Genomic DNA, 71259 nt, shown 5'->3' with positions numbered 1-71259 from the left:
AGTTGAAGAGGGTCGTAACGTGTTATAGGCGGACAACCTATCCAGACCGTCCACAGGAATTCCAAACTGCATCAGCATCCACTGCAGGAACTATGACAGTTAGGCGGGAGGTCAGAAAACTTTGATATCATTGTCGAGCGGCTGCTCATAAGACACACACCACGCAGGTAAATGTCAAACGACGCCTCACTTGGTGTAAGGAGCGTAAATATTAGACGAGTGAACAGTGAAAAAACGTTGTGTGGAGTGACGAATCACGGTACACAATGTGGCGATCGGATGGCAGGTTGTGGGTGTGGTTAATGCCCGGTGAACGTCATCTGCCAGCGTGTGTAGTGCCAACAGTAAAATTCTGAGGCGGTTGTGTTAAGGTGTGATCGCGTTTTACATGGAGAGGGCTTGCACCCGTTGTTTTGCGTGGCACTATCACATCGAAGGCCTACAATGATGTTTTAAGCACCTTCTTGCTTCACACTGTTGAAGAGCAATTCGGGGATGGCGATCACATCTTTCAATACGATCGAGCACCTGTTCATAATGCACGGTCTGTGGCGGAGTGGTTACACGACAGTAACATTCCTGTAATGGACTGGCCTGCACAGAGTCTTGACCTGAATCCTATACAACATGTTTGGGATGTTTTGGAACTCCCAGTTCGTTCCAGGCCTCACCGACCAACATCGATACCTCTCCTCAGTGCAGCACTCCGTGAAGAACGGGCTGCCATTCCCCAAGGAACTTTCCAGCACCTCATTGAAGGTATGCCTGCGAGAGTGGAAGCTGTCACCAAGGCTAATGGAGGGCCATCACCATTCCAGCGTTACCGATGGAGGGCTCCACGAACTTGTAAGTCATTTTCAGCCAGGTGTCCGGATAATTTTGATCACGTAGTGTATTTGGCTCAAATAACACCTTTGTGAAATAAATAATTCATATTTACAACATTCTCGTCGTAGCTTTGACGCCTGATATCTCGTGCTCAAAGATGCCCTAACAGCCACGATTTTTATGGTGTACTGGAGAGTGGTCATGTCATTTTGATTTTCTATGTTATCGATGTGCACGAGAGAGAGAGAGAGAGAGAGAGAGAGAGAGAGAGAGAGAGAGAGAGAGAGAGAGAGAGAGAGAAGAGCCAGTTACGTTACCATTAAGCAATCTTTAGTCTTGTCGTGACACATTCTTCACTTCTACGCAGTCTGATGCAATCATAGTTGAAGTGTGGTAGGTGATGGACGTATTTGGTAGTGCTGTGTTGATTTGTGTCTGTTAGATGAAGAAAGACTGATTGTAAAGGACAGCAAGCATTAATAAAATGTGTATATCAGAAAGCAAAGAGAACATAAATTTTGAATAATGTTATTTTTTGAAGAGAAATAGTTTGAGGTGAGACTGCGGTACTGCGTACCTAATTTGTTGGAAAGGTAACTGTTAGCTGGTTAACCTTGTTCACTTGCTCAGAGCTGAGAGAAAGACCGCCCCCCTTCCCTGAGTCATGCATTAATATATCAACTGATTAAGCTGTTTGGTTAATACAGAAATTCTGTGTTAACATTGTTCCCTTATTAAATCATTGTCCACTTTGTTAAACATAGTACTGTCCAGACCAATCTTACATTTGAAGTTCAGCGAAATTTCACTCCGTCTTTTTGAATACATACTTAATTCTAATATCCGCATCTTGGAATATTAGATCATAGAAATAGTTATTCTTCCCATCCCAGAGTTTATCTTTACGCATTACTACATTTCAACATGTGGTATGGAACAGTGTAAATGTAATTTCGAAATTTTATTTAGAATTAGTTATTTAGTTTAGTCGATGCCTGCTTGCTGTTGTGGTTTCGAGAAATCTGCAACAATATTGTCAAGACGCGAGGTAAATGGAGATGTCGATTAGGGCCAGATGATTGCTTTACTAAATGGCTCAAATGGCTCTGAGCATTATGGGACTTAACTTCTGAGGTCATCAGTCGCCTAGAACTTAGAACTAATTAAACTTAACTAACCTAAGGACATCACACACATCCATGCCCGAAGCAGGATTCGAACCTGCGACCGTAGCGGTCACGCGGTTCCAGACTGAAGCGCCTAGCACTACAGTCTGGAACCGCGCGACCGCTGCGGTCGCAGGTTCGAATCCTGCCTCGGGCATGGATGTGTGTGATGTTCTTAGGTTTAAGTAGTTCTAAGTTCTAGGGGACTGATGATCCCTGTAGTTGAGTCCCATAGTGCTCAGAGCCATTTGAGCCATATTTTTGAAGCGCCTAGAACCGCACGGCCACACCGATTGCTTTACTCCAGTTGTGCATTTAATATAAAGGCGAGTTGTATTCAGATCAGTTCAAATTAGGTTCAAAGGTTAGCATACGAGTTTCAGGTGGATAACTGTTTGTGGGTACATAACTTTCGTAATACGTAGAATTTTATAGAGTGGGAGGTAAAATTCGGCTAAATTTCAGACAGAAACGAAAGTAGTGGGGAGTTTACAGTGTATATATTGTTCTATTAACTACACTATGTATGAATATGATTTGTGCGACAACATATCGTGACGTTCCCTTGTAAGTGTGAAGGCTAAACTACAAAAACAGCGTAAAAGGATTTAGAATGTTCTGCGGCGCTCCGAGAGGAACAGTTTTCCACTAGTATTGCTTATGATCGCACTTCTGTTGATAAAAATTGGTGTGGTACTGACATCAGATGTTTTCCATAGCGAAGGAACCACCTGGACACTTTGGTGTGTCGCCTCGGGTGACTCAACCTACATTCTCCCCAGCTCCTCCCTAGGGCGCCTAACGCCGGTTGCTGCTTTCGTGCTTTCCGCTAGCACGTCAGTAACCGAGACAACGTAAACACTTCGCCTTCCGCTCACCGGAACAGGGTCAAAAATAAGAACAGGACGCTGCTGGTATTAGCTAGGTAAGCGTTTCCCCAAACCCCCTTCCCCAGAACAGCTAGCGGAATGGGCTGCAACAGGAAACAAAGAGGAAAATGGGATTTTCCGTATTCACTTCGTTCCTTACTCGGAAAGCCAGCCGGCGCTTCTGAAGAAAAGTTGGAAAGAATGTAGCACTTGGAAGGACAGGCTAGAGCCGCGGTAAACAAGGTATGGAAACTCGTGTTTACGAGCGAGCGAGGTGCTGCAGTGGAAAGCACACTAGACTCGCATTAGGGAGGACTAGGGTTCAAACCTGCGTTCGGTCATCCTGATTAAGGTTTTCCGTGATTTCTCTATATCGCTTTAGACAAATTCTGGGTTGGTTCCTTTGAAAGGGCAAGGCAGATTTCCTTCTCCATGCTTCCCTAATCCGAGCTTGTGCTCAATCTCTAATGACATCGTTGTCGACGCGACTTTAAACATCAATCACCAATCTCCTCCTCCTCCTCCTCCTCCTCCTCCTCCCCCTCCCCCTCCCCCCTCCCCCCTCCCCCTCCTCCTCCCCCCCCCTCCTCGTGTTTACGAAACTGAGGTTGTAGAACCACTTCAGCGTACGTCGGTATCCCAGACTTCACATTATCGACCGCCAGTTGTCTCCGTTCCCATAACCACAAAATATCGTAAGGTAGTTCTGTCAGTTAAAATCCACTGAAGATTCAGCAGCTTTTGTATTTTTAATTTGGACGTTCAGGAAAGTATTTTCTACAGTACTAGAAAGTAAATTTATTTCTCTCTTAGAGGAGAAAATGGGAATTGAGAACTTCGTAATTTTGAGCATCTTTTGGATTTGCAGTTCTTGTACTTCTCCCGCGTTTGCAGTTAAAATTATTGAATATGGGTCCCGTGTTTTATGCAAACTATTGTTTTTTTTTCCTTTTTGCCCAAACACGTTTCAGCACCTCTGTGCCATCATCAGTGAGTATTGTTTATTGGACAACTGTAAAACTGAACAAATTTTAGGTTGTAACTAATCTAACACAATGAGGCCTACAGGCAGTTTTTGCTTTTTCCTTGATTTAATATTATTTGGTTTTTCAGGACTATCTGTAAAGTGTCCTGCAATGAAATAGCTTGTCATCTGCAAGCCAGACGATGTAAATGTGAATTTTATCAGTGAGCTGACCTCTCACTTGATTTTTCGGAAGACATGATTTCGGTGTGGCAACATGTTTAATGTATTTGTTCGTTATTACGTTTTGTTGTGACTGACCCTTCTTCTTTCTTGTTTCTAGGGCACTGCACACACATTAAATGTACTTTGCGTATTTTCGGTTTTGCAATTGCTTTTCCATAAACATGGTGTAAACGATGCTCTGGTGTGTCCAAATACCGTCAGTGTTGATTTGTTTCCGAGTGAATTTGGAACAGAATTTGAATTTTGCTTACTTTTTTCCTCTCTTTTTCTGTGTGGCAAACAAGTTTTTAATGTATACACTGCACTCTGGAAAGACATTATTTAAAACATTAAAGGAACTCCACAGAAAAAGCAGCACAAACCACCTAAAGGAGCTTACACACACACACACACACACACACACACACACACACACACACACACACACACACACACAGAGAGAGAGAGAGAGAGAGAGAGAGAGAGAGAGAGAGAGAGAGAGAAGTGAACAAATTCCGCGGTGTACACTGCGTTTTGCGAAGTGAAAAAGCGATTGCGAAACAGAAAATAAGCAAAGTACGGTTAGTGTGTGTGCGTGTGCGTGTGTGTGTGTGTGTGTGTGTGTGTGTGTGTGTGTGTGTGTGTGTGTGTAGTACCCTCGGAACGACAAAGAAGAAGGATCAGTCACAACAAAACTTGAGTATTAACAACTAAGTACACTAAACATGTTGCCACATACGAAATGGCGCTTTTCAAAAAAAAAGTCTAGGGATAGCTTAACTCGCTGATAAAATTCACGTTAACCATCGTTTGGTTTGCGGATGACAAACTACCAGTGCAGGACACCATACAGATAGTCCTGCAAAATCATGTACATTCAAGACAAGAGCAAATACGAAGAAAACCTGCCTTTAGGCCTTATTTTGTTACATCAGTTACAACCTAAAATACGTTCACTTTTACCGTTGTCCACTGATGATGAGACAAAGGTGCTAGAACATGTCTGAGTAATAAGAAAACACAGTGTTTTGCATAAAAGGCGGAACCTGTATCCAATCATTCGTAATTTTTACAGGTTTAAATAAGCTATCTGGCAAAGTTGAAGCATCAGAAGACGTGGTCAAATGTCAATGTAACTTAGCAGACGTACACACCACCGGTGGATATGTAGATGATTAGAAATTTTGGAAATTTGTGGTAAGTTCCTACGGCACCAAACTGCTGACGTCGGCTTACACACTACTTAAACCACCTTACGCTAAGGACAACATATACACCCACGACCCAGGGAGGACTCGAACCTCCGACGGGGCGAGCAGCGCGAACCGTAGCAAGGCGAGCAAAACCGCGTGGCTACCACGCGAGGCTAGATGATTGGAGCTGTAATCCCCCTTATCAGATGGAACGGTCACCAGGTTCCATTAGTGTTGTTACCAGGCACGTTGGGGCATATAAGGGGGCGCGAACAGTGTCAGGTGTTGAGAGATCATTCTGAAGGACATTGAAATGCCGCGTAAATGTATGGGAGAGCGTTATCAGCACCCGACGCAGTTTGAAAGGCGCCTCATTGGGGGGTCTCAATTTGACCAGCTGGTCAAATTGGGCAGTATTCAAGTTTGTGGGGCATTCCGATGTGCCAGTGGCCCGATGTTTAAGTACACAGGAAAGTGATTCGAGACATACTCCTCTGCCTGGAGACTGTTTGTGCCATCCTCAGCATTTCATCATCATTCGGGAAAAGTGGCGAGACTATATAAAATAAATAAATAAAAAATAAAATATTAATTATTAATTATGTATGATAGTGATTGGATGTAATTAACATTTGCTTATCTGGAACGTGGATGTTTAATTATTCGGTATCAGACGCTCGACAATGGCTTTTTCGTAAATGTAATGTTATTCTTAGTTGACCGTGAAATAAGACTCAAATAATCGGACTTCGTATTTAAATCGTTTCCAAAGACTGCTGCGGTAGGTGCGGACTCAAAATCTAAATCTCAATATTAGAATAATTTGCCAGCCATGTCAATACGTCGTACAGAGGTGACTGTCTACTAAACATAAAAAGTTTACACAGTTAGTTAAATCAGATATATTCAACGAATAAGCCTACAGTTAAATAATTCTACTTACTTTCATAAATATAAATTCTTTACAGAATCGAGTGCCTAGTAAGATTGCAACTCGCAGTGTTCTTATATAACATCAAATATGGCGGTGTGCCAGTCAATGAAATATACGTGCTTCCCGCACCACTTGTACAAGACCTCTCCTTCTTAAAGAAACATAAGAGTATCGTAATTGTGTTTTTGTTTTATCAGCGACACAGCGCTGCAGTTCTGTGCCATAGGCTTTATTTATTTGTCACAGATTAATTATTTAATTAAGATTTCGCGTTTCCGAGGAAACTCACGCACGGCATGCAAATGTGCCTTTACAACTAGACAGGGAAAAGATTGGAAATTTGTATGGTCATATATCATATCATAATGAAATACTTGTTTAGATTCCGGTCGACAGTGTCTGACAATCAAATTTAAAAGAGCGCAATATCCACAAGATCGGGAAATTGTACATAAATGCGAAATTTAGCACGGACTTCAAATGCGACATGCTTTTAATAGTTTCCACAACGAAACGCTGTCTCGAAATCTGGCAGAAAACCCAGAGAGATTCTGGTCGTATGTAAAGTACACCAGCGGCAAGACGGAATCAATACCTTCACTGCGAGATAACAATGGTTATGTTACTGTTGAGCGTGTGACTAAAGCACAGTTACTAAATACGGTTTTCCGAAATTCGTTCACCAAAGAGGACGAAGAAAATATTCCACAATTCGAATCTACGAGAATAACTCCCAATATGAGCAACTTAGAAGTAGATATCCTCGGCTTAGTGAAGCGGCTTAAATCACTTAATAAACGCAAGGCTTGTGGTCCAGATTGTAAACCAATCAGGTTCTTTTCAGATTATTAGTAATCATATAGTACAACTGCTAGCTCATGGAAAGATCTGTACTTAAAGACTGCAAACTTGAACAGGCCACACCAATACCCAAGAAAGGAAATATGAGTTATCAGCGGAATAAAATATCCATATCAATAACGTCGATTTGCAGTAGGGTTCTGAAACATATTCTGTGTTCGAACATAATCAATTATCTCTACGAAAACGACTTATTGACAAGAAGTCAGCACGAATTCCGGAATAATCGTTCTTGTGAAACACAACTAGACTCTAATCTCACGAAGTAATGACAAAGGTTCTCAGGTTGATTCCGTACTTTTAGATTTCCAGAAGGCTATCGGCACCGTTCGTCCCAAGCGTCTTCTAATCAAATTGCGTGTCTATGAAATATCGTCTCAGTTGAGTGACTAGATTCGTGATTTATTTAATCACACGTCACGTTCCGTAGGACCAAATTGCGGAGCAAATCTCCAATGTCATGGAACGTGTCAGTACACGAAATTACAACATAAAAGTAATTACAGATAAAAATAAATGTTTATGAACCCGAAAGAGGTCAGTCCATAAGTTTAAGTAAACGCAATCAACAATACAACCAGAATCAGCTTAATTTTTCAAGGAACTCCTCGACTGAATAGAAGGAGTGACCCACGAGGAAACTTTTCAGTTTCGATTTGAAAGCGCGTGGATTAATGCTAAGAGTTTTGAATTATTGTGGTAGCTCATTGGAAATGGATGCAGCAGTATACTCCACACCTTTGTACACATAACTTAAGGAAGTCCGATCCAAATGCAGGTTTGATTTCTGCCCGAGTATAAGAAAGGACAGTAAGGAATATATATATATATTTTGAGAGGCCAATGTCAAAAAACTCAGACTCTCGTGAAAAGAGGTCGTCAAGAGGTTCGTGAACTTACACCACTTATTGCCCGAACCGCCCGTTTCTGAGCCAAAAATATCCTTTTAGAATGGGAAGAGTTACCCCAAAATACACTCCTGGAAATTGAAATAAGAACACCGTGAATTCATTGTCCCAGGAAGGGGAAACTTTATTGACACATTCCTGGGGTCAGGTACATCACATGATCACACTGACAGAACCACAGGCACATAGACACAGGCAACAGAGCATGCACAATGTCGGCACTAGTACAGTGTATATCCACCTTTCGCAGCAATGCAGGCTGCTATTCTCCCATGGAGACGATCGTAGAGATGCTGGATGTAGTCCTGTGGAACGGCTTGCCATGCCATTTCCATCTGGCGCCTCAGTTGGACCAGCGTTCGTGCTGGACGTGCAGACCGCGTGAGACGACGCTTCATCCAGTCCCAAACATGCTCAATGGGGGACAGATACGGAGATCTTGCTGGCCAGGGTAGTTGACTTACACCTTCTAGAGCACGTTGGGCGGCACGGGATACATGCGGACGTGCATTGTCCTGTTGGAACAGCAAGTTCCCTTGCCGGTCTAGGAATGGTAGAACGATGGGTTCAATGACGGTTTGGATGTACCGTGCACTATTCAGTGTCCCCTCGACGATCACCAGTGGTGTACGGCCAGTGTAGGAGATCGCTCCCCACACCATGATGCCGGGTGTTGGCCCTGTGTGCCTCGGTCGTATGCAGTCCTGATTATGGCGCTCACCTGCGCGGCGCCAAACACGCATACGACCATCAATGGCACCAAGGCAGAAGCGACTCTCATCGCTGAAGACGACACGTCTCCATTCGTCCCTCCATTCACGCCTGTCGCGACACCACTGGAGGCAGGCTGCACGATGTTGGGGCGTGAGCGGAAGACGGCCTAACGGTGTGCGGGACCGTAGCCCAGCTTCATGGAGACGGTTGCGAATGGTCCTCGCCGATACCCCAGGAGCAACAGTGTCCCTAATTTGCTGGGAAGTGGCGGTGCGGTCCCCTACGGCACTGCGTAGGATCCTACGGTCTTGGTGTGCATCCGTGCGTCGCTGCGGTCCGGTCCCAGGTCGACGGGCACGTGCACCTTCCGCCGACCACTGGCGACAACATCGATGTACTGTGGAGACCTCACGCCCCACGTGTTGAGCAATTCGGCGGTACGTCCACCCGGCCTCCCGCATGCCCACTATACGCCCTCGCTCAAAGTCCGTCAACTGCACATACGGTTCACGTCCACGCTGTCGCGGCATGCTACCAGTGTTAAAGACTGCGATGGAGCTCCGTATGCCACGGCAAACTGGCTGACACTGACGGCGGCGGTGCACAAATGCTGCGCAGCTAGCGCCATTCGACGGCCAACACCGCGGTTCCTGGTGTGTCCGCTGTGCCGTGCGTGTGATCATTGCTTGTACAGCCCTCTCGCAGTGTCCGGAGCAAGTATGGTGGGTCTGACACACCGGTGTCAATGTGTTCTTTTTTCCATTTCCAGGAGTGTATAAAACCATGCGACATAAGCGAATGAAAATAAGCAAGGTATACTAATTTCCGTGCCGAACAATCACTCAATTCAGATACTGTTCGAATACGTGCGCTTTCCACGACAGCTTACTGTCTATCTGAACACCAACAAATTTGAACTCTTCAGTTTCACTAATCATATGCACTGGACTCGTATTCGGGAGGACGACGGTTCAATCCCGCGTCCGGCCATCCTGATTTAGGTTTTCCGTGATTTCCCTGAATCGCTCCAGGCCAATGCTGGGATGGTTCCTTTCAAAGGGCACGGCCGATTTCCTTCCCCATCCTTCCCTAATCCGATGAGACCGATGACCTCGCTGTTTGGTCTCTTCCCCCAAAAAACAACAACAACAACTAATCATATGCCCATTTTGTGAAATTAAAACGTCAGATTTTGTTCACTTGTGTGTTAGAAACTGTAAAAACTGAGTTTTACTGTGATTTAGCGGTAGTTTATTTTCTACAAGCCATGAACTGAGAACATGTACTGCACTACTTGAAACCGAGTCAATGTTGCACACAACATCACTTACTACCAAGCTAGTGTCGTCAGCAAACAGAAATATTTTAGAGTTACCCGTAATACTAGAGGGCATATCATTTATATAAATAAGGAACAGGAGTGGCCCCAACACTGATCTCTGGAGCACACTCAACTTGACTGTATCCCACTCAGACCCCACTTCACAGCCATACTCAACATTATGAAGAATGACCTTTTGCTGCCTGTTGCTAAGGTAAGAGGTGAACCAATTGTGAGCTACTCCCTGTATTCCGTAATGGTCCAACTTCCGGAGCAATGTTTTGTGATCAACACAATCAAATGCGTTAGTTAAATAAAAAAAATATACGAAGTGTTCGAAACCTTTTGTTTAGCCCATCCAGTACCTCACAGAGAAAAGAGAATATAGCACTTTCACTTGTTAAACGTCTTCTAAAGCTGAACCGAACATTTGATAGCAGATCATGTGATATAAAATGCTCAATTATCCTTACACACACAGCCTTTTCAATAACTTTCGCAAACACTGATGGCATGGAAATAGGTCTAAAATTATCTACATTATACCTTTTCCCTTTCTATAAAGCGGCTTTATTACTGAGTACTTTAATCGTTCAGGAAACTAAGCATTTCTAAAGGAAAAATTACGAATATGGCTAACTACAGGGTTAACATGTGCAGCACAATACTTTAATATTCTGCTAGGCACTCCATCATAACCATGAGAGTCCTTAGTCTTCAGTGATTGAATTATTGACTTAATCTCCCCTTGTCTGTATCACAGAGGAGTATTTCAGACATGAATCTCGGTAAAGCATTTGCCAAGAGAGTAATATGATTCCCTGTAGGAGCTAAACTTTTATTTAATTCACCAGCAATACTCAGAAAAAGATTGTTAAATACTGTACATCTATCTGATTTATCAGTAACAGAAATATTTTTACCACGAACTGACTTTACATCGTCGACCTTGTGCTGCTGGCCAGACACTTCCTTCACAACTGACCATTTGGTTTTAATTTTATTCTGTGAATTAGCTATTCTATTTGCATACCACATACTCTTTGCCTTCCTAATAACATTTTTAAGCACCTTACAATACTGTTTGTAATGGGCTACTGTAGCTTGATTGTGACTACTGACATTTTGATGTAATTCCCGCTTGTTTTACATGATATCCTTATTCCATTGGTCAGCCACTCAGGCTGCCTATTATTGCTAGTACCCAGTTTACAACGTTTTAATGGAACGCAACTCTCACAGAGAATGAGAAATGTGTTAAGGAAAGCATTATACACTCCTGGAAATGGAAAAAAGAACACATTGACACCGGTGTGTCAGACCCACCATACTTGCTCCGGACACTGCGAGAGGGCTGTACAAGCAATGATCACATGCACGGCACAGCGGACACACCAGGAACCGCGGTGTTGACCGTCGACTGGCGCTAGCTGCGCAGCATTTGTGCACCGCCGCCGTCAGTGTCAGCCAGTTTGCCGTGGCATACGGAGCTCCATCGCAGTCTTTAACACTGGTAGCATGCCGCAACAGCGTGGACGTGTACCGTATGTGCAGTTGACGGACTTTGAGCGAGGGCGTATAGTGGGCATGCGGGAGGCCGGGTGGACGTACCGCCGAATTGCTCAACACGTGGGGCGTGAGGTCTCCACAGTACATCGATGTTGTCGCCAGTGGTCGGCGGAAGGTGCACGTGCCCTTCGACCTGGGACCGGACCGCAGCGACCCACGGATGCACGCCAAGACCGTAGGATCCTACGCAGTGCCGTAGGGGACCGCACCGCCACTTCCCAGCAAATTAGGGACACTGTTGCTCCTGGGGTATCAACGAGGACCATTCGCAACCGTCTGCATGAAGCTGGGCTACGGTCCCGCACACCGTTATGCCGTCTACCGCTCACCCCCCAACATCGTGCAGCCCGCCTCCAGTGGTGTCGCGACAGGCGTGAATGGAGGGACGAATGGAGACGTGTCGTCTTCAGCGATGAGAGTCGCTTCTGCCTTGGTGCCAATGATGGTCGTATGCGTGTTTGGCGCCGTGCAGGTGAGCGCCACAATCAGGACTGCATACGACCGAGGCACACAGGGCCAACACCCGGCATCATGGTGTGGGGAGCGATCTCCTACACTGGCCGTACACCACTGGTGATCGTCGAGGGGACACTGAATAGTGCACGGTACATCCAAACTGTCATCGAACCCATCGTTCTACCATTCCTAGACCGGCAAGGGAACTTGCTGTTCCAACAGGACAATGCACGTCCGCATGTATCCCGTGCCACCCAACGTGCTCTAGAAGGTGTAAGTCAACTACCCTGGCCAGCAAGATCTCCGGATCTGTCCCCCATTGAGCATGTTTGGGACTGGATGAAGCGTCGTCTCACGCGGTCTGCACGTCCAGCACGAACGCTGGTCCAACTGAGGCGCCAGATGGAAATGGCATGGCAAGCCGTTCCACAGGACTACATCCAGCATCTCTACGATCGTCTCCATGGGAGAATAGCAGCCTGCATTGCTGCGAAAGGTGGATATACACTTTACTAGTGCCGACATTGTGCATGCTCTGTTGCCTGTGTCTATGTGCCTGTGGTTCTGTCAGTGTGATCATGTGATGTATCTGACCCCAGGAATGTGTCAATAAAGTTTCCCCTTCCTGGGACAATGAATTCACGGTGTTCTTATTTCAATTTCCAGGAGTGTATTTATCATCTATGTTACTGGGACTATATACATCGTGCCACTCGTGTTCCTTGACAAGGTTTAAAAAACTCTCCATCGCGGTGGGATTTCCCATCAGAGCGGTCACAGTTCGTAGTAATATACGGAAAGTAAAACAGCGTTCCCCGAGGTAGTGTTATAGGCCCTTTGCAGTTCTTTATCTACATAGACGACATAGGAGACAATCTGAACATCCATCTTCGATTGTTTTCACTGCGGTAATAGCAATTGGGCGGCCTAAGCGAGGTATGTCATGGACAGTTTCTGTATCCTCTCCATGTCCAAACAACTTCGCTTTGGTTCACTCCGACACGCCTGGACACTTCCCTTCTTGAGAGCCCTCCCAGCACAAAGTAAGAATGTGGACGCGATCGAACCGCAGTATTGACAGTCTAGGCATGGTTGGACTACAGACAACAAGAGCCGTGTACCTCCTTCCTGCTGGAATGACTGGAACTGATCGGCTGTCGGACCCCCTCCGTCTAACAGGCGCTGCTCATGCATGGTTGTTTACGTCTTTGGGCGGGTTTAGTGACATATCTAATCAGTCAAAGGGACTGTGTCTGTGACACAATACCCACAGTCAACATCTATCTTCAGGAGTTCGGGGAACCGGGGTGATGCAAAACTTTTTTTAATGTGTGTGTATATGTAAATTGAATGATATATACACAATGCCAAAGGTAAACTAATGAGTTGCTTTGTGGCAAGGGTAATGGTTTGATACATCTGCATGAAAAAAAAAAGAATAAATAGGCTCTACAATTTATTAATTCATATATTTTCACCTGTTTGCTTCTCTCAGTGATAGCGTGCGGACGTATGCTTGGATCAGACATACCACCACTGTTAAAAAAACTGTGTATCTGAACCGTACATTAAAACTGTTATAAAGAGTTATTAAAAGGGTAAAATTAATAGGCATATGTGAGACGTGCGTCCTTGTGTGTTCATCATTTCTCCCGCCGCCGAGATTCTGCATCTGGAGGTTCGGAGCAGACAAGAATTTACGAGAGCAGCGGTGGAGTGATCCTGCATCGGCATTTTTATAATTAAGGCCACGCGTAATGGAATTAATGTGAAGCAATACGTAATGCAAATTATGAATACTGACCTCGATATTGCTATCAGTTGAACTCACCCCGAGTTGTGTACGTATTGAGGAATTACATTCCTATTTCTTTCAACTATTTTTCCCAATCAGTTTTTTTTCAATTATTCAAGCAGCAATTATTAATCAGTTTCCATTAGCCCCCCCCCCCCCCCTCACATGTACTACGATTCAAAAGGTAAAGGCAACAGGGGGACGCCTGTTTCTGAGTAAAATAGTACTAACCCATATGGAAAGATGGTTAATATGCAGCATATGGAAGAGCCAAGAGGGAATAATAAGAGTGGAAGACCAAGATTAAAAAAGGTTGAAGACAGGGATGTAGTCATTCGCCTCTGGTGTTGAATATATAGGGTGTTACAAAAAGGTATGGCCAAACTTTCAGGAAACATTCCTCACACACAAAGAAAGAAAACATGTTATGTGGACATGTGTCCGGAAACGCTTACTTTCCATGTTAGAGCTCATTTTATTACTTCTCTTCAAATCACATTAATCATGGAATGGAAACACACAGCAACAGAACGTACCAGCGTGACTTCAAACACTTTGTTACAGGAACTGATCAAAATGTCCTCCGTTAGCGAGGATACATGCATCCACCCTCCGTCGCATGGAATCCCTGATGCGCTGATGCAGCCCTGGAGAATGGCGTATTGTATCACAGCCGTCCACAATACGAGCACGAAGAGTCTCTACATTTGGTACCGGGGTTGCGTAAAAAGAGCTTTCAAATGCACCCATAAATGAAAGTCAAGAGGGTTGAGGTCAGAAGAGCGTGGAGGCCATGGAATTGGTCCGCCTCTACCAATCCATCGGTCACCGAATCTGTTGTTGAGAAGCGTACGAACACTTCGACTGAAATGTGCAGGAGCTCCATCGTGCATGAACCACATGTTTAGTCGTACATGTAAAGGCACATGTTCTAGCAACACAGGTAGAGTATCCCGTATGAAATCATGATAACGTGCTCCATTGAGCATAGATGGAAGAACATGGGCCCAATCAAGACATCATCAACAATGCCCGCCCAAACGTTCACAGAAAATCTGTGTTGATTGCACAATTGCGTGCGGATTCTCGTCAGCCCATACATGCTGATTGTGAAAATTTACAATTTGATCACGTTGGAATGACGAAATTAAATGAGCTCTAACATGGAAATTAAGCGTTTCCGGACACATGTCGACATAACATCTTTTCTTTATTTGTGTGTGAGGAATGTTTCCTGAAAGTTTGGCCGTACCTTTTTGTAACACCCTGTATACATTGGAGAAGCAATGGCGGAACTGAAAGAAAGGTTCAAGCGTGTGGTTAAAATTCAGAGTGACAGAATATGTATGATACGATTCGCTTATTTTGTCGACCACAGTGGAAGTGAAGAATTACAGCATCTGTTGAATGGAATGAATATTCTGCTGAGTACATAATTTGGATGAGCGTAAAGCGAGGAAAAACAAAAGCAATGACGAGTAACCGAAATGAGAACAGTGAGAAACTTAACGTCAGGATTTGGGATCACCAAGTGGAGGAAGTTATGGACTTCTACTACGTAGGCAGCAGAATAACCCATGATGGGCGGAGCAAGGAGGACATCAAAAGCAGAGTAGCAATGAGAAAAAGGGCATTCCTGGCCAAGGGAGGTCTATTAGTACCAAACACAGGCCTTAATTTGAGGGAGAAATTTCTGAGAATGTACTCCCGGACCACAGCATTGCGTAGTAGCCAGTCAGACATGAACTCTTGGCAAAGCCAAAACAGGAGAGAATCGAACCATTTGAATTGTGGTGGTACAGAGGGATGTTGAAAATTAGGTGGGCTGATAAGGTACAGAATGATGTGGTTTCCTGCCGTAGCGCACAGGAAAGAAATATTTGGAAAACAATGACAAGATGAATAGACAGGGTGACACGGCATCTGTTAAGACATCAGGGATTAACTTGCATAGTACTAGGAGCAGCTGATAGAAACTGTAGAGGAGAACGTGGATTGGATACATCCAACAAATAAATGAGAACATTAGTCGCCATAGCTACTCTGAGATGAAGTTGGCACAGGAGAAGAATGCAATCCGGGCAAAACACTGGTGACACGAAGAAACGACGGGGGGGGGGGGGGGGGGGGGGCTGGGCACTGCGATGGCCGACGTTAAAAAAAAACTGGGTCACTCCCAGGTATGTGCATGCTGGGTACATAAAAGCTGACCTCCAGAATACACATCAGACAAAAAATACTCCATCGAACTTACAGTCGATTAATGTGGGGGGGAGGACACATTTGAGTTTTTTCAGAGTCTCACAGTACCTGTCGACGTTAATTGTGGTCCCAGCAATTCAGCTCCGACGACGAGGTGAAAGAAGAGGTTCACAACTTTCTGAACAGCATGGCGGCGAGCTGGTACATACAAAAACTGCCACAGCGTCTACAAAAATGCATCGACAGAAATGGTGGTTATGTCGAAAAGTAGCTGAAGCTGTAAACTGATGTCAATCATTGTAGAAATAAATAGGTCTATGTACTCATAAAAAAAATAAGAGACCTTACTTTTGGGATTACCCTCGTATCATTGGACAGGAGACTTGAGTTAATATTTTTGAACCTGAATCTAAGAAGCAGTCGATAGATTGGCATGACACTACATGGTCGACAAGGAACAACTTCAAAACTTCGCGGTCGTCATGCGAAGTTTACGTCGACAGCCTTTTGGGATGAAGAGGGTCTGATTCGGGTTGATTTTTTAGGCACTGGGTGCGCAATAAACTCTATCCAATAGGTGGAAATCTTGAAAAAGTTGAAAGCATGTCTTTAGCGAGTTCCCACATCAAAAGTTGAGGCGAATATTGTTCTTGTACACAACAATAGAAGTCACTTCACAACTGCCGAAATTGCAAAAGTTGGTTGGGAAATCCTGCGTCACCAACAAAACAGTGGTGATCTGGTACCACGGGCAGCCACCTGTTCGGCCAGTCAAAGCAGCTCATCGATGGAATCACTTTGAAGATTCGGAGACTTTGAAAAATTCTGTGTGTCAGTGGATGCGGAAGAGGGATCATGATTTTTACCGCATAGGCCCAGGTATACGCGCACTTGTTTCAACGACGGAAGAACAGTAGTGGACAAAGAAGGTGATTATATCGAAAAGTGACAAATTAATAGTGGATGTTGAAGCTGTCATCCTGCGTATATGGCACTTTTTCATGTACAATAAAAGTACAAAATAGGAGCTCTTAATATTTCTGACACTCGTATTTACTTTCCACAAATCAAATGGTTCAAATAGCTCTGAGACTAGACTTAGAACTACTTAAACCTAACCAACCTAAAGGCATCACTCACGTCCATGCCCGAGGCAGGATTCGAACCTGCGAACGTAGCGGTCGCGCGGTTCCAGACTGAAGCGCCTGGAACCTCTCGGCCACACCGGCCGGCTTTACTTTCCCCCCATTTGAATATTCAAATCACAAATCATACACTACTGTCCATTAAAACTGGTACAACACGAACATGACGTGCAACAGACGCGAAATTTAACCGACAGGAAGAAAATGCTGTGATATGCAAACGATCAGCTTTTCAGAGCACTCACACAAGGTTGGCGCCGGTTGCAACACCTACAACTTGCTGACATGAGGAAAGTTTCCAACCGATTTCTCATACACAAAGAGCAGTTGACCGGTGTTTCCTGGTGAAACGTTTTTGTGATGCCTCGTGTAAGAGGGAGAAATGCGTACCATCACGTTTCCGACTTTGATAAAGGTCGCCGATTGCGGTTTATCATACCGCGACATTGCTGCACGCGTTGGTCGAGATCCAATGACTGTTAGCAGAAAATGGAATCGGTGGTATCACGAGTGTAATACGGAACGCCATGCTGGATCCCAACGGCCTCGTATCACTAGCAGTGGAGATGACAGGCATCTTATCCGCATGGCTGTAACAGATCATGCAGCCACATCTCGATCCCTGAGTCAACAGATGGGGACGTTTGCAAGACCAGCGGCAAGGCGAGGAAACGTACACTAACCCCGGGCAGGTAACTGGGGTGTTAGTGGCCAAGAGGCAGGAGAAATACCGCTGGCTGAACTTAACCAATAGTAACAAACTGAACGGAATAAATAGTGATTAGAAGTCCAGGAAAGCTAATCAGATCCGCCTTCCCCAAGCACTCTACTCGCTCTTCGCCTCGGCAACACTACGAGCAGCAACACCAACCCAAGTCGCTGGAGAATCGCAAGATCTCATAATGGTGGAGGTTTCTTGAATCCCAAAGCACTCAACTTAAGGTTTGCAGAATCTGCACGAACAGTTCACAACGTTTGCAGCAGCATGGACTATCAGCTCGGAGACCAAGGCTGCGGTTGCCCTTGATGCTGCATCACAGACAGGAGCGCCTGCGATGGTGTACTCAACGACGAACCTGGGTGCACGAACGGCAAAACGTCATTTTCGTGTTTGGCGACATCGCGTCTATTCGTCATCGCCGTACTGGCGTATCACCTGGCGTGATGGTAAAGGGTGCCATTGGTTACACGTCTCCGTCACCTCTTGTTCGCATTGACGGCACTTCGAACAGTGGACGTTACATTTCAGATATGTTACGACCCCTGGCTCTACTCTTCATTCGTTCCCTGCGAAACCCTACATTTCAGCATGACCGCATTTGGAAGTCCCGTACGGGCCTTTCTGGATACAGAAAATGTTCGACTGCTCCCGTGGCCAGCACATTCTCCAGATCTCTCACCAATTGAAAACGTCTGGCAATGGTGGCCGAGCAACTGGTTTGTCACAATACGCTAGTCACTACTAGTGATAAACTGTGGTATCGTGTTGAAGCTGCATGGGCAGCTGTACTTGTACACGCCATCCAAGCTCTGTTTGACTCAATACCCAGGCATGTCAAGGCCGTTATTAGGCCAGAGGTGGTTGTTCCGGGTATTGATTTCTCAGGATCTATGCACCCAAATACGTGAAAATGTAATCACATGTCAGTTCTAGTATAAAAAAAAATGGTTCAAATGGCTGTGAGCACTATGGGACTTAACATCTGTGGTCATCAGTCCCCCTAGACTTAAAACTACTTAAACCTAACTAACCTAAGGACATCACACACAGCCATGCCCGAGGCAGGATTCGAACCTGCGACCGTAGCAGTCGCGCGGTTCCGGACTGAGCGCCTTAACCGCGAGACCACCGCTGCCGGCTAGTATAAAATATTTGTCCAATGAATACCCATGTATCATCTGCATTTCTTCTTGGTGTAGCTATTTAAATGGCCAGTAGTGTAGTTATATATGTAAAGCAACCACAGTATTATTAATAAGTCATTTTCGAGACAAAATACACACTTTGTAAGACGTCTTGGTATCCTGACCTTCATTGCTTACATATTCCGCCCTCACAGTCATATTCTGCACATCATGACGCTTCATTCGAACCTATACTCGATAAGATAAAGTGGATGTTGTATGAATTCATGTAAACGATATGCAAATAACTAATAAATCGCAAGTGCGCACCATGGTTGAAATATTTGAGGCTGGTGTACACACACACACACACACACACACATTCAAGACACGACGGTCACAAAAGCTTTTAGTTTGGAAGAGGCAAACACCACACACCAGTACGCCGGTCCCTTCAGAGGATGAGTCAACCTATTTACGTCGGCCGGCGGCAGCCCGTGGAGGGGACAGCGTTTGTCCTAATGAAAGGGGGAACGACCTCGTGTTCGGCTTAAAAGCAAATTCCGCTATATTGTGTGGGAGCGGCCAGCCTACGCATTCTTTACAAATATAGCACCCAGTTTCAGAGATTTTCACAGGGAGACAGCAAACGCCAAACGCCGACGCTACAGATTTCCGGATTGGTCGCCTTAAACGAAACGTCATTCTCCGTTTTAGAAGAGCAATGCTGATTGGCAGACGATATTTCTGACGCCTTGAGCTGAAGGAGTAGTGGAAGAGACCGGAAGATATACCCCTTCACGTCTGGAGTGGAGAGAGGCCGTTCCGTTGTCGCTCTTGGAGCGAGAACACGTAAGGAGAGCGTGTGCGCTCGTACGTGTACTTTAAGAGCGAGGAACAAGTCTCCCCTCAGTACTTCACTGGGAGAGCAGCTCTGTCGAGAGCGAATCGGAGTGCGACTCTCTATATTGAGTCCTTGCGATTAAGCGTTGTTCACTGTGTTGGCCGTCACACTTATTGTGCGGTGTAAAGGGACAGAGTTATAGTTAAACACCTGCGAGCGAATTTTTGAGTGGCATTGTGGTGGACTGGTTATCCGACCGGTGTACCACGCCAATAGGCAGACTAGGGGCGAATAGGAGCCCTTGACTTCATTAAGGCGTAGGGAGAGTTTGATTGGCGAAGGTCAAACCAGATAGAACGAGAGTTATCTTATTTGACAGCAGTGAGCGGCGCAGACAGCAGTCATCGCAGCTTACAGCATTGTGCGCTACAGCTATTGCGAGCCCCATATTTCCTCCACAACAGTACACTTCACTGCATTTCACATGTGAGCCTCGATCGTACCTAGCAACATTCTAACGGATAATTATTCAAGTTGAGTAGGCGTGGCTCTCAGCCATTCTGCGAAGTCAATAACACGAATCCTATCCTTGAGAGGTAACTTCACATTCCGAAAAGAACCTGGAAATAACGTGTTAAGTTCATAAGTAAAAGTGGCATTGTGATTCCTCAGATTTTTTGCAAAAAATTAATAACTTTCGTTAGTTTCATGTTTTTCTTACACTAACTAGCACTACTCCAGTACCCAAGTATCCCAGTAGTTACGTAAGAAATTTTGTGAATTTTTGTGTCATTTCCTTACAGCGGACGACTCCAGAAGATATTTATTGCTGAAAGTTTTTCAGGCATTTCTCTTTAGAACGTTAGGAGCGTCTGTCTGACTTCTGTAGTAGTGTGGGGGTGGAAATTGCATCTTTCAGGAGCCACAGGGTAAAGGGTACATCTCAGACTAATCCGTTGCACAGAACGACAGAACAGCAACCCCATGCTCACAACTTCACATAAATAAAGCTCCACTGTGTTTTGGTGAGAAAGTTATAGACACTCCACTACGTGCGTGCCGCGGTGGACCAGTAGCAGACAGCAATGCTTAGGTGCAAGGCGCACCCTCTAGTGTTCGCACAGATGGCGTTGTCACCGGCAGGCGGCGAGTCTTCTTCATTTACTGGGAGAGCTGCGGTCTGCCTCCCTCTCACCCTCCCCCTGCCGCCGACACATTATCTGCTCTCCAAACAGCCGCCAGCTGCCGCCGAATTGCCTCCCGCAACGCAAGGGCCGCCCTATCTCTTAAAAGCTGTGAGCTGTTGCAGTCGGTCCGACCGTGGTCAGTTCACGGCCGACCGGGTGTGACACTAACCCACTCTGTCACATGTCCAAATATATTTTTCACTTTTTTAGGACTCCATACATCAGCTGGTAAAAACGGAATCTTTATAGGATCATTCTTTTGTCTTTCTGATTGTCTGTCTGACTATTGCGGTGGATAGAGCTATAAACTTGAAATTTATGTCAAACTAGATATACGCCAGTGCTTCGCTAAGGAAGTTAAAGAAGGCCTTTGCATAGCGGTGCTTTTTACGGTTCCGTCTCTCAATCGGTAGAGACGGAATCCTTAATCCCAGCCAAAGACGCCCTGCCACCGTAAGCCTAGGGGCCGATGAGGAACTTGCCATGATTTTCCATTTTTTTTTTCAAGCCAAGAAGTCAAGAATAAATAAAATCGATCTACTGAAGCAAACTAATTTCGTTAAGTCCTTAAGACACAAAGCGAAAACGCTAAATTCAAATATTCTAGCCAAGTAAATTCAATGTTAGTTTTTATTCGTACAGATAAGATTCCGCCGCTTAGTTCTGTCACTGAAACCTGGTGATCAACGAAGGCAGGATTCGGTTAAGATTGTGGACGAGGCCGTAATCAGTTACTATTGGTTCCCTTCCGCAATTACACACATTTATTTTAAAACGATTATTTCAGACTCAGCAATAAATAAAGATATCACACGTTTTTAATGAAGGAATAAACAACTGTGTAATTAATAGTGCTTTCAGTGCGTTACAATTTACCAAATGAGCATAAAATACAGACACAGCAAATAACGCTTTAAAAACAAGCCAATGTGATCCCAAGAAGAATTTTAAGGCAAGTAACCACAGTCACGGCTGAAGGCCTTTAACGTCAAGAACGGCAAATATAAAAAAACATTCTGTAAAACAGCAATGCAATAGCAAAGGTTAATTTAACGACACAGGCAACTGATCACCAAACGGTTGAGAGAAAATTATGGTAAACTTGGTAGCACAACTATTTAAACGTGCTCTAACGCCAATTATTAAAAAATTAAAAAGCATACAGTAAAACAGCAAATACAACAGCAAAGGTTAATTTGAAAGGACAAGCATCTGATCACCAAACGGTTGAGACAAAATGATGGTAAACTTGGTAGCACAATAACCTGCTATAACGTCAACAATGGCAATTATATAAAATAGCAAATACAATAATAAAACACAAGGGCCAGTCGCAGACGGTGCACCAGGAATAGACCTCAGAGTAGGTCCGACAAAAAAAAGAAAAGAAAAAAAAATCACTTTCGCGAGCGACAAGATACGCAGCCAAGAATTGCATTCACTTCACAAGATGGTAACTCAGACTAGTGGCAGTCTAACGAATAATTGTCATAATCTTGATGAGGCTACCTGACATCCAATAAACCAAATGCGAAGATGTAAAAATACGTCAAAGCCGGAACCGGCGGTCTGAACTCCGCCTGCAGAATACTGTGCTAAGAGCACCCGGAACTACCACCAGAGTAGAAGAATAGCCAACCAACCTACAGTGAAGAAATCTGTCAAAACTACACACCTCACACGACAGCGGCGGCAAGGCGAGGAAACGTAAACTGCCGTTACGTACACTTAACCCCCAGGGCAGGTAACTGGGGCGTTAGCGGCCACGAGGCAGGAAAAATGGCGCTGGTTGAGCTTAACAAATAGTAACAAACTGAACGCAATAAATAGTAATTTGAAGTCCGGGAAAAGCTAATCAAGCACTCCACTCGCTGCTCTTCGTCTCAGCAATACCACGAGCAGCAACACGAAACCAAGTCACTGGAGAATCGCAAGATCTCATAATGGTGGAGGCTTGTCTACATGAATCCAAGAGCACTCAACTTAAGGTTTGAAGGGTCCGGTTTACGACGAGGTTGTGCACCTTCGTGACCACAGCCCTTCCATCTAGCAGCCCATGCATGCCGCCAGCGGTCCCGGCGTGTTCTGGCACTGCGCGGACCTGAGTCCCCAACTGAACTTCCCCACTCACACGACCCTCCCCCCCCCCCCCCAAAAAGATAGGGCAACAGTTATCACATATCGATAACCGCCGCTGCTGCCACTAGCGGACAGGCAACGCTTGCGGAACCAAGTGGCGCCAGTCAACACGAGAAGAAGACAAACAACCGCAACCATGTCAATTATACGATACGTTCTGCTGGCCTCCAACAGACGACGGAAACCTACAAACAGCCCCAACGCGAGCCGCATCATGGCTCTGTCACTGACGTTAATTTCCGAAAACACTTCTGTCGCCGAGCTGAAAAGAACTGACAGCCACATCCATTTATTCTTAGGCTTACTACGAAACTAGCACAGCCATCTCTAGGTTCTCTGGTGTACTACGCTGCCACTAGTAAGCTGAGTAGACTGTTAAAACTTTAAACTACGATATATTTTTTTGTGGTCCGAGTTCGATGAAATGAAGCCTGTATGTTGCCCCATGCTATGCCCAAGTGAACCTGTGAAAACCCCCAAAACAATTCGTTCTGTAGTTTTGGAGATTAGAGTGTTCAGACAAGACAGTTTTACATATTACCACAGATATAGATACGAAGGGCTACGATCCCTTGGCAGTGAAAAAAAAATTCACGCTTCTGGTCAGTGCAATCAAATGAGACAGCTACCTATTAAGACATCTTTTTGTAAGAAAGGAGTAGAGGTATGAAGTAGAAACTTATGTCAAATACTAAGATCTACGGGCCCTTGGTGGTGTAAAAGATTTAAACACAGTTAGTACAGACAAAAAGTACGGCAATTGGTATCATATTCTGATAGTCGCAAAATGATTCATCAAAACCCTTAGATAAACTATCTAGTCCTAAATACACTTGTTGTTGTTGTCGTCTTCAGTCCTGAGACTGGTTTGATGCAGCTCTCCATGCTGCTCTATCCTGTGCAAGCTTCTTCATCTCCCAGTACTTACTGCAACCTACATCCTTCTGAATCTGCTTACTGTATTCATCTCTTGGTCTCCCTCTACGATTTTTACCCTCCACGCTGCCCTCCAATGCTAAATTGGTCATCCCTTGATGCTTCACAACATGTCCTACCAACCGGTCCCTTTTTCTTGTCAAGTTGTGCCACAAACTCCTCTTCTCCCCAATTCTATTCAATACCTCCTCAATACTTATGTGATCTACCCATCTAATCTTCAGCATTCTTCTGTAGCACCACATTCCTAAAGCTTCTATTCTCTTCTTGTCCAAACTGTTTATCGTCCATGTTTCACTTCCATACATGGCTACACTCCATACCAATACTTTCAGAAACGACTTCCTAACACTTAAATCTATACTGGATGTTAACGAATTCCTGTTCTTCAGAAACGCTTTCCTTGCCATTGCCAGTCTACATTTTGTATCCTCTCTACTTCGACCATCATCAGTTATTTTGCTCCCCAAAAGTGTCTCATTTCCTAATCTAATTCCCTCAGCATCACCCGACTTAATTCGACTACATTCCATTATCCTCGATTTGCTTTTGTTGATGTTCATCTTATATCCTACTTTCAAGACATTGTCCATTCCATTCCATTCAACTGCTCTTCCAAGTCCTTTGCTATCTCTGACAGAATTACAATGTCATCGGCGAACCTCAAAGTTTTTATTTCTTCTTCATGGATATTAATACCTACTCCGAATTTTTCTTTTGTTTCCTTTACTGCTTGCCCAACATCTGAATAATTTCTTTTATCTCATCATACATTTCATCAATTTCTTCGTCATCTGCGGAGCTAGTCAGCGTATGTTCAGAAAAAAACAGAACACCGTTAACGGCTACACATAGGACGTTCATATTCCCAGAAAATGTACAGTAGCATGTTATGCAGAAATGGTTAGCATTGGAGCGATGTCGGCCCAAGAGTTTAAGGTCAACATATACATCGCGGCTGAACACCACCTGCTGGTAAAATGTGCCTGCGACTCTCGTTGTCGCTGTAAACCTAAGGTAATGGATGACTGTGACTTGAGCCGACGTGCTGGATGCCTCGTAGACGTATCCGCGAACCATACCGTCGAATCAGGGAGTTTGAAAGAGGACGCAATACTGGCAGGAGGGAATGTGATGCATCCATCCGGGAAATCGCTGCTCGCGTGGGACGAAGTGTTTCGGCAGTGCAACGGGCGTGTGTGGAATGATTTACTGAAGACCGCAGAACACGACGAGATGGATGAGGTCACACCCCAGACCCCCCGGGAAGATCAACACCTCGTCCGAATGGCATTGCAGGGCAGATCTGCATCCTCCCCGACTCTAGCGCAACAGTGGGACAATGTAGCACATCGCACACTATCAGGGGTGACAGTCCGTCCCCGTTCATTACGGCACGGGCTTACATGCGCGTCGTCCACTTCACCGCCTACCTTTGACGAATGTGCAGACACATGCTAGACGTCAGTGTGGTGTGTGGAACGACGTCATCTCATTGTGTATGACGTCATATTTTCTGAAATCATCTTTTTTTTGGGGGGGGGGGTCTAGGAACCTTCACAGGCGAACGGAAAACAAGTCTCGAAAGTTGCATCCCAGTCGGATGAATGACTTAATAATGGCAATAGGATAAAGATACAAAGAAGGATTCATTTTTATGAATGTAGACTAGTTTGACGCCAGCTCCTTCTCTTGAATAAAAAATGGTTCAAATGGCTCTGAGCACTATGCGACTTAACTTCCGAGGTCATCAGTCGCCTAGAACTTAGAACTACGTAAACCTGACTAACCTAAGGACATCACGCACATCCATGCCAGAGGCAGGATTCGAACCTGCGACTGTAGCGGTCGTGCGGCACCAGACTGAAGCACCTATAACAGCTCGGCCACACCGGCCGGCCTACACAAAGACAGAAAAACAGCAGTTGGTACTAGATGAAGAACACAGAGTAATGATAAAACGTGAAGAGTCAATTTCTTGAAACAGCAATGAGCTGGTCATGTCGCTTGAAGAATTCATGGCAGGTGCTGAAAACAAATACTGGATTCGAGCCCAATTTACCATAGATAAGCCGGAGGAAGACCACCGGGGAGACGGGATAGAGACTGAAGAAAGGCAGCTGAATTCAGTCAGGGAAAGGGGAAAGGTTGCCTGTTCACGTGCATTTAAGGGGCGCTATGAGCTCGCCAGTCGGTCAGTCTGGGTCAGTCTCTCGTCCTCTGCTTGACAGTCCGCATTTGTTTTGCAGTTCTGTCTGTCGTTCGAAGTGCTAGTATGTCTGTTGTTTGGATCTACCTTTAAAGCCGGAAAGATGAGTCTTTCCACTCCGCCCGTAAGAGAACTCAGCGAATGGTCGCCCGGTCGGGGCTTAGTTCCCGCATCGAAGTATGTGCGTTAGGCCACCAATCTGCTCGAGTTTGTTCAGGCAATGGGCATTGGCGGTTGGATCGATCGGTTGGACGGTCGCGCACTGAGACACAAGATGACTTGTCCGTCTTGAGCGTCGGCGCATGTGAGGTCGCCACGTGAGTCCAGTGGGCCGCGCCGTATAGCGAGGGGTAGTGATTTCGCGGCCGACACGAGAGCAACAGCAGTCAACCCACGACATCAGTCTGCCCGGTGCGAGCTGCGACGCCGTGAGACGGGAGATGGGAGATGGGCGCGCCTTCCTGCTTCCGTTGAAGCGGCTGGCAGCGGACGGTTCGGGGGAGCGATTCCGGGGGTGCTGCGCCAGGTCTTTGCCAGAAATCGCAGTTTATTAGAAGTTAAGTGATTGGTGATATCTTGTTTGATTTGCTCTTGTTAAATTCTACTTGTTTTCTTGGTGAGGTCACCAGCCGTTTTGCTTTGGGGTCGTCCCACCATTCTTCTCAGTTTGCCCACCCGCTGGAAGGTGGTTGTTTATAAATTGGATGGTCCGTTTTTCCCTTGTGGAGTAGGGGCGGGTTAGAGCAACCTGCGGTTCGGGTTGTTCGGTAATCTCCAGATCAATCTACCGTACGTTAGTAGCTGCCTCTGTCATGTTTGTCGGATTTGGTGTGTTAACGAATTTATTGCTTGGAGTGTAACTGCCTAATACCTGAAATATGTTTTGATCTTTGGAAACTTTGATATTATTGCCTATGGTATCTGTGTACTGTAGAGCATCTTAACTATTGTCTGGCCAACCTTGTAGAATTTTACATAAGATTGCATTTCATGGGCTGTTATTTAAATTATCATTTTAGTATATAAAGTTGCCACCCTTTCACCGTAAGACTTTTCTTAGAAGATAAAATCAAGTGGCACCTTCGGTGGAAAGGTTCATTTTTTTTATTTATTAGTGTTTTGTACCATTTCCATCCCTCCTACGGGGGGGGGGGGGGGCGTAGATCGTGTACATTGTTAAAAACCCTTAGTTTAAAGTGATCTGGTGTGTTGCAGATTTGCACCAGTATAGTCTTTCAGAGGCTGTTGTGAGCGGTCGTAACTACAGCCGTGTCAAAAGGGAGCGGCAAGGTTCTCTGACCGAAAGCTCATACAGTCAAAACTTGTGTCTTTTTGCCTCTGAATAAATTGTAACTTTGATATTTAGGGTTCTTTCTGATTATAATTTTGAATGTTGCTTTTAAAAAATGCTTTTAGGCACTACTAAGGCGAATAAAATTCCCATTTGTTAAAAGGAATTTGGTTATGATTTCATCAGTTACTCCCTGGAAACTACTTTGATGCTTACGTAGTGTGATTAAATGTGTTAATGTTCCTGATGGATTGGATTGGTTGGGGGAAGAGACCAAACAGCGAGGTCATCGGTCTCATCGGATTAGGGAAGGAAGTAGGCCGTGCCCTTTCAAAGCAACCATCCCGGCATTTGCCTGGAGAGATTTAGGGAAATCACGCAAAACCTAAATCAGGATGGCCGGACGCGGGATTGAACCGTCGTCCTGCCGAATGCGAGTCCAGTGTGCTAACCACTGCGCCACCTCGCTCGGTAATGTTCTTGATGAATCGCTAGTAAATAAAATAAATTCTTAAGAATATTCTTTGAAAATAAATCACGGTTCATCTTGCTAATCTGCTTTCTATTTCCTCTCCTTACTTCATCCGTCTTGCGTTATTTTTCTTGTAAAGTAGTGAAACGGCACAGTATTTTCCGCTCCATAAGCAGCAGGTTTCGCTGCTCGCTCGCAGCGGGAAATACAAACGGAGGCGGCTCTGCCGCCAATTTTATTGCATGACGCGGCCGGCAGCGGGTGCAATAGAACCCATGTGGACGGGTGCAGGGGAATGTGTCAAGCTTCATAATACGTATTTATACGTGATGTGTATTACGCATACCTTGTACGTGAATGTGAATCTGCACATGAACTTTCCTAATCCTCCTAACACCTTTCCATAAAGCATGGGCAAATCTAAATAAGGAAGTAGTTCTGTAGTATAGTAGTGCCAACCTTACTCCTGGGTAGGGGATCAGAGAGACAGCACAGGCATGGCAAAGTCAAAGACGTTCCAGTGTCACAAGATTTGGGTTGGCCAGGTTGGTCACCGCCAACTGCTTCGACCACCCCCTCCACCGGGGCCCAGGAAGACCTCCGGGTGCCCGCCATATACTGAGAGTGTTACAGAAGCACTCCAAAGCTGTTTCACAGAGGAAGACCGCACTGCAGTTCCTTCTCTAAATCCACGCACGAACGTAAAAGTGGCTGACATCGAAAAACACTCCTGGAAATTGAAATAAGAACACCGTGAATTCATTGTCCCAGGAAGGGGAAACTTTATTGACACATTCCTGGGGTCCGATACATCACATGATCACACTGACAGAACCACAGCCACATAGACACAGGCAACAGAGCATGCACAATGTCGGCACTAGTACAGTGTATATCCACCTTTCGCAGCAATGCAGGCTGCTATTCTCCCATGGAGACGATCGTAGAGATGCTGGATGTAGTCCTGTGGAACGGCTTGCCATGCCATTTCCACCTGGCGCCTCAGTTGACCAGCGTTCGTGCTGGACGTGCGGACCGCGTGAGACGACGCTTCATCCAGTCCCAAACATTCTCAATGGGGGACAGATCCGGAGATCTTGCTGGCCAGGGTAGTTGACTTACACCTTCTAGAGCACGTTGGGTGGCAGAATTTTAGAACATGTTTTTTGCTCGAGTATCATGTCGTTTATGGAAACCCAGAATCTACTCTGTAGGAATCAACATGGATTCCGGAAACAGCGATCGTGTGAGACCCAACTCGCTTTATTTGTTCATGAGACCCAGGAAATATTAGATACAGGCTCCCAAGTAGATGCTATTTTCCTTGACTTCCGGAATGCGTTCGATAGAGTTCCGCACTGTCGCCTGATAAAGTAAGAGCCTACGGAATATCAGACCAGCTGTGTGGCTGGATTGAAGAGTTTTTAGCAAACAGAACACAGCATGTTGTTATCAATGGAGAGACGTCTACAGACGTTAAAGTAACCTCTGGCGTGCCACAGAGGAGTGTTATTGGACCATTGCTTTTCACAATATATGTAAATGACCTAGTAGATAGTGTCGGAAGTTCCATGCGGCTTTTCGCGGATGATGCTGTAGTATACAGAGAAGTTGCAGCATTAAAAAATTGAAGCGAAATGCAGGAAGATCTGCAGCGGATAGGCACTTTGTGCAGGGAGTGACAACTGACCCTTAACATAGACAATTGTAATGTATTGCGAATACATAGAAAGAAGGATCCTTTATCGTATGATTATATGATAGTGGAACAAACACTGGTAGCAGTTACTTGTGTAAAATATCTGGGAGTATGCGTGCGGAACGATTTTAAGTGGAATGATCATATAAAATTAATTGTTGGTAATGCGGGTACCAGGTTGAGATTCATTGGGAAAGTCCTTAGAAAATGTAGTCCATCAACAAAGGAGGTGGCTTACAAAACACTCGTTCGACCTATACTTGAGTATTGCTCATCAGTGTGGGATCCGTACCTGGTCGGGTTGACGGAGGAGATAGAGAAGATCCAAAGAAGAGCGGCGCGTTTCGTCACAGGGTTATTTGGTAACCGTGATAGCGTTACGGAGATGTTTAGCAAACTCAAGTGGCAGACTCTGCAAGAGAGGCGCTCTGCATCGCGGTGTAGCTTGCTCGCCTGGTTTCGAGAGGGTGCGTTTCTGGATGAGGTATCGAATATATTGCTTCCCCCTACTTATACCTCCCGAGGAGATCACGAATGTAAAATTGGAGAGCTTCGAGCGCGCACGGAGGCTTTCAGACAGTCGTTCTTCCCGCGAACCATACGCGACTGGAACAGAAAAGGGAGGTAATGACAGTGGCACGTAAAGTGCCCTCCGCCACACACCGTTGGGTGGCTTGCGGAGTATAAATGTAGATGTACAAGACGGGTAAGTGAGCAGACGTGCCATCAGTGCGTCTGTCTGTATGTTCACGCGTGGAAGAGATGTATTTGAATATTTGCACTAATCTTATTTGCAGCTTCGGATTGTATAATGAAATGAATGTTCCGTTTAATTTCGGAAATTTGACCCCCTGTGTTAATGTATCTGGTCCTCAGTTTGCCCGTCATCCTCCTCACGTAGTGGATGTCCCATGTAAAATATTGGGAGATTTTGGTGGTATACATTGGGCCAACGCAATTCCGTCTTGCCTGTAGCAATGTGCGTACGGATTAGTAAGTAATACACACGAGCTGTAAGTTGTAAAATCGTAATATCTGTACACTGGAACAATTGCTGCAATCGCTGTAAAGTCGAGTGATAATGTTTAAAATAAATAGGTAATCAATTGTCTTCAATCTTTAACATACCTTAAAAATCACTTAGGAGTCAAGTTAAAGGAATTCATTTAAAAATAGAAGATATAGAATGCAGGGACCCACACATCAGCTTGTGAGCCCTCCAGCCCCCTGCCTAGTATCGTACACATAGGGCACACACTCTATGTGGCGCTCTCAAGCTCCTCTCCCCAGTTATCCGTTGCGCAATTTTCATTCAGGGCTTGACGGCATGAACTTTCATCTGGCGTTCCTAGGCAAGGAGGTTTGACGGTGATCTTTCAGTAGTACAGTTCCTTAATTTTGACCGAGTTTAGCGCTCGAAAGCTGGGACTTTACTTGGTTCCGACTCTGCGTGCGGTATTTAATTTTAATATCCGCCGTGAATGTGTCACGGCGACGCGGTCAAAAGAGAGAAAGAAATGAAATTAACCGCAAGCAGAGCCCAGCTATGGGCTTCCCTGCCACCGCTTTAACGACCCTTTGTCGGCGCGGTCGCGCGTGCGGCTGACGTGTAATTATATCATACACCTGTGTAACGAACGCAAACCTCTTTATATGAATGTCGTGCAGGTCTGCTCGGAAAACATAATACCACTTGACGCATAGCCGAGGTCGCTAATGAACGCTTGTGCCACAGCTTTCCTTTCTGGAGAACGTGATTCGAATCCGGGTGGCGGAAAAAGTCTTCATGCCCAGCACGAAAGCCACCTATGAAGCTTTTACAAAGACGATGAAAGAAACTTCTTTTGGTGCCATTTCGTTCTAACGTTTCGCTGAATACATGAAATATATTCGTATTCGCGAATATGAACAACAATCAGCTGTAAAAGGGAATACGGACAGGAATTTATTTATTTATTTCATTAACAGTACAGAGTACCCCACCACCTTGAAATGTAAGGTGGGTCGGATGCTTCTGAATCTAATAGCAAAGACTTCTCACTGTTACAGTCTTATTGGTATACAGTTTTTAATGCTTTTTTTAAAAATAACATAAAGAACATAATATATAAAAATTTCTTTGGGGTTACAGCGAATTGAATGCTTAACATTTGTTAAAATGGTTCCATATAATTTGTTACTACATAGTTGATGAGAATGTATTATACAGGATGTTACAAAAAGGTATGGCCAAACTTTCAGGAAACATTCCTCACACACAAAGAAAGAAAATATGTTATGTGGACATGTGTCCGGAAACGCTTACTTTCCATGTTAGAGCTCATTTTATCACTTCTCTTCAAATCACATTAATCATGGGATGGAAACACACAGCAACAGAACGTACCAGCGTGACTTCAAACACTTTGTTACAGGAAATGTTCAAAATGTCCTCCATTAGCGAGGATACATGCATCCACCCTCCGTCGCATGGAATCCCTGATGCGCTGATGCAGCCCTGGAGAATGGCGTATTGTATCACAGCCGTCCACAATACGAGCACAAAGAGTCTCTACATTTGGTACCGGGGGTGCGTAGAGAAGAGCTTTAAAATGCCCCCATAAATGAAAGTCAAGAGGGTTGAGGTCGGGAGAGCGTGGAGGCCATGGAATTGGTCCGCCTCTACCAATCTATCGGTCACCGAATCTGTTGTTGAGATGCGTACGAACACTTCGACTGAAATGTGCAGGAGCTCCATCGTGCATGAACCACATGCTGTGTCGTACTTGTAAAGACACATGTTCTAGCAACACAGGTAGAGTATCCCATATGAAATCATGATAACGTGCTCCATTGAGCGTAGGTGGACGAAACTAAAATGAGCTCTAACGTGGAAATCAAGCGTTTCCGTACACATGTCCACATAACATCTTTTCTTTATTTGTGTGTGAGGAATGTTTCCTGAAAGTTTGGCCGTACCTTTTTGTAACACCCTGTATACAATGCAAATGTCAAAGAAAAACAAAAAAAAATGTAACACAATGAGCGCGTGTGTGTGTGTGTGTGTGTGTGTGTGTGTGTGTGTGTGTGTGTGTGTGTGTGTGTGTGTGTGTGAAATCTTATGGGACTTAACTGCTAAGGTCATCAGTCCCGAAGCTTACACACTACTTAACCTAAATTATCCTAAGGACAAACACACACACCCGTGCCCGAGGGAGGACTCGAACCTCCGCCGGGACCAGCCGCACAGTCCATGACCGCAGCGCCTTAGGCCGCTCGGCTAATCCCGCGCGGCTCACAATGAGCCTGGTTAAGAATAATTTGTAATATATAGAGGGAAGTGATATGTTGTGTTTGGATGAGTAATACAGTCTAAGTAGCATGTTGGTTAGCAATGGCCCATTTCTATCTATTTCAGATGTGTAGGTCTCGGTAAAACCTCGAGCTATTCTCAACTGAAATGGTTTGTGCTAATGTATGTTTACACAGATTAAATGCTCATTGCGAACTTCATAAATGAATTTTAGCTTCACATGAAAAATACACTTATGTTTGTAACTTGTTAGTTGAAATAGAATATAGTTCATTGCTACTTGAATGCATTATTCTTTAAATAACTTAATATATTTCTGATATATGAAGTTCATTGATTATGGCTCTGAACAGAGAATATAATATACATCTGTCTGCACACAATAAGACGAGCAATACATTACTGCTTGTGTGTAGTATTCTTTAAACACCGTGCCCTTTCAGAGGAACCATCCCGGCATTTGCCTAGAGTGATTTAGGGAAATCACGGAAAACCTAAATCAGGATAGCCGGACGCGGGATTGAATCGTCGTCCTCCCGAATGCGAGTCCAGTGTCTAACCACTGCGCCACCTCGCTCGGTGTTGGTTTTGGTCCCTTACGTGTTCATCCCTCCTGAGCCGTGTTCACTTGCTGTTCCTTCCTCGGTTTAGGAATCCGTGGTCGTGTTTGTGTCCTCCCATATGGTTTGTTGTGGGTTTTTTTTTTTTTTTTTTGCTTGTCTACGCCTCCTTCCATATGGGTTTTGGCGCTCGTATTCTTCGTGCAGAGTGTCCGATAGAATATCGGCTACTCTATTTATTGTGTTCCAGTCATCTGGATTACGTATTATTGTGGCGATATCATTGTCGTTCTGTATAGGTGTCACTTGTGCTAGCGTGTTGCACATCAATGTGACATGTTCTGGTGTCGCTGTTTCTCCGCATACGCGTACTTCGTCGTTAGTTAGTCCCATACGTTTTAAATGTGCCGGATACGGCCCGTGGTCTGCCAGGGAATGGACCAAACCCCGGCTTGGGTCGAGATGTTCCAGATGTAGTCTTTCGTGTGCATCAGGAATGAAAGAGTGTACTCGGCGACCCGTGTCGGATGCGTCCCACTCTCTCTGACATGTCTGAATCCACCATTGTTTCATTTGTGTTTTGTTCATAATGTTGGTTCCTGTAATTTCGGTGACTTTATCGAGCCCGTCCCTCTTAAGCCAGTAAAATGCAGCTTTGTAACATATTGTTGTGTCTATAGGACAGGTCCCCATCAGAACGCAAAGCGCCTCTACTGAGGTGGTGTTGAAGGCTCCGGTCAGTCTCAGGAGAACACTACGTTGACCCCGTCTTGCAATTGTCTTGTTAGTCTGTATCTTCAGTCTGTGAGCCCAAGCACTTGCGGCGAAGCATGCGATGGATTCAAATATCGCAATGTGGTAGGTCCTTATCGTCGTAATAGGTAATTTGTACTGAGCTGTGTTTAGTCTTGCTAGTTTGTGCATAATTTTGGAAGCCGTGTCAATTTTATATGATGGTTGAAAGTATGTTTTTCGTCTAGATGCAGTCCGATATATCGCGTGGCTTGCTTCCTCTTGTGAGTAGGCTGTTTATGTTTTCTCTATGTAAGTAGGCTGTTTAGGTTTTTTTATTGGTAACGCCACCTCTGTATGAAAATCACTGGCTGTGCTGTGTGCAGTCTGTGGCTGCTTTGCATTGTTGTAATACTCGCCATTGTAGTGTTAGGCAGCTGGCTGTGAACAGCGCGTAGCGTTGCGCAGTTGGAGGTGAGCCGCCAGCAGTGGTGGATGTGGAGAGAGAGATGGCGGAGTTTTGAAATTTGTCATGAACTGCTATATTTATATATGATGATATCAAGGTAAATACATTGTTTGTTCTCTATTAATATCTTTCATTTGCTAACTATCCCTATCAGTAGTTAGTGCCTTCCATAGTTTGAATCTTTTATTTAGCTGGCAGTAGTGGCGCTCGCTGTATTGCAGTAGCTTGAGCAGCGAAGATTTTTGTGAGGTAAGTGATTTGTGAAAGGTATAGTTTAATGTTAGTCAGGGCCATTCTTTTGTAGGGAATTTTGAAAGTCAGATTGCGTTGCGCTAACAAAATATTGTGTGTCAGTTTAAGGACAGTCTTGTATAATTGTTCAAAGGGGACGTTTCACTCTGTATGCTTGTACTGTCTAATTTTAGAATCGGACTCCTCTGTACTGTCCCTCTGAGCAATAAACATACGGTTTTGTTGGGAGCTGTTTTTTAATTTATTTTCTTTGCACCAACTGTTAATTCTCTGAAGCAGTTGCGTGCCTTTTGTCTTTAGTGCTGCTCTCGAATTGGCTGACACCACTACGAGCAGGTCATCTCCGCAAGCCACCACACCTCTTACCCTGTCGTCACCGTCCAGGGTGTCCAGCATGGGCTCGATTGCGATATCACAGAATATTGGTCCGCAGATAAAGCCCTGTGGACATCCCTTTGTTCTCTTGACAGCCTTCCGTGTTCCAGCCCTCCACTCCGCCACTCTGCCTCTGCAGTAACCGAGGAGGCTATTGTAGAAGGAAGCTGATAGCCTCATTTCCCTTAACCTGGCGAAGAGGGACGGCCACCACAAGAATGGAGTGCGTTGCGATCGCGTATACCACGTTGGGGCCCACGTACCGTATGCACGAGTCGCATCGTTCCTGAGCGTCCAGCAGCACGTTGAACTTGGCACGCTCAACGTTAACGTTCGACAGCACGGTCCGTGTGCCGACGGCTTTAGCATACCCTAGATGCGCCTTCAAACTCTTGTCAATAGAGGTTCTGTTGACATCAGGGATCATTTCGGAGAGCTCACGAACCGTCACTCTTCGAGGAAGAGATGGCAGTAACTTGGGGGCTAAGGCCGGGCTGTAGGGTGAGTGTTTGACAGTACCCCATCCAAATTTTGCGATGTGTTCGTTGGTGGCTTTAGCTGTGTGCCGTCGCGCGCTATCCTGATGCGAACGCACCCCCTCGGACAGCATAACCCTGCTCTTGTTTTAAATTTCACTGGGCAATTTTTTCAGTGTCTCGCAGTACCCGACAGCGTTGATTGTTGTACCGGTGGGCAGGAACTCGCACAACAATACCCCCTTCCTGTCCCGAAACACCGTTGCCACCACTTTGCTGACACTTTGCGTTCGTTTGAATTTTCGCGATCTCGGCGACTCTGGGTGCTTCCATTGTTTAGACTCTTCTTTTGTTTCGAGTGTGCGGTAGTGCACCCAAGTCTCGTCTTCGGTGACTATGGAGTCGAGGTATTCCTCGCGATGAGTTCCGTGATGCGAAGAAGTTCTTGGGCCGCTTCAACACGCTGACGTTTATGGTCTTCGGTCAACATTCTTGGCACCCACCTCGCACAAACCTTAACATACCCTAGATCCATCTATCTGTCTATATCCGAATCCCACTCCAGCTACTGCCGGGTCTGGGTGCTTACGAGTCGTCTCCATTTGGCTCGGTCCTCCCACCACTTTTCTTCCTTCACTTGCTGCCAGGTCATACCTCTCCTTTCTACATATATTCTCACTCCCATGTTCCACCGTGTTCTTGGGCGCCCTCTAAGTCTTTTCCCATCCATCTTTAGTTCTTCCATAATTTTGGGGAGTCTCTGCCCATGCATCCTTTTAACATGCCCATACAATCTTAATCTCTTTTTTTTTCAATTTCTTCTCTCATACTTTCTTCTTTAAAGTCCTTTCTAATCTCTACATTCCTTACTCTGTCCATTCTTGTTTTTCCCTTAACTGCTCTGAGAAATTTCATTTCCCCTGCTTGCAGTCTGCTCCAGTCCCTTTCTGTCATTGTCCATGTTTCTTCACCATAGGTGACAATAGGGAAGTAATAATTCTTATACAGAAGGACTTTAGCTTTTTCTGAAACTTCCGTATTCCAAATCAGGTGTTTTATTGTTTGGTAGAAATTGTCTCCCTTTTGTAACCTCCTATTAATTTCGTTAGTTATCCTATCCCGTGGGGTATAACACAGAACCCATGAACAGGGCTACGGGTGAAGACCTTAATGGCAGCGACGGCGGAGAAGGAAGAGTTCAGAACGGCGTAGCTGGCAGATGAGGTAACCCTCCTTTCTGGGGATTAAATGAGAAGGGAACCACTGCTTTGTGGTGGAGGAGAAACTCCAAAGGCTAAGGGACACAACCCCAACAGAAAAGCCTTTCTTGCGTTAGGCCTAGCAAGCCAGTAGGACGGTCTTCATAGATTGCTTTCAAAACACACACGAGCCTCGGAAGAATACCCTAAAAGCTCCGTCAAAATCCTGTCAATAGAGGTTTTGTTGACGTCAGGGATCATTTCGGAGAGCTGACGAACCGTCACTCATCGATCTGAGAGCACCGCTTGTAACAACAACGACTCTGTAATTTTTTTTTTTTTTTTTTTTTTTTTTGTCATCAGTCTGCTGACTGGTTTGATGCGGCCCGCCACGAATTCCTTTGCTGTGCTAACCTCTTCATCTCAGAGTAGCACTTGCAACCTACGTCCTCAATTATTTGCTTGACGTATTCCAATCTCTGTCTTCCTCTACAGTTTTTGCCCTCTACAGCTCCCTCTAGTACCATGGAAGTCATTCCCTCATGTCTTAGCAGATGTCCTATCATCCTATCCCTTCTCCTTATCAATGTTTTCCACATATTCCTTTCCTCTCCGACTCTGCGTAGAACCACCTCATTCCTTACCTTATCAGTCCACCTAATTTTCAACATTCGTCTATAGCACCACATCTCAAGTGCTTCGATTCTCTTCTGTTCCGGTTTTCCCACAGTCCATGTTTCACTGCCATACAATGCTGTACTCCAGACGTACATCCTCAGAAATTTCTTCCTCAAATTAAGGCCGGTATTTGATATTAGTAGACTTCTCTTGGCCAGAAATGCCTTTTTTGCCATAGCGAGTCTGCTTTTGATGTTCTCCTTGCTCCGTCCGTCATTGGTTATTTTACTGCCTAGGTAGCAGAATTCCTTAACTTCATTGACTTCGTGACCATCAATCCTGATGCTAAGTTTCTCATTTCTACTACTTCTAATTACCTTCGTCTTTCTTCTATTTACTCTCAAACCATACTGTGTACTCATTAGACTGTTCATTCCGTTCAGCAGATCATTTAATTCTTCTTCACTTTCACTCAGGATAGCAATCTCATCAGCGAATCGTATCATTGATATCCTTTTACCTTGTATTTTAATTCCACTACTGAACCTTTCTTTTATTTCCATCATTGCTTCCTCGATGTACAGATTGAAGAGTAGGGGCGAAAGGCTACAGCCTTGTCTTACACCCTTCTTAATACGAGTACTTCGTTCTTGTTCGTCCACTCTCATTAATATTTCCTCTTGGTTGTTGTACATATTGTATGTGACCCGTCTCTCCCTATAGCTTACCCCTACTTTTTTCAGAATCTCGAACAGCTTGCACCATTGCACTCTGTAATATAGTACATATAAGTAATTCTTCCCATCTGATTTTTCGATTAACTTGTGTAATTGATGTTCTGATTTCTATTTTTGTTTTGTTTCATGCCATTGTGTTAAGAAAACTGTAAACAAGTTTCAATGTGAATAGTAATGTTTATGACAAAAGTCAAGTAATATTGTAATAGAATTGAAATGTAACAAATGTTGAAACTGTTTTAAGATGTTTAAAATTGTAACTGTGCGTCTGGTCCATACGTAGGCAATGTGTTACTATATGTAGAATGCAAAATCTCGGGTGAATACCCGGCTTGTAAGGGAGCGGTAAAAGGTGGATGGCAGGCATTGGTTTGAGCAACACCTTCTGGAGCGAGAAGGCTCTCCTGGAAGACATAGCTTCACTGAGCCTCGGGTATGCCGTTCCCCACACAGCAAAATTCCATAGGCACTAAATGGGAAAGTATTGTGACGCTAGGAAGAATTAAAGTGCCGATACATTAAGAGCCATAGCTGTGGTTGTATGTGTGCTATGTGCCTCGCCATCTCGCCGCCCGCCAACCGCCGCATCGATACTAGCAGGTTGAAACTTTTAGTACTGTATTCGTGTGGATCAGAGAGTGAACTGTGTTTGTTTGGGTGCCATAAAAACCTAAATTTTACCAGAACTTTTGCATCATTTAATTATCATCACAACTAACCTACACAGGGTCCTTTCCAAATGTTGTACAATCCGAGTGTCCCGAAATGAAAATTAAAATTTGTGTTAGTAGCAATTATTTGCAGAACTAGCTACGTTAGAATGCTGTTAAAAGAAATGTTTTGTTAATGAACCAGTAAATGAATACCGAAGGTCTGACGAAGTTGAAAGATAACTTTAGTATTGATATAGTAATGAAGTTTATTACGAGACAGATTTAAAGGCATTTAAATGAGCAGTAAATAAGATGAAAAGAGTAGTAACTTGTATACTGGAAATCTTGAACGCATAATTAATTCAGTAATCTTTTTTTTCAAATACAGCAATCATAACAGTTTCAGGATCATTCTCTCATTCATTTGAATTCTGAAGTGTTCTAAACTGGTTTGACCAGCAAACGTTAAAGTCAATATAAAAGTCAAAATTTATCAGTGTTTTATCAAAATTGACATTTTGTGTGTGGCACGAAAGTGCAATTTCTAGGGTAACCTATGTCCGATTTTAATCAGATTAGTAGACAGTATAAAGTTTTGTAGTATACATTATAGTGTAGTGTTATGTATTCATGGTTTTCCGTATCAGTACAGAACGTGAAACTATCAGTTCAATAGATTTTCTGGTTCTAAAATTCTACTATATTATGTAGTGTTACAACTTGTTGTTTTTATCATGAATGTATACCAACTTGTACAGGGAAGAAACTCAGTTAATGCCTAATTAGGCTGGCGACCATATTATTGTTACGTTGGTAGCATCTTCTGGGTTGCTTTTGGTCCATCCTGATGTGTAATTGCATTTCGAACATACTTGCCGGATCACTGTTATTTCAGAGTGGATGTAAGTCTGATTTGCACCATTCAGGTACACGCGGTCGATATCTATACGTAATGGTGAATCCCGCTCACTTACCATAGCACAGGCTTTAACGAGTACTGTGTCAGGGATTACACGCTGCCTCCACTTTTGCGATTGTTTCGTCAGAAACAGATGGCCGTCCAGAACGCTACTCATCATTGACGTCAGTACGCCCGTTCTCGAACTCTCTGCACCATTTGCGCACGTGTTGTACGCTCATACACTTGTCTCCACAGATTTCGCATAGCTGGGAATGGATTTCTGCCGGCGCAATATTTTTTTTTGCAGACAGGAAACGGATCACCGAGCCCAGCTCACACCTGGCTGGCGAAGCGAGGGGGAGATCCTTCACGTACGGCTGCCAAGCCAGGACTGAGCTCCGCAGGCAGCTCGCTAGGGAGGGGATTTGGAGTGGGGGAACCAAAGTACACTACAGAATCGCGGGATCCACTGTAACTGCGCATTTCAGGACAGTAGCGCCGTGGGAACCTTATTTCACGGACAACCCTCGTACATTCATTACTTAATTCCCGTGCTGGAGTGGACATTTTAGCCGAAAGTCGCTGTCTGGTATCGGAGGATAAATGCGAAGTCGCAGTTACTACACTCCTGGAAATGGAAAAAAGAACACATTGACACCGGTGTGTCAGACCCACCATACTTGCTCCGGACACTGCGAGAGGGCTGTACAAGCAATGATCACACGCACGGCACAGCGGACACACAAGGAACCGCGGTGTTGGCCGTCGAATGGCGCTAGCTGCGCAGCATTTGTGCACCGCCGCCGTCAGTGTCAGCCAGTTTGCCGTGGCATACGGAGCTCCATCGCAGTCTTTAACACTGGTAGCATGCCGCGACAGCGTGGACGTGAACCGTATGTGCAGTTGACGGACTTTGAGCGAGGGCGTATAGTGGGCATGCGGGAGGCCGGGTGGACGCACCGACGAATTGCTCAACACGTGGGGCGTGAGGTCTCCACAGTACATCGATGTTGTTGCCAGTGGTCGGCGGAAGGTGCACGTGCCCGTCGACCTGGGACCGGACCGCAGCGACGCACGGATGCACGCCAAGACCGTAGGATCCTACGCAGTGCCGTAGGGGACCGCACCGCCACTTCCCAGCAAATTAGGGACACTGTTGCTCCTGGGGTATCGGCGAGGACCATTCGCAACCGTCTCCATGAAGCTGGGCTACGGTCCCGCACACCGTTAGGCCGTCTTCCGCTCATGCCCCAACATCGTGCAGCCCGCTTCCACTGGTGTCGCGACAGGCGTGAATGGAGGGACGAATGGAGACGTGTCGTCGTCAGCGATGAGAGTCGCTTCTGCCTTGGTGCCAATGATGGTCGTATGCGTGTTTGGCGCCGTGCAGGTGAGCGCCACAATCAGGACTGCATACGACCGAGGCACACAGGGCCGACACCCGGCATCATGGTGTGGGGAGCGATCTCCTACACTGGCCGTACACCACTGGTGATCGTCGAGGGGACACTGAATAGTGCACGGTACATCCAAACCGTCATCGAACCCATCGTTCTACCATTCCTAGACCGGCAATGGAACTTGCTGTTCCAACAGGACAATGCACGTCCGCATGTATCCCGTGCCACCCAACGTGCTCTAGAAGGTGTAAGTCAACTACCCTGGCCAGCAAGATCTCCGGATCTGTTCCCCATTGAGGATGTTTGGGACTGGATGAAGCGTCGTCTCACGCGGTCTGCACGTCCAGCACGAACGCTGGTCCAACTGAGGCGCCAGGTGGAAATGGCATGGCAAGCCGTTCCACAGGACTACATCCAGCATCTCTACGACCGTCTCCATGGAAGAATAGCAGCCTGCATTGCTGCGAAAGGTGGATATACACTGTACTAGTGCCGACATTGTGCATGCTCTGTTGCCTGTGTCTATGTGCCTGTGGTTCTGTCAGTGTGATCATGTGATGTATCTGACCCCAGGAATGTGTCAATAAAGTTTCCCCTTCCTGGGACAATGAATTCACGGTGTTCTTATTTCAATTTCCAGGAGTGTATGTTATTAAGAAAAACGAGTCGATGTTGCTTCGAAGATGCACGCATATAAAAAGGAATAGTCCATGGTTCGTCGTAACGACACAGGTACTGCAATATCGTCTTTATATAAAGTTTCACCTCTAACTGGCCGACTTTCTTCTGGCCACATAAAAATATTAAATATTTGATATATTCGTCATTTATACTCGAGTCTTCTTCTTCTCTATCGTCGCTTTGTCCCACGTCACGTAGGGTCGGCGTTGCTCTTCTCGATCCTTCTCCTCCATAGTTCTCTATCCATTGCCTCTTCCTTCTTCCATCCTTTCTCCCTTAGGTCCCCAGGTATCTTAACCTTCCACCTCGTCTTCTGTCTTCCTCTCCTCGCTCCTTCAATCTTTGTATCTTCAACTCTGTTTCCGATATACTCTTCCCCTTTTCTCTGTAAGTGTCCGTACCACCTTAGTCGGCTCTCGTATTTTTTTTCCCCATGGGTCCCACTTCCACAGCTCCTCTAACAAATTCATTTCTAATCCTGTCCTTCCTTGTTACCCCAAACATCCACCTCAGCACCCTCATTTCCGCCACTTCCATCTTCCTTTCCTGGTCTACTGTGATTGGCCATGTCTCTGCCCCGTATATCATAGCAGGCCTTACCACCGACTTTTACACTTTCCCTTTCAACCCAATGCTCACCTTCTTGTCACACAACACTCCACTCATTTTCCTCCAGTTGTTCCAACCGCAATTTATTCGGTGTTGTATCTCGCTTTCCAGTCCTCCCTCTATGTACGACCCCAGGTATTTAAATTTGCAGACCGATTTCATCTCATCATCCTGGATCTTGCAAGACCTCATCTGCACATCCTTCAGTGAACATTTATACTCGACTGATTCGTGTGTAAAGATTTCCGACGTGATTACGGCCGCATGAGGAGATTAACAGGCTCTGAACGCGGAACGGTAGTTCGAGTTGGGCGCATGGGACATCCCATTTCATAAATCGCTAGCCAATCCCAATTTACAAGCTCGACAGCGTCAAGAGTGTGCCGAGAACACCAAATTTCACCCATTATCTCTCATTACGGACCACGAAATGGTGGACGGCCTTCACTCAAAGACCGAGAGCAGCGGCGTTTGCGTAGAGTTGTTAGTGCTAACAGACAAGCAACACTGCATGAAACAACGTATCTGTTGGACGCTGGACGACTGGAAAAAACCGCGGCCTCGTCAGACGACTCCCGATTTCAGTTGGCAAGAGCTGATAACAGGGTTCCAGAGTGGCATAGAACCCACAAAGCCATGTGCCAAAGTAGACAAGAAGGCACTGTGCAAACTGGTAGTGGCTCCGTAACGGTCTGAACCGTGTGCATAAAGAATGCACTGGGTCCTTGTTATATTCAGCTACTTGGAGACCATTTGCAGTCATATAAGGATGGAATTTTTATGAATGACAAAGCGCCATGTCACCGGGCCACAATTGTTCGCACATAGTTTGAATAGCATTCTGGACAACTCGAGCGAATTATTTGGCCACCCAGGTCGCCCAACATGAATCCCATCGAACGTTTATAGTATATAATCGAGAGGTCAGTTCGTGCACAAAACCAGCACCGGCAACTCTTTAGCAATTATGGACGGGTCTAGAGGCGGCATGGCTCAATATTTCTGCAGGGAACTTCCTACGACTGTTGTCTCTATGCCACGTCTAGTTGCTGCACTACACCGGACAGGAGGGGGTCGGACACCAATTAGAAAGTAATTAGAATTATATATTAATACCTTCAGCTACTGACGGGCGTTTATATATATATATATATATATATATATATATATATATATATATATATATATATATATATCAACGGGGACAGGTGGAAAAAATGTGTGCCCCGACCGGGACTCGAGCCCGGGATCCCGTGTTGATATGGCTCTGTCCATCTGAGCCACTGAGGGCACAGAGGATAGTGCGGTTGCGGGGACTATCTCGCGCACGCATCCCGCGAGACCCACATTCTCACCTTATATGTCCACACACTACATTGGTAGTGTCCCACCCCAACACACTCATTACTCGTGGGAGACATTCTTACCAAGTCCTGTAAGAGTTCGGGTAATATGCGTGCATCCGCACAGGAGGAGGAAGTCGTGGCAGGTATTTCCAGAACTTATATGGATATTGATGACCTGCAGCCGTCTAGAACGAAATTAGAATTAATATATTAATACCTTTAGCTGCTGAGGCGTCCACGAGATAGCCCCTGCAGTCCCACTATCCTCTGTGCCCTCGTTGGCTCAGATGGATAAAGTGTCTGCCATTTAAGCAGGGGATCCCGGGTTCGAGTCCCGGTCGGGGCACACATTTTCACCTGTCCCCGTTGATATGCATCAACGCCCGTCAGCAGCTGAAGATATTAATATATAATTCTAATTTCGTTCTAGACGGCTGCAGGTCATCAATGGTGTCTGTTCTTTCGGACATGTCAGATAGGACAAACACCATATCCATGTAAGTATATATATAAGAAAGTATCGCATGACTTCTCTCACCTCAGTGTATGTCTCTCATCATTACGTCTTAGCAGGCAAACTTTCTAACGCCTATTTCATGCCACCCTGTAACAGTGTCGCGGTGGCACTTTTCAGCAGGACAATACGGGTCTAGATATTGCATGTGTGTCTATGAGCTGTGTGTGTAGCGTTGGGTAGTCCCATGGACAGTACATCCGCAGATATGTGCCCGACAGTACTTGTGTAGGACAGGCTCCAATGTCAACTCTGTCCCAGTTTCATTATCCAGGATGTCAAGGACCAGTTACAACAGCTGTGGGTCAGCTGGCCTAAGGAGAGAATAGAACGGCTTTTTGACACCTTTCCTGGTCGAATCAGGTTTTGCATCCAGGGCAGAGCGGGTGTAATCATGAAGTTCACATCACAAGCGCTCTCAAACCTGTGAAGTTTTACCTTGTCCTTCTGTTCTGGGTTCTCCTCTTTTTTGCCATGCAGTGTATTCAATAGTTATTTCCACTTTCTTCCAAATGAAAACTGACACGATAGCGCTGTGAAAAAAAGACTGTTTTCCACGAAATTTATGGAATAACGATTCAGAGCCAAGTGGTATATTGCAGCAAATGCATATGCACCTTATTTCCTCTTTCCTCAGTTTCATTGAACACAGTCGATATCATCAGTATATTTGTTCTAAGACGAAAATGAGGGCCACTAATTTTTTTAAGCTGCATATCCTCTAGTGCTGCTTACTTTGTTCTCAGAAAGCTTTTCTGTTTCGAAAATGAGAAACCACTGACTTGCAAATTGGCGCCGACAAGTCTACTAATGTTTGTAGCCTTGATGTTCTCTAGTCGCCTTCTAAAAAACATCAAGTTGCCAAGACAATTAGGAAGTAAGGAATTCGTTGGCACATTCTGTGGGAACGTCGACTAATCTCGTTACATCCTCGCAGTTGGTCGAATTAAACATTTTGATCTCATTGTATCTAACAATAGTAAGCAGGTACTGTACCACTGTTTTAATCCTCAGAAGTGATTTTGTGAAAATTGTCACCGGTGTCTTATCCATCCGAAATATGGCAGCGGTTACAGTTGGCACCGAATGTGGAAGTTATCTTTTCTGCGGATTACATTTCTGTTTCATATGAGGAAGCCTTGTATTATTGGATCTCATTGTGTCCAGAGAACAAAATCCATTTACAGTAGCTTTTGTTTCAGATTTAAGTGGGAGACAAAAACAATAAAGAAATGCTACCGTAGTACCTGTGAGATACAAACCCTGAATAACGCTGATAACGTACAGTTACATATTCAGCAGCAAGAAGGGAAAACTTCCATTAGTTACAAGGTGACGTAACAATTGCGAAGTAACTGTTCTTGTAAATTATAATGTCGACAGTATGTATACTTCCTAAAATCTCGGAAAGGACTAAAATGTATACACTTCCGCGTACGTTCGAACCATCAGTTGAAACATTTAGAAGACTCCGATACTGATACCTAAAAAATTTGGTTCTGAACTATCCAACAGCTTCTTCAGGTGATACGAATCGCTGTGAACTTTATGTTTCACAGAATGGAACACACAGAAATCGTCAGACGATAAAACAAAGTGAGAAAACACGCAATGAGACATTAGTTCCATGTTTTTATCAGCTGCTTTCACTTCTTGTGTGATGGAGAACGATGTGACGTTCTCAGCTGACTGTCCAGAGTCCATCGATGAACAGTACCAGAGCAATTGTCGTGTACCATTCAGAATAAACTGTTCTTCGATCTTGTGGAAGAACCAGGAGACTACTACTCTCCGCCCACTCTCGATTCCTTATAGAATCAGACGTTTATGTACAAAACAGCTTCAAACATGTGATTACTTTGAAAATTAGATAATAATAATCATCATCGTCATCAGTGTTCTGCCTAAAGGCAGATTTTCACATGGTAGTTCTCCAGGCTATCCGGTCTTCTGCCATCCTCTTAAGGTCTGCATAATTTCCTCTTCCTTTTATGTCGTCTATCATCTTGTATCTCGTTCCTCTCAGTCTTCTCTCACAAATCAATCCTTCCAAAGCATCTACTAGCAAGCACTCCCTTCTCAATGAATGTCCCAACAAGTTCTTTTTCCTTTCTCTTACAACCTTCAGCAGACATCTTCTCTCACCAACCCTTTCCAATAGTCTTTCATTACTCACTCTTTCCATCCAGCTTAATCTCTCCATTCTCCCCCACATCCACATCTCAGATGCTTCTAATCTTTTTTCATCCTCTCGTCTCAGAGTCCATTTTTCTGTCCCATACAGTGCCACACTCCAGACAAAACATTTGCCAAGCCTTTTTCTCAGTCCTTTATCTAATTTGCCACATAAGAGTCTCCTCTTTCTGTTGAATGCCTCCTTCGCTATGGCAATTCGAGTTTTCACCTCCTGGTGACATCTCAAGTCTTCAGTTGTTGTGCTTCCCAGATATTTAAATTCACTTACTTGTCTAATGGTAGATTGTCCTATTTTAATATTGGACACTCTGCGTCTTGTACTTATGACCATACTCTTTGTTTTTGTTGTGTTTATTTGCATCCCATATTCCACACAAGCTTCATTCAGATCTTTGAGCATGTTATTCACTGTCCCCTCACCTTCTGCCACTAATACCATGTCATCAGAAAATCTTATACATTATATTCTCTTTCCACAAATACGATTAGATAATGTCTTAAATTTTTGACGTTAAGCATGTGGATCCTTTGTTGGTTACCCTAATTATATTAGTTTCAGATTATTCATCGACGGACCAATGAAGAAATTTAAATTGATGTTCAGAGTTAGTTTAATGTCGCTAACTGCTCCCATTGTCGACTACTGGATGAATGCAGTATGGGTAATTTGACTGCTCTTGAGAAAAAGCGATTTTTTTTTCGCGCTTCTAAATATTTGAGACGTCACGGCCCACCAAGCACGTGCCGTAATTTTGCAGGATCATTCAGTGGTAAAATGTGTTGCGAACAGAGTTAGCAATAAAAAATAATAAATGAAAATGTCATATCTGATGCTGACGTTTAACAGCTTGAACGGCGAAAATATAGCAAGTGAAAATTGTTTTTCCTTTTCGCTATTTTGTTGTTGGTATCAGCGGAAAAGAGTTTAGTGAAGTTTTGAAGTTATGTGCGAAGTTCGTTGGGAGGTGAAAAGTGCACTCATTCTCGAATACTGGACGGATATAGTCTGGATAGTTTGCGCGCCGTAAGTTAGCTGTCTCAAGAAATATGCACTGGTTCTGCCTTCAAAACTTTACGTTTTGTGTTCTACCTTTAAGGTAAAATGATAGCTCTTAACGAGTAGTTTATGACAGGATTTTAAATTTTTAAGTGCGGTCAGTAATAGTATGAAATACTGTAAAATTTTTTTGTTGCTCCTGTAAGCCGTGAGATAGGCAACCTGCAATTACAGCTCTGCACCGCACTAGCCGTTTACTGATACAGATGGTTGCGAACCAAAGACACAACCAATCATCCTCTTCGAAGTCTCTCATAAAGAAACTTTATTTGATGGTTTTCGTTCCTTTTGGAACGCCCAAGCAGTTCATTTCTACTTAGTTTTCGGCTCTTACACCTACTGGCTGCAATGCTGTAAACCGAATGGAATTACTGGACTCTTCCTTAAATCCACGTCAAGAGCCTGTCTTTGAACTTCGGTTGAAGTGTGTGAAATTCGCAGGGAAGAGTCGTTTCCACATATGTAAAACCGAATGTACTGCAGTCTTTTGTACACCTAAGGATGCCTTCACTGCCTTTGCAGACGGAAAGCACTTTCCCAGTGGTTCAAATGGCTCTGAGCACTATGGGACTCAACTGCTGAGGTCATTAGTCCCCTAGAACTTAGAACTAGTTAAACCGAACTAACCTAAGGACATCACAAACATCCATGCCCGAGGCAGGATTCGAACCTGCGACCGTAGCGGTCTTGCGGTTGCAGACTGCAGCGCCTTTAACCGCACGGCCACTTCGGCCGGCACACTTTCCCAGTATCCTACCAAGTAACCGAAGTCTGCCACCTATATTACCTACAAGTGAGCCTATGTGATCATTACCTTACATTTCATACCTTACTATCTGCTACACTCAAATATTCGTATGCGTTAACACATTCTAAACGTTATCAATCGATGCAGTAATTGTAGGACACTATGATTTTACCTTTTGTTAAGTGTATAAATCGACACTTACACTGAACTGTCAAAGAAATTGGTACACCTGCCTAATATAGTGTAGGGCTTCGACAGCACACAGAAGTGCCGCAACACCTCGTGGCATGGACTCGACAAACGTCTGAAGTAGTGCTGTAGGGAACTGACACATTAATCCTGCAGAGCTGTACATAAATCCTAACGAGTTCGAGGCGGGTGGATATCTCTTCTGAGTAGCATGTTGCAAGGTATCCCGAATAAGCTGTTTATGTCTGGGGAGTTTGGCGGCCAGCGAAAGTGACATGCACGGTCTATGGACTCATGAGGTTGTCTCCATACCTGTACACGTCCATCAGCTCGATACAATTTGAAACGAGACTCGTCTGACCAGGAAACGTGTTTCCAGTCATCAACAGTCCAATGTCGGTGTTGACGGGGCCAGGCCAGGCGAAAAGCTTCGCGTCGTGCAGTCATCAAGGGTACACGACTGGGCCTTCGGCTTCGAGATCCCATATGGATGACGTTTCGTTGACTAGTTCGCACACTGATACTTGTTGATAGCGCAGCATTGAAATCTGCAGCGCTTTGCGGAAGGGTTGCACTTCCGTCACGTTGAACGATTCTCTTCAGCCGTCGTCTGTTCCGTTTTTGCACGATCTTTTTCCGGCAGCAGCGATGTCGAAGATTATATGTTTTACCGGATTCCTGATATTAACAGTACAATCGTGAAATGGTCGTGGGGGAAAAATCCTCACTTCATCGCTACCTCGGAGATGCTGTGTTCCATTGCTCGTGCCCCGACTGTAACACCGCTTTCAAACTCCATTAAATCTGTATAACTTGCCACCGTAGCAGTAGTAACCGATCTAACAACTGCGCCAGACACTTGTTGTCTTATATAGGCGTTGCTGACCGCAGCATCGTATTCTGTCTGTTTACATATTTCTGTATTTGAATACGCACGCCTTTAGCAGTTTCTTCGGCGCTTCAGAGTATGTACACATATAAAAAAAAGTTTTGCATCACCTCGGTTCCGAGAGTTCCGCAACCTGTACACAAAATTGGAACAGAGATCAACATAAACATCATTTCCGCCCTTTTTATTGCTCGTGAAAACCACACATTGCATGTCGCACCACAATACAGTGAGACCTTCAGATTGCTGTGTACACCGATATCTCTGACACCCAGTAGCACGTCCCCTTACATTGATGCATGCCCGTATTCGTCGTGGCATACTATCCACAAATTCATCAATGCACTGTTGGTCCAGATTGTCCCACTCGTCAGCGGCGATTCAGCGTAGATCCCTCAGAGTGGTTGGTAGATCACGTCGTCCATAAACAGCCCTTTTCAATCTATTCCAGGGATGTTCAATAGGGTCCTTGCCTGGAAAACATGCTGGCCACTCTAGTCGAACTACGTCGTTATCCTGAAGGAAGTCATTCACAAGATGTGCACGATGGAAGCTCGAATTGTCGTCCATGAAGACGAATGCCTTACCAATATACTGCCGGTGTGATTGGACTATCGGTCAGAGGATGACATTCACGTGTCTTACAGCCATTACGGCGTCTTCCAAGACCACCAGATTCGTAAGTCGGCCCCACATAATGCCACCGCAAAACAGCAGGGAACGTCCACCTTGCCGCACTCGCTGGACAGTGTGTCTAAGGTGTTCAGCCTGACCAGGTTTCTTGCAAACACGTCTCCGACGATTTTTTGGTTGGAGGCATATGCGACAGTCATCGGTGAAGACAACGTAATGCCAATCCTGAGCGGTCCATTCGGTATGTTGTTGGGCTCATCTGTACCGCGATACATGGTGTCGTGGTTGCAAAGATGGTCCTCCCCATGGACGTTGGGAGTGAAGTTGCGCATCATGCGCTCTATTGCGCACAGTTTAAGTCGTAACACGACATCCTGCACGATAAGCATTATTCAACATGGTGGCGTTGCTGTCGGGGTTCCTCCGAGCCATAATCCGTAGGTAGCGGTCATCCACTGCGATAGTAGCCCTTGGGCTGCCTGAGCGATGAATGTCATCGACGGTTCCTGTCTGTGTGTATCTGCTCCTGACCGTCTAGGCACGGTTGAACTACAGACAACACGAACCGTGTACCTCCTTCCTGGTGCAATGACTGGAACTGATTGGCTGTAGGGCCTCTTCCGTCTAATAGGCGCTGATCATGCATGGTTGTTTACATCATTGGGCGTGTTTAGTGACATCTCTGAACAGACTGTGTCTGTGGTACAATATCCAAGGTCAACGTCTATCTTCAGGAGTTCTGGGAACTGCAGTGATGTAAAACTTTTTTGGTGTGTGTACATTTAAAGTATGATGGTTTGTACGAATCTGGGACATGGATTTACGAACATAAAATAATGTTCAGAATTAACTTTTCAGTCTGCAGCGGAGTGTGCGCTGATGTGAAACTTCATGGCAGATTAAAACTGTGTGCCGGACCGAGACTCGAACTCTGGGTCCCGGGTTCGAGTATCGATCCGGCACACAGTTTTAATCTTCCCTGAAGTTTCGTAAAATAATATGTTTGAACAATTACTATCTAAGGCCATGAAGTTTCGTAAAATAATATGTTTGAACAATTACTATCTAAGGGCAAAATACAAGAAGATATAAAATTGTAAAACAATATATACAAAATAGATAAAAAGTGATGTCAGAGGGCTCCACGATCATCTAGTTGCCCTTAATGTAGAAACTGTGTCTATAGTACAAGGACCGTTCACTAAGTAATACAACGATTTTTTTTTTCTCGGGCGGTTTAAGTTGAAAAAATGAATATCTTGTTGGACGTCATGGAATATTCCCGCCTAAGCCTCTGTAGTTTCATGAAGTTCCAACTGGAGGCGGCGCTGTTATGCTACGTAGCCTTCGAAATAGCGTTTGTAACGGAGGTGCTATCCAAGCAGATAGCTATCATGCAGTATCTGTTGCTGGAAAAGAAGAGCATCGCAGATATTCATAGGTGATTGCAGAGAGTGTCTATGGAGACGTGGCAGTGACCAGACCAAAAGCTCTGCGAAGCGTTGGGAGAAGTGTGTCGTCATCGCAACAAGCTCGAGTAAACCTGTCCGAGCTCTCGCATGCCGGCCCACATGTAATATTCATCCTTGTGTTGTGTGTGTTATTTACTGATATGTAAAACCAGATGTAATACCTGCGTGTATTTTGTATTCTCTGAATTGGTTTACAAAACATACTGTCATGCAAAGCCAACTGTAATATTCCCATACTATACTGTTAATAATAAGCAATGTAACAAACAGAAATACAGTTACCTATCCGAACAGCAAAAGCACAAAAATAACCGTGTGTGTTATCCTACGGAGTAAGCATCAGACTTTAACTCGTTTCTTGAAATAATTCATTAGTTCGGAGGTATGGCAAATAACGGTAGTTAGACTACACTTTAGATTTAGATAAAAGATGCTTCAGCAATATAAGAAAAGTTCAGCCCCTCAAAACAAAACTACAGTGCCCAATTGCTTAAGCAAACAGACCGATTTCATGAAAACAAAAGTAATTTCGAACAGGAGGGTTTCTACATCAACATATTTGATACTCAACATTTCGTTGATTCACTATAAACTGTTTAACCTCACTATTTATCACCATTAATCAACAATTTAGTATTCCCTTTCATTAATACGTAATGTGAAAGCTGCAAACAATTTATCTAATGTGGTCTCTGAATCTGGCATAACCTTACGTAATCATTTTTAACACAGAAAATAATAGCAATGTTAATTATGAAATTCTCAGTTATTCTTTCCATCAATTGTTTCACTGATTAATCACTGATTTGCCAACAATATATTAAAGATTTCACAGTCTTGACTGAATAGAGGTCACTCGGAACTTTCATTACCAGGCTAGGATCCTGCTTGGTTTATGAGCGGGATAAATTACCAGGTCGCCACAACTGTTAATTTGGGTGATGGTTATTATTCTTAAAGCACATTTCAACTTCCTGGCACACACTATAATACATAGCTAAAATGTCGTACCTGTAAGCTAGGATCAGCGACGGTGGTGTTGGTGACAACAACTGCATTAATATCAGAACGGCCAAGAGCAGTTATCCATGTCAGACTTATTTCCTCTTCATAGCGATGATCCATCTTATAATCAATAATCCGTTTCTCTCCCCATACCAGGCCGTGACAAACTGCAGTTTCCAACCGAGGCAAGATGCAACAATATGGCGCACTCCACACTGTGCTGGCGCTGTATGTGCTGCCTCTAAGATCACTGGCCACCGACCGACTTTGTTGGCGCCCGCCAAACGCGCCAAAAGTTTCCGCTCCCACCTTTTCCTACGCTTATACAGCTTTCCATTCCTGACGAAACTACTCGATCTTTTATACTTCACATATCTCATACAGCCCTAAATGAGTGCCAGTAACTATTACATACATAATTACATTATAGCACCTTTTTACATTTAATAATTATAACAAATAGATATCTTTACAATATTTAAAAGTAAATATTACACCCTTTTCTTAATATGTACATTCATTTTAATCTTATCAAAGAGTTTCAGTATCGATTTCGCTTCAAACAAGATGTCTCTACTTCTGCTTTAACAGTTTCAATAAAATAATTACAATTTTTTTTAAAAATATGAACAATAATATCACACACAGCTGTGACTCCTGTAGTACTGGAACGTGTGGACACACTCATTCGAGGTGATCGACAATTAAACACCACGCTGAACAGCTAAATGGTCCTGAGCACTATGGGACTTAACTGCTGAGGTCATCAGTCCCCTAGAACTAACCTAAGGACATCACACACATCCATGCCCGAGGCAGGACCGTAGCGCTCACGCGGCTCCAGGCTGAAGCGCCTAGAACCGCTCGGCCACACCGGCCGGCACGGATATGCTGGACGTCTCTGTTGGTAGTGCTGACACACTCGTCCAAAAAACATTGAACTGTTCTCCCTCATCCACTGTACAGCCTTGATCTCAAACCCTCCGACTTCCATCTGTCTGGCACAGTGAAGGACACACTCCGTGAGAAGCAGTACGTGGATGGTGCGGAGATTATTGTTGCAGTAAGATGTTGGCTGCATGTCGACCAGTAGAGTGGAACCAAGATGGCACACAGACCTTCTCATTAAGGTGGCATACGGCCGTCGCACTGAACGAAGATTGCATTTTAAAATAGGATTTTTCAGTGAAGAGTGTGGCAAATGAAATGGTGTACTCCAAGACTGAATAAAACCAACCTGCATTCGGAATAGAAAGTGTTGCATAAGTCACTGAATGCCATTCATATAATGAGGTTGTCCATTCGGACTAGGATCTACTGTTAATCGAACATTTAATAACTAATTACACTATATGATCTCAGAAATAACGAAAAACGTGTAATACTGACCCTCTGGCAGTTCAGTTTTCACATTATGTGGCAATTACATCAAGTTGGGCTGACAGGGAGCTGGGCTGGCAGGCAGTTGGCGTGGCAGGGCGCCCATCGGGCGGCAGCCAGTTCGGGGCGGCAGCCAGTTCGGGGCGGCAGCCAGTTCGGGGCGGCAGCCAGTTCGGGGCGGCAGCCAGTTCGGGGCGGCAGCCAGTTCGGGGCGGCAGCCAGTTCGGGGCGGCAGCCAGTTCGGGGCGGCAGCCAGTTTGAAGTGGCAGCCAGTTTGAAGTGGCAGCCAGTTTGGGGTGGCAGGGATTTGGGGTGGCAGAGATTTCGGGTGGCAGGGATTTCGGGTGGCAGGGATTTCGGGTGGCAGGGATTTCGGGTGGCAGGGATTTCGGGTGGCAGGGATTTCGGGTGGCAGGGATTTCGGGTGGCAGGGATTTCGGGTGGCAGGGATTTCGGGTGGCAGGGATTTTGGGTGGCAGGCTTTTGGGGTGGCAGGGATTTTGGGTGGTTGGTTGGTTGTTTAGGGGAAGGAGACCAGACAGCGAGGTCATCGGTCTCATCGTATTAGGGAAGGACGGGGAAGGAAGTCGGCTGTGCCCTTTGAAAGGGAACCATCCCAGCATTTGCCTGAAGCGATTTAGGGAAATCACGGAAAACCTAAATCAGGATGGCCGGACGCGGGATTGAACCGTCGTCCTCCCGATTGCAAGTCAAGTGTCGAGTTTGGGGTGGCGGCGAGTTTGGGGTGGCGGCGAGTTTGGGGTGGCGGCGATTTGGGGTGGCGGCGAGTTTGGGGTGGCGGCGAGTTTGGGGTGGCGGCGAGTTTGGGGTGGCGGCGAGTTTGGGGTGGCGGCGAGTTTGGGGTGGCAGCGAGTTTGGGGTGGCGGCGAGTTTGGGGTGGCAGCGAGTTTGGGGTGGCAGCGAGTTTGGGGTGGCAGCGAGTTTGGGGTGGCAGCGAGTTTGGGGTGGCAGCGAGTTTGGGGTGGCAGCGAGTTTGGGGTGGCAGGGATTTCGGGTGGCAGCGATTTCGGGTGGCAGCGATTTCGGGTGGCAGCGATTTCGGGTGGCAGCGATTTCGGGTGGCAGCGATTTCGGGTGGCAGCGATTTCCGGTGGCAGGGTTTTCCGGTGGCAGGGATTTCGGGTGGCAGGGATTTCGGGTGGCAGGGATTTCGGGTGGCAGGGATTTCGGGTGGCAGGGATTTCGGGTGGCAGGGATTTCGGGTGGCAGGGATTTCGGGTGGCAGGGATTTCGGGTGGCAGGGATTTCGGGTGGCAGGGATTTCGGGTGGCAGGGATTTCGGGTGGCAGGGATTTCGGGTGGCAGGGATTTCGGGTGGCAGGGATTTCGGGTGGCAGGGATTTCGGGTGGCAGGGATTTCGGGTGGCAGGGATTTCGGGTGGCAGGGATTTCGGGTGGCAGGGTTTTGGGGTGGCAGGGATTTGGGGTGGTTGGTTGGTTGTTTAGGGAAAGGAGACCAGACAGCAAGGTCATCGGTCCCATCGTATTAGGGAAGGACGGGGAAGGATGTCGGCTGTGCCCTTTGAAAGGGAACCATCCCAGCATTTGCCTGGAGCGATTTAGGGAAATCACGGAAAACCTAAATCAGGATGGCCGGACGCGGGATTGAACAGTCGTCCTCCCGATTGCGAGTCAAGTGTCTAATTTGGGGTGGCAGCGAGTTGGGGGTGGCAGCGAGTTTGGGGTGGCGGCCAGTTTGGGGTGGCGGCCAGTTTGGGGTGGCGGCCAGTTTGGGGTGGCGGCCAGTTTGGGGTGGCGGCCAGTTTGGGGTGGCGGCCAGTTTGGGGTGGCGGCCAGTTTGGGGTGGCGGCCAGTTTGGGGTGGCGGCCAGTTTGGGGTGGCGGCCAGTTTGGGGTGGCGGCCAGTTTGGGGTGGCGGCCAGTTTGGGGTGGCGGCCAGTTTGGGGTGGCGGCCAGTTTGGGGTGGCGGCCAGTTTGGGGTGGCGGCCAGTTTGGGGTGGCGGCCAGTTTGGGGTGGCGGCCAGTTTGGGGTGGCGGCCAGTTTGGGGTGGCGGCCAGTTTGGGGTGGCGGCCAGTTTGGGGTGGCGGCCAGTTTGGGGTGGCGGCCAGTTTGGGGTGGCGGCCAGTTTGGGGTGGCGGCCAGTTTGGGGTGGCGGCCAGTTTGGGGTGGCGGCCAGTTTGGGGTGGCGGCCAGTTTGGGGTGGCGGCCAGTTTGGGGTGGCGGCCAGTTTGGGGTGGCGGCCAGTTTGGGGTGGCGGCCAGTTTGGGGTGGCGGCCAGTTTGGGGTGGCGGCCAGTTTGGGGTGGCGGCCAGTTTGGGGTGGCGGCCAGTTTGGGGTGGCGGCCAGTTTGGGGTGGCGGCCAGTTTGGGGTGGCGGCCAGTTTGGGGTGGCGGCCAGTTTGGGGTGGCGGCCAGTTTGGGGTGGCGGCCAGTTTGGGGTGGCGGCCAGTTTGGGGTGGCGGCCAGTTCGGGGTGGCGGCCAGTTTGGGGTGGCGGCCAGTTTCGGGTGGCAGGGATTTCGGGTGGCAGGGATTACGGGTGGCAGGGATTTCGGGTGGCAGGGATTTCGGGTGGCAGGGATTTCGGGTGGCAGGGATTTCGGGTGGCAGGGATTTCGGGTGGCAGGGATTTTGGGTGGCAGGGTTTTGGGGTGGCAGGGATTTGGGGTGGCAAGGATTTGGGGTGGTTGGTTGGTTGTTTAGTTGAAGGAGACCAGACAGTGAGGTCATCGGTCTCATCGTATTAGGGAAGGACGGGGAAGGAAGTCGGCCATGCCCTTTGAAAGGGAACCATCGCAGCATTTGCCTGGAGCGATTTAGGGACATCACGGAAAACATAAATCAGGATGGCCGGACGCGAGATTGAACCGTCGTCCTCCCGATTGCGAGTCAAGTGTCTAATTTGGGGTGTCAGGGAGTTTGGGGTGGCACCGAGTTTGCGGTGGCGGCGAGTTTGCGGCGGCGGCGAGTTTGGGGCGGCGGCGAGTTTGGGGCGGCGGCGAGTTTGGGGCGGCGGCGAGTTTGGGGCGGCGGCGAGTTTGGGGCGGCGGCGAGTTTGGGGCGGCGGCGAGTTTGGGGCGGCGGCGAGTTTGGGGCGGCGGCGAGTTTGGGGCGGCGGCGAGTTTGGGGCGGCCGCGAGTTTGGGGCGGCCGCGAGTTTGGGGCGGCCGCGAGTTTGGGGCGGCCGCGAGTTTGGGGCGGCCGCGAGTTTGGGGCGGCCGCGAGTTTGGGGCGGCCGCGAGTTTGGGGCGGCCGCGAGTTTGGGGCGGCCGCGAGTTTGGGGCGGCCGCGAGTTTGGGGCGGCGGCGAGTTTGGGGCGGCGGCGAGTTTGGGGCGGCGGCGAGTTTGGGGCGGCGGCGAGTTTGGGGCGGCGGCGAGTTTGGGGCGGCGGCGAGTTTGGGGCGGCGGCGAGTTTGGGGCGGCGGCGAGTTTGGGGCGGCGGCGAGTTTGGGGCGGCGGCGAGTTTGGGGCGGCGGCGAGTTTGGGGCGGCGGCGAGTTTGGGGCGGCGGCGAGTTTGGGGCGGTGGCGAGTTTGGGGCGGCGGCGAGTTTGGGGCGGCGGCGAGTTTGGGGCGGCGGCGAGTTTGGGGCGGCGGCGAGTTTGGGGCGGCGGCGAGTTTGGGGCGGTGAGGAGTTTGGGGCGGTGAGGAGTTTGGGGCGGCGAGGAGTTTGGGGCGGCGGCGAGTTTGGGGCGGCGGCGAGTTTGGGGTTGCGGCGAGTTTGGGGTGGCAGCGAGTTTGGGGTGGCAGCGAGTTTGGGGTGGCAGCGAGTTTGGGGTGGCAGCGAGTTTGGGGTGGCAGCGAGTTTGGGGTGGCAGCGAGTTTGGGGTGGCAGCGAGTTTGGGGTGGCAGCGAGTTTGGGGTGGCAGCGAGTTTGGGGTGGCAGCGAGTTTGGGGTGGCAGCGAGTTTGGGGTGGCAGCGAGTTTGGGGTGGCAGCGAGTTTGGGGTGGCAGCGAGTTTGGGGTGGCAGCGAGTTTGGGGTGGCAGCGAGTTTGGGGTGGCATCGAGTTTGGGGTGGCAGGGATTTCGGGTGGCAGGGATTTCGGGTGGCAGGGATTTCGGGTGGCAGGGATTTCGGGTGGCAGGGATTTCGGGTGGCAGGGTTTTGGGGTGGCAGGGATTTGGGGTGGTTAGTTGGTTGTTTAGGGGAAGGAGACCAGACAGCGAGGTCATCGGTCTCATCGTATTAGGGAAGGAAGGGGAAGGATATCGGCCGTGCCTTTCGAAAGGGAACCATCCCAGCATTTGCCTGGAGCGATTTAGGGAAATCACGGAAAACCTAAATCAGGATGGCCGGACGCGGGATTGAACAGTCGTCCTCCCGATTGCGAGTCAAGTGTCTAATTTGGGGTGGCAGTGTGTTGGGGGTGGCAGCCAGTTTGGGGTGGGCAGCCAGTTTGGAGTGCGCAGCCAGTTTGGGGTGGGCAGCCAGTTTGGGGTGCGCAGCCAGTTTGGGGTGGGCAGCCAGTTTGGGGTGGGCAGCCAGTTTGGGGTGGGCAGCCAGTTTGCTTTGGCAGCCAGTTTGGGGTGGCAGACAGTTTGGGGTGGCAGACAGTTTAGGGGTGGCAGCCAGTTTAGGGGTGGCAGCCAGTTTAGGGGTGGCAGCCAGTTTAGGGGTGGCAGCCAGTTTAGGGGTGGCAGCCAGTTTAGGGGTGGCAGCCAGTTTAGGGGTGGCAGCCAGTTTAGGGGTGGCAGCCAGTTTAGGGGTGGCAGCCAGTTTAGGGGTGGCAGCCAGTTTAGGGGTGGCAGCCAGTTTAGGGGTGGCAGCCAGTTTAGGGGTGGCAGCCAGTTTAGGGGTGGCAGCCAGTTTAGGGGTGGCAGCCAGTTTGGGGTGGCAGCCAGTTTGGGGTGGCAGCCAGTTTGGGGTGGCAGCCAGTTTGGGGTGGCAGCCAGTTTGGGGTGGCAGCCAGTTTGGGGTGGCAGCCAGTTTGGGGTGGCAGCCAGTTTGGGGTGGCAGCCAGTTTGGGGTGGCAGCCAGTTTGGGGTGGCAGCCAGTTTGGGGTGGCAGCCAGTTTGGGAAGGCAGGGATTTCGGGTGGCAGGGATTTCGGGTGGCAGGGTGTTCGGGTGGCAGGGTTTTCGGGTGGCAGGGTTTTCGGGTGGCAGGGTTTTCGGGTGGCAGGGTTTTCGGGTGGCAGGGTTTTCGGGTGGCAGGGTTTTCGGGTGGCAGGGATTTCGGGTGGCAGGGATTTCGGGTGGCAGGGATTTCGGGTGGCAGGGATTTTGGGTGGCAGGGATTTCGGGTAGCAGGGATTTCGGGTAGCAGGGATTTTGGGTAGCAGGGATTTCGGGTGGCAGGGATTTGGGGTGGCAGGGATTTGGGGTGGCAGGGACTTGGGGTGGCAGGGATTTGGGGAGCAGGGATTTGGGATGAAAGGGATTTGGGGTGGCAGGGATTTGGGGTGGCAGGGAGTTGGGGTGGCAGGGATTTGGGGTGGCAGGGATTTGGGGTGGCAGGGATTTGGGGTGGCAGGGATTTCGGGTAGCAGGGATTTCGGGTAGCAGGGATTTCGGGTAGCAGGGATTTCGGGTAGCAGGGATTTCGGGTAGCAGGGATTTCGGGTGGCAGGGATTTGGGGTGGCAGGGATTTCGGGTGGCAGGGATTTCGGGTAGCAGGGATTTCGGGTGGCAGGGATTTCGGGTGGCAGGGATTTCGGGTGGCAGGGATTTGGGGTGGCAGGGATTTCGGGTAGCAGGGATTTCGGGTAGCAGGGATTTCGGGTAGCAGGGATTTCGGGTAGCAGGGATTTCGGGTGGCAGGGATTTTGGGTGGCAGGGATTTCGGGTGGCAGGGATTTCGGGTGGCAGGGTTTTTGGGTGGCAGGGTTTTGGGGGGCAAGGTTTTGGGGTGGCAGGGATTTGGGGTGGTTGGTTGGTTAGATGAAGGAGACCAGACAGCGAGGTCATCGGTCTCATCGTATTAGGGAAGGACGGGGAAGGAAGTTGGCCGTGCCCTTTGAAAGGCAACCATCCCAGCATTTGCCTGGAGCGATTTAGGCAAATCACGGAAAACCTAAATCAGGATGGCCGGACGCGGGATTGAATCGTCGTCCTCCCGATTGCGAGTCAAGTGTTTAATTTGGGGTGGCAGGTAGTTGGGGTGGCAGCGAGTTTGCGGTGGCAGCGAATTTGGGGTGGCAGCGAGTTTGCGGTGGCAGCGAGTTTAGGGTGGCAGCGAGTTTAGGGTGGCAGCGAGTTTGGGGTGGCAGCGAGTTTGGGGTGGCAGCCAGTTTGGGGTGGCAGTCAGTTTGGGGTGGCAGGGATTTGGGGTGGCAGGGATTTGGGGTGGCAGGGATGTCGATTGGCAGGGATTTCGGGTGGCAGGGTTTTGGGGTGGTTGGTTGGTTGTTTAGGGGAAGGAGACCCGACAGCGAGGTCACCGGTCTCATCGTATTAGGGAAGGACGGGGAAGGAAGTCGGCCGTGCCCTTTGAAAGGGAACCATCCCAGCATTTGCCTGGAGCGATTTCGGGAAATCACGGAAAACCGAAATCAGGATGGCCAGACGCGGGATTGAACCGTCGTCCTCCCGATTGCGAGTCAAGTGTCTAATTTGGGGTGGCAGGGAGTTGGGGTGGCAGCGAGTTTGGGGTATCAGCGAGTGTGGGGTGGCAGCCAGTTGGGGGTGGCAGCGAGTTTGGGGAGGCAGCGAGTTTGGGGTGGCAGCGAGTGTGGGGTGGCAGCGAGTGTGGGGTGGCAGCGAGTGTGGGGTGGCAGCCAGTTTGGGGTGGCAGCGAGTGTGGGGTGGCAGCCAGTTTGGGGTGGCAGCCAGTTTGGGGTGGCAGCCAGTTCGGGGTGGCAGCCAGTTCGGGGTGGCAGCCAGTTGGGGGTGGCAGCCAGTTCGGGGTGGCAGACAGTTCGGGGTGGCAGACAGTTCGGGGTGGCAGACAGTTCGGGGTGGCAGACAGTTCGGGGTGGCAGACAGTTCGGGGTGGCAGCCAGTTCGGGGTGGCAGACAGTTCGGGGTGGCAGACAGTTCGGGGTGGCAGCCAGTTTGGGGTGGCAGGGATTTGGGGTGGCAGGGATTTGGGGTGGCAGCATTGGGGTGGCAGGGATTTGGGGTGGCAGGGATTTGGGGTGGCAGGGATTTGGGGAGCAGGGATTTGGGGTGGCAGGGATTTGGGGTGGCAGGGATTTGGGGTGGCAGGGATTTGGGGTGGCAGGGATTTGGGGTGGCAGGGATTTGGGGTGGCAGGGATTTCGGGTAGCAGGGATTTCGGGTAGCAGGGATTTCGGGTAGCAGGGATTTCGGGTGGCAGGGATTTCGGGTGGCAGGGTTTTGGGGTGGCAGGGATTTGGGGTGGCAGGGATTTGGGGTGGCAGGGATTTGGGGTGGTTGGTTGGTTGTTTAGGGGAAGGAGACCAGACAGCGAGGTCATCGGTCTCATCATATTAGGGAAGGACAGGGAAGGAAGTCGGCCGTGCTCTTTGAAAGGGAACCATCCTAGCATTTGCCTGGAGCGATTTAGGGAAATCACGGAAAACCTAAATCAGGATGGCCGGACGCGAGATTGAACCGTCGTCCTCCCGATTGCGAGTCAAGTGTCTAATTTGGGGTGGCAGGGAGTTTGGGGTGGCACGGAGTTTGGGGTGGCAGCCAGTGTGGGGTGGCAGCCAGTGTGGGGTGGCAGCCAGTGTGGGGTGGCAGCCAGTGTGGGGTGGCAGCCAGTGTGGGGTGGCAGCCAGTTTGGGGTGGCAGCCAGTTTGGGGTGGCAGCCAGTTTGGGGTGGCAGCCAGTTTGGGGTGGCAGCCAGTTGGGGGTGGCAGCCAGTTGGGGGTGGCAGCCAGTTGGGGGTGGCAGCCAGTTGGGGGTGGCAGCCAGTTGGGGGTGGCAGCCAGTTGGTGGTGGCAGCCAGTTTGGGGTGGCAGCCAGTTCGGGGTGGCAGCCAGTTCGGGGTGGCAGCCAGTTCGGGGTGGCAGCCAGTTCGGGGTGGCAGCCAGTTCGGGGTGGCAGCCAGTTCGGGGTGGCAGCCAGTTCGGGGTGGCAGCCAGTTCGGGGTGGCAGCCAGTTCGGGGTGGCAGCCAGTTCGGGGTGGCAGCCAGTTCGGTGTGGCAGCCAGTTCGGGGTGGCAGCCAGTTCGGGGTGGCAGCCAGTTCGGGGTGGCAGCCAGTTCGGGGTGGCAGCCAGTTCGGGGTGGCAGCCAGTTCGGGGTGGCAGCCAGTTCGGGGTGGCAGCCAGTTCGGTGTGGCAGCCAGTTCGGGGTGGCAGCGAGTTTGGGGTGGCAGGGATTTGGGGTGGCAGGGATTTGGGGTGGCATGGATTTCGGGTAGCAGGGATTTCGGGTAGCTGGGATTTCGGGTGGCAGGGATTTCGGGTGGCAGGGATTTCGGGTGGCAGGGATTTCGGGTGGCAGGGATTTCGGGTGGCAGGGATTTCGGGTGGCAGGGATTTCGGGTGGCAGGGATTTCGGGTGGCAGGGATTTCGGGTGGCAGGGATTTCGGGTGGCAGGGATTTCGGGTGGCAGGGATTTCGGGTGGCAGGGATTTCGGGTGGCAGGGATTTCGGGTGGCAGGGTTTTGGGGTGGCAGGGTTTTGGGGTGGCAGGGTTTTGGGGTGGCAAGGTTTTGGGGTGGCAGGGATTTGGGGTGGTTGGTTGGTTAGATGAAGGAGACCAGACAGCGAGGTCATCGGTCTCATCGTATTAGGGAAGGACGGGGAAGGAAGTTGGCCGTGCCCTTTGAAAGGGAACCATCCCAGCATTTGCCTGGAGCGATTTAGGCAAATCACGGAAAACCTAAATCAGGATGGCCGGACGCGGGATTGAATCGTCGTCCTCCCGATTGCGAGTCAAGTGTTTAATTTGGGGTGGCAGCGAGTTTGCGGTGGCAGCGAGTTTGGGGTGGCAGCGAGTTTGGGGTGGCAGCGAGTTTGGGGTGGCAGCGAGTTTGGGGTGGCAGCGAGTTTGGGGTGGCAGCGAGTTTGGGGTGGCAGCGAGTTTGGGGTGGCAGCGAGTTTGGGGTGGCAGCCAGTTTGGGGTGGCAGCCAGTTTGGGGTGGCAGCCAGTTTGGGGTGGCAGCCAGTTTGGGGTGGCAGCCAGTTTGGGGTGGCAGCCAGTTTGGGGTGGCAGCCAGTTTGGGGTGGCAGCCAGTTTGGGGTGGCAGCCAGTTTGGGGTGGCAGCCAGTTTGGGGTGGCAGCCAGTTTGGGGTGGCAGCCAGTTTGGGGTGGCAGCCAGTTTGGGGTGGCAGCCAGTTTGGGGTGGCAGCCAGTTTGGGGTGGCAGCCAGTTTGGGGTGGCAGCCAGTTTGGGGTGGCAGCCAGTTTGGGGTGGCAGCCAGTTTGGGGTGGCAGCCAGTTTGGGTTGGCAGCCAGTTTGGGGTGGCAGCCAGTTTGGGGTGGCAGCCAGTTTGGGGTGGCAGTCAGTTTGGGGTGGCAGGGATTTTGGGTGGCAGGGATTTGGGGGGGTAGGGATGTCGATTGGCAGGGATTTCGGGTGGCAGGGTTTTGGGGTGGCAGGGATTTGGGGTGGTTGGTTGGTTGTTTAGGGGAAGGAGACCAGACAGCGAGGTCACCGGTCTCATCGTATTAGGGAAGGACGGGGAAGGAAGTCGGCCGTGCCCTTTGAAAGGGAACCATCCCAGCATTTGCCTGGAGCGATTTAGGGAAATCACGGAAAACCGAAATCAGGATGGCCAGACGCGGGATTGAACCGTCGTCCTCCCGATTGCGAGTCAAGTGTCTAATTTGGGGTGGCAGGGAGTTGGGGTGGCAGCGAGTTTGGGGTATCAGCGAGTGTGGGGTGGCAGCCAGTTGGGGGTGGCAGCGGGTTTGGGGTGGCAGCGAGTGTGGGGTTGCAGCCAGTTTGGGGTGGCAGCCAGTTTGGGGTGGCAGCGAGGTTGGGGTGGCAGCGAGGTTGGGGTGGCAGCGAGGTTGGGGTGGCAGCGAGGTTGGGGTGGCAGCGAGGTTGGGGTGGCAGCGAGGTTGGGGTGGCAGCCAGTTTGGGGTGGCAGCCAGTTTGGGGTGGCAGCCAGTTTGGGGTGGCAGCGAGGTTGGGGTGGCAGCCAGTTTGGGGTGGCAGCCAGTTTGGGGTGGCAGCCAGTTTGGGGTGGCAGCCAGTTTGGGGTGGCAGCCAGTTTGGGGTGGCAGCCAGTTTGGGGTGGCAGCCAGTTTGGGGTGGCAGCCAGTTTGGGGTGGCAGCCAGTTTGGGTTGGCAGCCAGTTTGGGGTGGCAGCCAGTTTGGGGTGGCAGCCAGTTTCGGGTGGCAGCCAGTTTGGGGTGGCAGCCAGTTTGGGGTGGCAGCCAGTTTGGGGTGGCAGCCAGTTTGGGGTGGCAGCCAGTTTGGGGTGGCAGCCAGTTTGGGGTGGCAGCCAGTTTGGGGTGGCAGCCAGTTTGGGGTGGCAGCCAGTTTGGGGTGGCAGCCAGTTTGGGGTGGCAGCCAGTTTGGGGTGGCAGCCAGTTTGGGGTGCCAGCCAGTTTGGGGTGGCAGCCAGTTTGGGGTGGCAGCCAGTTTGGGGTGGCAGCCAGTTTGGGGTGGCAGCCAGTTTGGGGTGGCAGCCAGTTTGGGGTGGCAGCCAGTTTGGGGTGGCAGCCAGTTTGGGGTGGCAGCCAGTTTGGGGTGGCAGCCAGTTTGCGGTGGCAGCCAGTTTGCGGTGGCAGCCAGTTTGCGGTGGCAGCGAGTTTGGGGTGGCAGCGAGTTTGGGGTGGCAGCGTGTTTGGGGTGGCAGCGTGTTTGGGGTGGCAGCGTGTTTGGGGTGGCAGCGTGTTTGGGGTGGCAGCCAGTTTGGGGTGGCAGCCAGTTTGGGGTGGCAGCCAGTTTGGGGTGGCAGCCAGTTTGGGGTGGCAGCCAGTTTGGGGTGGCAGCGACTTTGGGGTGGCAGCGACATTGGGGTGGCAGGGATTTGGGGTGGCAGGGATTTGGGGTGGCAGGGATTTGGGGTGGCAGGGATTTGGGGTGGCAGGGATTTGGGGTGGCAGGGATTTGGGGTGGCAGGGATTTGGGGTGGCAGGGATTTGGGGTGGCAGGGATTTGGGGTGGCAGGGATTTGGGGTGGCAGGGATTTGGGGTGGCAGGGATTTGGGGTGGCAGGGATTTGGGGTGGCAGGGATTTGGGGTGGCAGGGATTTGGGGTGGCAGGGATTTGGGGTCGCAGGGATTTGGGGTCGCAGGGATTTGGGGTGGCAGGGATTTGGGGTCGCAGGGATTTGGGGTGGCAGGGATTTGGGGTGGCAGGGATTTGGTGTGGCGGGGATTTGGGGTGGCAGGGATTTGGGGTGGCAGGGATTTGGGGTGGCAGGGATTTGGGGTGGCAGGGATTTGGGGTGGCATGTATTTCGTGTGGAGGGGTTTTGGGGTGGCAGGGATTTGGGGTGGTTGGTTGGTTGTTTAGGGGAAGGAGACCAGACACCGAGGTCATCGGTCTCATCGTATTAGGGAAGGACGGGGAAGGAAATCGGCCGTGCCCTTTGAAAGGGAACCATCCCAGCATTTGCCTGGAGCGATTTAGGGAAATCACGGAAAACCTAAATCAGGATGGCCGGACGCGGGATTGAATCGTCGTCCTCCCGATTGCGAAACAAGTGTCTAATTTGGGGTGGCAGGGAGTTGGGGTGGCAGCCAGTTTGGGGTGGCAGCCAGTTTGGGGTGGCAGCCAGTTTGGGGTGGCAGCCAGTTTGGGGTGGCAGCCAGTTTGGGTTGGCAGCCAGTTTGGGTTGGCAGCCAGTTTGGGGTGGCAGCCAGTTTCGGGTGGCAGCCAGTTTCGGGTGGCAGCCAGTTTGGGGTGGCAGCCAGTTTGGGGTGGCAGCCAGTTTGGGGTGGCAGCCAGTTTGGGTTGGCAGCCAGTTTGGGGTGGCAGCCAGTTTGGGGTGGCAGTCAGTTTGGGGTGGCAGGGATTTGGGGTGGCAGGGATTTGGGGGGTAGGGATGTCGATTGGCAGGGATTTCGGGTGGCAGGGTTTTGGGGTGGCAGGGATTTGGGGTGGTTGGTTGGTTGTTTAGGGGAAGGAGACCAGACAGCGAGATCACCGGTCTCATCGTATTAGGGAAGGACGGGGAAGGAAGTCGGCCGTGCCCTTTGAAAGGGAACCATCCCAGCATTTGCCTGGAGCGATTTAGGGAAATCACGGAAAACCGAAATCAGTATGGCCAGACGCGGGATTGAACCGTCGTCCTCCCGATTGCGAGTCAAGTGTCTAATTTGGGGTGGCAGGGAGTTGGGGTGGCAGCGAGTTTGGGGTATCAGCGAGTGTGGGGTGGCAGCCAGTTGGGGGTGGCAGCGAGTTTGGGGTGGCAGCGAGTGTGGGGTTGCAGCCAGTTTGGGGTGGCAGCCAGTTTGGGGTGGCAGCGAGGTTGGGGTGGCAGCGAGGTTGGGGTGGCAGCGAGGTTGGGGTGGCAGCGAGGTTGGGGTGGCAGCGAGGTTGGGGTGGCAGCGAGGTTGGGGTGGCAGCGAGGTTGGGGTGGCAGCCAGTTTGGGGTGGCAGCCAGTTTGGGGTGGCAGCCAGTTTGGGGTGGCAGCGAGGTTGGGGTGGCAGCGAGGTTGGGGTGGCAGCCAGTTTGGGGTGGCAGCCAGTTTGGGGTGGCAGCCAGTTTGGGGTGGCAGCCAGTTTGGGGTGGCAGCCAGTTTGGGGTGGCAGCCAGTTTGGGGTGGCAGCCAGTTTGGGGTGGCAGCCAGTTTGGGGTGGCAGCCAGTTTGGGGTGGCAGCCAGTTTGGGGTGGCAGCCAGTTTGGGGTGGCAGCCAGTTTGGGTTGGCAGCCAGTTTGGGGTGGCAACCAGTTTGGGGTGGCAACCAGTTTGGGGTGGCAACCAGTTTGGGGTGGCAGCCAGTTTCGGGTGACAGCCAGTTTCGGGTGGCAGCCAGTTTCGGGTGGCAGCCAGTTTGGGGTGGCAGCCAGTTTGGGGTGGCAGCCAGTTTGGGGTGGCAGCCAGTTTGGGGTGGCAGCCAGTTTGGGGTGGCAGTCAGTTTGGGGTGGCAGGGATTTGGGGTGGCAGGGATTTGGGGGGGTAGGGATGTCGATTGGCAGGGATTTCGGGTGGCAGGGTTTTGGGGTGGCAGGGATTTGGGGTGGTTGGTTGGTTGTTTAGGGGAAGGAGACCAGACAGCGAGGTCACCGGTCTCATCGTATTAGGGAAGGACGGGGAAGGAAGTCGGCCGTGCCCTTTGAAAGGGAACCATCCCAGCATTTGCCTGGAGCGATTTAGGGAAATCACGGAAAACCGAAATCAGGATGGCCAGACGCGGGATTGAACCGTCGTCCTCCCGATTGCGAGTCAAGTGTCTAATTTGGGGTGGCAGGGAGTTGGGGTGGCAGCGAGTTTGGGGTATCAGCGAGTGTGGGGTGGCAGCCAGTTGGGGGTGGCAGCGAGTTTGGGGTGGCAGCGAGTGTGGGGTTGCAGCCAGTTAGGGGTGGCAGCCAGTTTGGGGTGGCAGCGAGGTTGGGGTGGCAGCGAGGTTGGGGTGGCAGCGAGGTTGGGGTGGCAGCGAGGTTGGGGTGGCAGCGAGGTTGGGGTGGCAGCGAGGTTGGGGTGGCAGCGAGGTTGGGGTGGCAGCGAGGTTGGGGTGGCAGCGAGGTTGGGGTGGCAGCCAGTTTGGGGTGGCAGCCAGTTTGGGGTGGCAGCCAGTTTGGGGTGGCAGCGAGGTTGGGGTGGCAGCCAGTTTGGGGTGGCAGCCAGTTTGGGGTGGCAGCCAGTTTGGGGTGGCAGCCAGTTTGGGGTGGCAGCCAGTTTGGGGTGGCAGCCAGTTTGGGGTGGCAGCCAGTTTGGGGTGGCAGCCAGTTTGGGGTGGCAGCCAGTTTGGGGTGGCAGCCAGTTTGGGTTGGCAGCCAGTTTGGGGTGGCAGCCAGTTTGGGGTGGCAGCCAGTTTCGGGTGGCAGCCAGTTTCGGGTGGCAGCCAGTTTGGGGTGGCAGCCAGTTTGGGGTGGCAGCCAGTTTGGGGTGGCAGCCAGTTTGGGTTGGCAGCCAGTTTGGGGTGGCAGCCAGTTTGGGGTGGCAGTCAGTTTGGGGTGGCAGGGATTTGGGGTGGCAGGGATTTGGGGGGGTAGGGATGTCGATTGGCAGGGATTTCGGGTGGCAGGGTTTTGGGGTGGCAGGGATTTGGGGTGGTTGGTTGGTTGTTTAGGGGAAGGAGACCAGACAGCGAGGTCACTGGTCTCATCGTATTAGGGAAGGACGGGGAAGGAAGTCGGCCGTGCCCTTTGAAAGGGAACCATCCCAGCATTTGCCTGGAGCGATTTAGGGAAATCACGGAAAACCGAAATCAGGATGGCCAGACGCGGGATTGAACCGTCGTCCTCCCGATTGCGAGTCAAGTGTCTAATTTGGGGTGGCAGGGAGTTGGGGTGGCAGCGAGTTTGGGGTATCAGCGAGTGTGGGGTGGCAGCCAGTTGGGGGTGGCAGCGAGTTTGGGGTGGCAGCGAGTGTGGGGTTGCAGCCAGTTTGGGGTGGCAGCGAGGTTGGGGTGGCAGCGAGGTTGGGGTGGCAGCGAGGTTGGGGTGGCAGCGAGGTTGGGGTGGCAGCGAGGTTGGGGTGGCAGCGAGGTTGGGGTGGCAGCGAGGTTGGGGTGGCAGCCAGTTTGGGGTGGCAGCAAGTTTGGGGTGGCAGCCAGTTTGGGGGGCAGCGAGGTTGGGGTGGCAGCCAGTTTGGGGTGGCAGCCAGTTTGGGATGGCAGCCAGTTTGGGGTGGCAGCCAGTTTGGGGTGGCAGCCAGTTTGGGGTGGCAGCCAGTTTGGGGTGGCAGCCAGTTTGGGGTGGCAGCCAGTTTGGGGTGGCAGCCAGTTTGGGTTGGCAGCCAGTTTCGGGTGGCAGCCAGTTTGGGGTGGCAGCCAGTTTGGGGTGGCAGCCAGTTTGGGGTGGCAGCCAGTTTGGGGTGGCAGCCAGTTTTAGGTGGCAGCCAGTTTGGGGTGGCAGCCAGTTTGGGGTGGCAGCCAGTTTGGGGTGGCAGCCAGTTTGGGGTGGCAGCCAGTTTGGGGTGGCAGCCAGTTTGGGGTGGCAGCCAGTTTGGGGTGGCAGCCAGTTTGGGGTGGCAGCCAGTTTGGGGTGGCAGCCAGTTTGGGGTGGCAGCCAGTTTGGGGTGGCAGCCAGTTTGGGGTGGCAGCCAGTTTGGGGTGGCAGCCAGTTTGGGGTGGCAGCCAGTTTGGGGTGGCAGCCAGTTTGGGGTGGCAGCCAGTTTGGGGTGGCAGCCAGTTTGGGGTGGCAGCCAGTTTGGGGTGGCAGCCAGTTTGGGGTGGCAGCCAGTTTGGGGTGGCAGCCAGTTTGCGGTGGCAGCCAGTTTGCGGTGGCAGCGAGTTTAGGGTGGCAGCGAGTTTGGGGTGGCAGCGTGTTTGGGGTGGCAGCGTGTTTGGGGTGGCAGCGTGTTTGGGGTGGCAGCGTGTTTGGGGTGGCAGCCAGTTTGGGGTGGCAGCCAGTTTGGGGTGGCAGCCAGTTTGGGGTGGCAGCCAGTTTGGGGTGGCAGCCAGTTTGGGGTGGCAGCCAGTTTGGGGTGGCAGCGACTTTGGGGTGGCAGCGACTTTGGGGTGGCAGGGATTTCGGGTGGCAGGGATTTGGGGTGGCAGGGATTTGGGGTGGCAGGGATTTGGGGTGGCAGGGATTTGGGGTGGCAGGGATTTGGGGTGGCAGGGATTTGGGGTGGCAGGGATTTGGGGTGGCAGGGATTTGGGGTGGCAGGGATTTGGGGTGGCAGGGATTTGGGGTGGCAGGGATTTGGGGTGGCAGGGATTTGGGGTGGCAGGGATTTGGGGTGGCAGGGATTTGGGGTGGCAGGGATTTGGGGTCGCAGGGATTTGGGGTCGCAGGGATTTGGGGTGGCAGGGATTTGGGGTCGCAGGGATTTGGGGTGGCAGGGATTTGGGGTGGCAGGGATTTGGTGTGGCAGGGATTTGGGGTGGCAGGGATTTGGGGTGGCAGGGATTTGGGTGGCAGGGATTTGGGGTGGCATGTATTTCGTGTGGAAGGGTTTTGGGGTGGCAGGGATTTGGGGTGGTTGGTTGGTTGTTTAGGGGAAGGAGACCAGACACCGAGGTCATCGGTCTCATCGTATTAGGGAAGGACGGGGAAGGAAATCGGCCGTGCCCTTTGAAAGGGAACCATCCCAGCATTTGCCTGGAGCGATTTAGGGAAATCACGGAAAACCTAAATCAGGATGGCCGGACGCGGGATTGAATCGTCGTCCTCCCGATTGCGAAACAAGTGTCTAATTTGGGGTGGCAGGGAGTTGGGGTGGCAGCCAGTTTCGGGTGGCAGCCAGTTTGGGGTGGCAGCCAGTTTGGGGTGGCAGCCAGTTTGGGGTGGCAGCCAGTTTGGGGTGGCAGCCAGTTTGGGGTGGCAGCGACTTTGGGGTGGCAGCGACTTTGGGGTGGCAGGGATTTCGGGTGGCAGGGATTTGGGGTGGCAGGGATTTGGGGTGGCAGGGATTTGGGGTGGCAGGGATTTGGGGTGGCAGGGATTTGGGGTGGCAGGGATTTGGGGTGGCAGGGATTTGGGGTGGCAGGGATTTGGGGTGGCAGGGATTTGGGGTGGCAGGGATTTGGGGTGGCAGGGATTTGGGGTGGCAGGGATTTGGGGTCGCATGGATTTGGGGTCGCAGGGATTTGGGGTGGCAGGGATTTGGGGTGGCAGGGATTTGGGGTGGCAGGGATTTGGGGTGGCAGGGATTTGGGGTGGCAGGGATTTGGGGTGGCAGGGATTTGGGGTGGCAGGGATTTGGGGTGGCAGGGATTTCGTGTGGAAGGGTTTTGGGGTGGCAGGGATTTGGGGTGGTTGGTTGGTTGTTTAGGGGAAGGAGACCAGACACCGAGGTCATCGGTCTCATCGTATTAGGGAAGGACGGGGAAGGAAATCGGCCGTGCCCTTTGAACGGGAACCATCCCAGCATTTGCCTGGAGCGATTTAGGGAAATCACGGAAAACCTAAATCAGGATGGCCGGACGCGGGATTGAATCGTCGTCCTCCCGATTGCGAGTCAAGTGTCTAATTTGGGGTGGCAGGGAGTTGGGGTGGCAGCCAGTTTGGGGTGGCAGCCAGTTTGGGGTGGCAGCCAGTTTGGGGTGGCAGCCAGTTTGGGGTGGCAGCCAGTTTGGGGTGGCAGCCAGTTTGGGGTGGCAGCCAGTTTGGGGTGGCAGCCAGTTTGGGGTGGCAGCGAGTTGGGGGTGGCAGCGAGTTGGGGGTGGCAGCGAGTTGGGGGTGGCAGCGAGTTGGGGGT

General features: G+C 49.0%; 3 protein-coding genes across 3 annotated transcripts; 1 reads left to right on the top strand and 2 right to left on the bottom strand.

Annotated features, from left to right (window-relative positions):
* The first annotated feature begins 54189 nt into the window (after positions 1–54189).
* LOC124552355 (loricrin-like) lies at positions 54190–57763 on the top strand. The gene is made up of 2 exons (XM_047126623.1): positions 54190–54444; positions 57050–57763. The coding sequence occupies exons 1-2, from the start codon at positions 54190–54192 to the stop codon at positions 57761–57763; spliced, it is 969 nt and encodes a 322-aa protein (XP_046982579.1).
* Positions 57764–61670: 3907 nt separating this feature from the next.
* Positions 61671–62390, bottom strand: LOC124552354 (actin cytoskeleton-regulatory complex protein pan1-like). Its single transcript, XM_047126622.1, has one exon. It carries the CDS (start codon positions 62388–62390, stop codon positions 61671–61673), a length of 720 nt encoding a protein of 239 aa, XP_046982578.1.
* A 1466-nt stretch (positions 62391–63856) lies between these two features.
* Positions 63857–64954, bottom strand: LOC124552353 (uncharacterized protein FLJ40521-like). The gene has a single exon (XM_047126621.1). The coding sequence runs from the start codon at positions 64952–64954 to the stop codon at positions 63857–63859; it is 1098 nt and encodes a 365-aa protein (XP_046982577.1).
* Between the last annotated feature and the right edge of the window lie 6305 nt (positions 64955–71259).

This window comes from Schistocerca americana, chromosome 10 (assembly GCF_021461395.2).
Source record: "Schistocerca americana isolate TAMUIC-IGC-003095 chromosome 10, iqSchAmer2.1, whole genome shotgun sequence".
NCBI lineage: Eukaryota > Metazoa > Arthropoda > Insecta > Orthoptera > Acrididae > Schistocerca > Schistocerca americana.
Note: the sequence above shows the minus strand (reverse complement) of the source record. Positions and strands in the feature narration are given on the sequence as shown.

Coding starts and splice junctions, on each gene's coding strand:
- LOC124552355 (XM_047126623.1), top strand. CDS start 54,190: ATGTGGCAATTACATCAAGTTGGGCTGACAGGGAGCTGGGCTGGCAGG. Junction 54,445..57,049: donor CCAGTTTGAAGTGGCAGCCA/GTTTGGGGTGGC, acceptor TTGGGGTGTCAG/GGAGTTTGGGGTGGCACCGA.
- LOC124552354 (XM_047126622.1), bottom strand. CDS start 62,390: ATGCCACCCCAAATCCCTGCCACCCCAAATCCCTGCCACCCCAAACTC.
- LOC124552353 (XM_047126621.1), bottom strand. CDS start 64,954: ATGTCGCTGCCACCCCAAAGTCGCTGCCACCCCAAACTGGCTGCCACC.